Below are 72,089 nucleotides of genomic sequence, written 5' to 3' on the forward strand. Positions count from 1 at the left end.
GGTATATTCAAACCCAAGAGAGCACTGCTGCTATGTACATTTTAAGCCTGGAAAAGAAGCTTACTGCTACAGTGTAAATGTTTGCTTTTCTGTCAAGCACATTCCTTCCCTTCGGTTCTGCAGAGCTGTTTGCCCCGAGTTACTTACTTTGAAGGAACATCCATATTATCTCCCAAGTGTGTTGATGTGTAGGCTTATCTATATGAAACCTGTGTGGAGCTGGCTCTATACCCATAATGCACAGCTTCCTTCCACCAGCAGGAACACATCTGTGGGGAAAAGGGGGCAGAAAACTGCTGGGCCTTGTGAGCCATCTTGGGGGATAGAGGGTGGGCAGCTGCATCAGGAAGAGGAACAAATGCCATTTTTGGTATTGGATCTCTGGGAGGGGAATGGGGGTATCCTAACAACTCTCAGCACCTGGGAGTTCTAGTCCAAAAACATGTCGGGATGCAAGTTTGGGGAATCCTGCCATGGATAATTGGTTGGGCAGCTTTCGCTTCATAGCACATGGTTTAGAAAGGAATGTGTAACAATGCACACACTTCTGCCATTTGCCTCTTAGTTTCCACATAGCAAGCATAGTTTAATGAAACGAAGCAGCTTCCCTGTGGTGTGAACAGGGTCAGCATTTGTAATATCAAGCTCAGTCACATCAAATATAACTAGAAAACAACCAGACTGGTTCAGAACTGGGTGGCTCTGCAAGATCAAATAAAGTAAGAGAGACAGAGCAGATGAAGACTCCAACGTCACAGCACCTGAAAGGAGAAATTGAAATAATGAGTCACCTGAAATGTCAGAGGTGTGTGCAGCAAGAAGGGGAAACAAGTCATGCAAATGCGACCCATCGTGTCCTACTGCTTGACAGACCAACGTTTATAGTTTGGGTTTTTTTAAAGGAGAAGAATAAAATACACAGGAATGCTGAATTGATGCCTGAAGTAGCTCTCTCTGTTGCCACTTGACAACCAGGCTTTTGTAATTGCTCTGGAGTGGATTAACACAGACCATTACAGTGGTACCTCGGGTTACATACGCTTCAGGTTACAGACCCCGTTAACCCAGAAATAGTGCTTCAGGTTAAGAACTTTGCTTCAGGATGAGAACAGAAATTGTGCTCTGGCAGCGTGGCAGCAGCAGGAGGCCCCATTAGCTAAAGTGGTGCTTCAGGTTAAGAACAGTTTCAGGTTAAGTACGGACCTCTGGAACGAATTAAGTACTTAACCCGAGGTACCACTGTACTTCAAAACGCTCCAATGAAATAATAAACGATGAGTGGGATCCAGAGAGCATTTTGCACAAGCGGAAGTCACTTTGTTGACACAGACTGTGGTCTCTGATTTGCGCCTATCGACTTCCTGAGGTCACTGAATGTAAGAGCTAGTCATGCCAAAGGCCTATCTGGTCCACCATCCTAATTTCCTTCAATGCCCAACCCGATGCCTAAGAAACACCCACAAGCAGCACTGGAGGGTGACATCCTTCTCTGTTGTTTCCCAGTGAATGGTATCCAGAGACCCATAGCCTCTGATCCTGGAGGTGGCAGGTAGCCACCAAGTCATCCATAGCCTTATTCTCCATGCTTTATCTAATTTCCTTTGAAAGCCAATTTGTTGATACAAAGTCTAGCCAGCATCTGGACAGAAAGCTGCTCTGAGCTCCATCATGAAGAAATGTGAGCTACAAAGGTGATCTGTGGATCAAAATGTTGTTAAATATGTTAGCAGCCCCCTGGATAGCTCAGTGGGTTAGAGCATGGTGCTGATAATGCCAAGGTTGCAGGTTCGATCCCTTTATGGGACAACTGCATATTCCTGCATTGCAGGGGGTTGGACTAGGGTCCCTTCCAACTCTACAATTCTATTATTCTATGTGTATTGGGTTAAGCAGGGATGGGGAATTTATGGCCATGCAATTATTGTTGGATTCCAATGCCGTTTGGCCCCTGCAATAAGCAATTGGCTCCCAGTACATTTCCGAGCACAATTCAAAGTGTTGGTGCTGACCTTTAGAGCCCTAAATGGCCTCGGTCCTGTATACCTGAAGGAGCTTCTCCACCCCCATTGTTCTACTCGGACACTGAGGTCCAGCACCGAGGGCCTTCTGGCGGTTCCCTCACTGTGAGAAGCTTAGTTACAGGGAACCAGGCAGAGGGCCTTTTCGGTAGTGGCACCCTCCCTGTGGAACGCCCTCCCACCAGATGTCAAAGAGAACAACAACTACCAGACTTTTAGAAGACACCTGGAGGCAGCCCTGATTAGGGAAGCTTTTAATGCTTGATGTATTGCAGTATTTTAATTTTTTTTGGAAGCCACCCAGAGTGGTTGGGGAAGCCCAGCCAGATGGGCGGGGTATAAATAATAAATTACTACTACTAGTAGTAGTAGTAGTAATGGGAGATGTAGTCCAATAATACCTGGAGTGCCACACTATCCCCATCCCTTTATTAAAGACCTGGATTCTTTGGATTCTAGGCAGCAATTCTACCTCTGTCAAAAAACCTTCCACAGTTACACCTTTTTCATGGACCTTAAGATGAAGGACACATTTAAAGCTTTGTAGTGCTTCTTTACCTCAGAAGACACACAGGTATCATCAAAAGACACTTTGGTGGATGACAGATAAGCGTCTGTGACTGTGATGTCTTCTAGCTCAGTGTGGAAATGGTCTGTCTCCTTGATGACGCTGTAGTTTAGGGCCACGCTGTAGTTGTTGGGCTTCTCCGACTGCTTCTGCTGGCATTTGCAGAGTTTCTTGAAGGCTGCTCTGAATTTTTGGGACATGAGGTTGTAAATCACAGGGTTGATAGCACTGTTTAGGTAAATGCAGATCCTGCAGAACAGCAGGAACCAATTTTCTTGGAAAGGGCGAGACAGGAAAGAGTTGATAACCACCAGGGTCCTGTAGGGCATCCACAAAAATGCAAAGAGGATTACAACCACAGCCAGCATCTTGGTAACCTATGGGGAACAGGAAACAATACCATGTGAGCAACAGAAAGGGAGGGGAAAGTAGGGAAGGAACACAGCAAACACTTCAGGGCTTTGATTGCTGAATCAAATTTCCCCCATCCCTCCACATGTTTGTGGAGCTCTGAATGAGTTCCACTACTTCGGCAAACCTATAAAATTAATATCCATCTCTATAGCATGCCATCAAATTCTGAAAAAATAAAATGGAAAGTGTTCTGCTGCTTCTGAATAATCATAATTGTTTTCTTATCATTGAAACCAAGCCCCAACTCTCTCATTAATGTGCTGCAGTGACTCAGTCCTTCAAAGAAAGGTCAATGGATAACTTGCTACACGATACTTTTCCCCATGCTAGAAGCTTTTTGTCTGAGACTTCAGGGGTTACGCGATACTAACCAATCATAAGCAATTTAAGCATCTCAGTTATTTCAGCACAACCTCTGCCCAAGAATTGTCCAGAGAATAAGAGAAATTATTTTAATCTGATGCAGTTACAAGCCCGAACTCAGCGTTCTCCCACTGCACTAAATTAAGAGTGCTCTATTTTAACAGGAGCAAAGAGCCATTAATGTAATAGTGAATGGGATTGTGGGACAGAACTATTACAGAAATGGGGCAGGGTGGCAGAGAGAGAGAAAAGAACTGAACGCAGAACAAAGCATTATCTATTGAGGTCAGGCTGGAGGCCTTCTTCCCCCAAGCACTTACTGTAGAGGAAGCCAACTGAAGTTAATGATGATGCCTTAAAGCTAATGGTTTGAGAAGTGCAATTTTCTATTGATTCCCAAAGGGGATACGTTTTTGAAAGGCACTGAAGTCAGATACTTTACAACGTGAGCTGAGAATCTCAGACGCTAAGGCTGGTAAACTACTGTGGACTATATGCTGCAGCTTCTGTATTAGGAGGTATGGACATTATTTTCACTACTACAGTGGTGCCTCGCAAGACAAAATTAATTCGTTCTGCGAGTTTCTTCATCTTGTGAATTTTTCGTCTTGCGAAGCACGGTTTCCCATAGGAAATGCATTGACGGTTTCCCATAGGAATGCATTGACGGTTTTAAGAAAAAGGCGCAAGATGTTTTCGTCTTGCAAAGCAAGCCCATAGGGAAATTCGTCTTGTGAAGCAACTCAAAAAAAACACAACTCTTTCGTCTTGCGAGTTTTTCATCTTGCGAGGCATTCGTCTTGCGAGGTACCACTGTATATGCATTTTTATGTAAAGTTGTTGAAGAAGAAGAAGAAGAAGAAGAAGAAGAAGAAGAAGAAGAAGATTTAAATAAATAAATAAATAATAATTTATACCCCGCCCATCTGGCTGGGTTTCCCCAGCCACTCTGGGCAGCTCCCAACAGGATATTAGAAACACAATAAAACATCAAACATTAAAAACTTCCCTAAACAGAGCTGCCTTCAGATGTCTCCTGGAAGTCAGATAGTTGTTTATTTCTTTGACATCTGATGGGAGGGTGTTCCACAGGGCAGGCGCCACTACCGAGAAGGCCCTCTGCCTGGTTCCCTGTAACTTGGCTTCTCGCAGCGAGAAGACCCTCGGAGCTGGACCTCAGTGTCCAGGCTGAACAATGGAGGGGGAGATGCTCATTCAGGTATACTGGGCCAATGCTGGTTAGGGCTTTAAAGGTCAGCACCAACACGTTGAATTGGGCTTTGAAACGTCCTGGGAGTTTCCCCCAGTATATGAATTTTGTACACATTTATTTGCAAGGTGGGGGGAGAGGTTGAAGAAGGGGGAGGGTCTGACAAAGTGCGGCTTTAATTAATTGAAGGGGGAGAGGAGAGAATGAGAGAAAAGGGAGAGAGAATCATGGTGATTACTGACACTCTTTTTTCTAGGAAAAGAGTCTTGTAGATAAACTGGTCCCAAGTTGTTAAGGGCTTCACATGCTAATAGTAGCACCTTGAACTTGGCCCAGTAGCAAATCGGCAACCAGCGCAGATCTCCAAGCACAAGGCCTCACTCCTGTCAGCAATCGTGCTGCAGTGTTCTGCACTGACTGCAGAATCAGAGAAGCCCCACATAGAGCGCATATGGCGGTAATCCAGCCCTGAAGTAACCAGCACATGAACTACCTTGGTAAGGCTAGGAAGGCTGGCTGTGTTTCGGCTCATGTATTGTTTTGGAAAGTGTGCATTAATTAGGTTATTTTAACATGTGCACTTAATCAGATTTCTCCCCCAATGTACCAGGAGTACACTGGGACAAAATGCATATTTAAATATTATTGTGTAAGAAAATGCATATTGAAGCATGGCAGGTTGATGCAGAAACAGGACAGAATGGACTTGTAAATGAACACATGGAGACAGGGATGAAGAATAGTTTGATTCATCCATCATTAAGACATTGAGCATCGCCAAGGCATTTGGCCTTGATGTGGGTTTTAACATAGCCACAGTACTTAGAAAGGAGATTGAAAATATATCATTGAAGTGTTTTGACCTAATCCATTATTACAACCATTCATTAATGCCCTCTCAGGAATGGCAAGATGCTTCCCCCTGAAGAAGTCTTCATTAAACAGCACTTGAAAATTCAATCATCGGGGGATCTTTTTGTATGGAAAACATATTGAATAGGCCTTATTGAGAAGGCTATTAAGATTTCAATTTAGGGATGAGATAAACCTTCCTTTCCCTCCCCCCCCCCCCGGTGATCCTCTTCATGGTAAAAGTGTTGTACTTTTAAAACATGAAAACACTCCAAAGTGTACAATATTCTCATTAGGATATTGCTTCCTTTGAATTTCGTACTTTTTATAGCAGCTAAGGAAAAAGGCTGAGAACCTCCTTAACTAGCAAAGCAACTCTGCAGCAGGCAAACACTCTGCCATATTAATAAAGCTGCTCTTGTTTGGAATTGCGCTTCTGAGTTTCTCCTCACCCCAAATTAATCACCAAACATAGGATCTACCATACTATTCTGGGAATGTGCATGCTAGCCCTCAGAAGTGATTGCCAGTACAGTGGTACCTCAGGTTAAGTACTTAATTCGTTCCGGAGGTCCGTACTTAACCTGAAACTGTTCTTAACCTGAAGCACCACTTTAGCTAATGGGGCCTGCTGCTGCTGCCGCGCTGCCAGAGCACAATTTCTGTTCTCATCCTGAAGCGAAGTTCTTAACCTGAAGCACTATTTCTGGGTTAGCGGAGTCTGTAACCTGAAGCGTATGTAACCTGAAGCATATGTAACCTGAGGTACCACTGTACAAGGCCCATTATCTGAAAGAGTGTTTCTAATTAGCTTTCTTTGGGAACAGGGGCGGGCTTATGGCCCTTCTGTTCGATACAACATGGATCTTGAGAACTTGACTTTGAGGCTTCTCTGGGAATAGGGAGCCCAAGGCATCCCAGATGTCGCTGAACTTCAACTCTCACCAGCTCCAACCAAACACAGAGAATCATCAGTGATGATGGAAGTTGTAGTCCAGCAACTTCTAGAGGCCCACAGACTCCAGTCCAAAACCCAAAGGCTCCCATTGGTAAACGAGCACACTGCAGTTCATCTGCTGACACGACCAAGAATGGATAGCCTGGGTGTGTTTACATTCCTGTATCTCATGCAACCACCCTTCTGTTTTGTTGCATGAGGAAAGGGTCGCTAACAGGGCTTTATGGGAATGATATTTCTATAAAATTGCAAGTTCTGCAGGGTAGGGACGTGACTTCTTGGCTTATGCCACTTTGTGAAGCACCAAGTTCATTAATGATACCATGCGGTTACTCCCTCTTGCAGTAAATTCAGGTGTGAATGGAAATGTAGCCGCTAAGAAGCAAAAGGACTGTTGCAGCATGCTGTGGGGAACCCCAACGTTTATAGAAGTATAAAAATGGGGGGATCAAAGGGGGCAGTCCCATAACTCCCCAAAGCCAGCCAAATGAGAATAGGGCAATCCTCACTGGCCTATTGCAGGGGATGGGTGTCTGGGGGAAGGGGGATGGAATGTAGTATTCACGGGGGGGGGGGTCCGACCCAGCTGCTTGGAAAACATAGCATTCCACATTTATTCCAGTCTGCATCTGCATTGGAACTATTTTGAACTGTGTCCATATTTTATTATTTTGAAATGTTTGCATTGATTTCATATATGGACATGTTTTTAATTGTTGAATGCTTGGAACTGTCTTGATTGTTTGTAACCAACCCTGGGACCTTAGGGTAAAAGATGGGGAAGAAACAGAATAAAGTAAAGGATCCTTTTATTTATCAAGGTTCCACTTGTTTATGGATGTACCTGTTGAAGAGAAAGAGAGGGAGAGAGGGAGAGGGAGAGAGAATAAGACCTTCCTTGCCTCTGATGCTAAAGAGTTCTTTTCTGCTTGAATTTTGTAGAGGAACATTATTGCAGGAGGTTCAGGTGAACTTAAGGACAGCTGTGCTCTTTCCAAGCTGTGCAGTTGACATGAGGCAAATTGCACGTATATATGATACGTGATTTGCAGCCAACTCAGGTACTGATGTTGGGATATAGGGTCCTGGCAGTCGCCTTCTGTGGCCTTAAATGACCTTTGAGGTCCACAATGCTTTCCCCACACTGAACAGAATTATCAACCCTCAATTAGACTCACCGAATACCTGATTTGATTCATTCATTTGTTAAGGTTCAGCGGCTGCTTTGCATTTCAGTATTTGCTGTATTAAGCAGAAAATGTAGGCAGCTTTTGTAACTGAGAGGGGCTTGGCAAAGGTACTGGCCACAGTCCCCCAAAAATGCAAGTGAAGATTTCTGCATGGAATAATTATTTGGTATTCTTTTGTTTCTGAATAGCAGCATGTCACAAGTCACGCAGACAAGATAGCAAGCTGTTTTTTTAAACTGAGCGAGTGGAGGGCTAATTGATGTCTCTCCCCACCACGGCTGCACATTTAAAAGTAGCATCTGATGCTGTTCTAAATATGAAAAACGTTCCACTCCATTCCTTCAACGCTTTTGTGTGCAAATGAGAGGGCTTGTCATCTCACAGCTGCTATATCTGTTTGGCTTTCAAACCAATGTTTTAATAAAAGGTTTCACTTTTAAAAAGAGGGGGGGGGGGAATCATCCACATCAGTGAAAACAGGATCCTTACTTTTTTTTTGCAATGCCAAAACCTATCTTTTTTGTTTTTTATAAATAATTTTTATTGATTTACAACAAAACAGAACCTATCAAACCACAATTGGTTGTATCCAGCCATTTCCTTCCATTTGTGAGAGACTGATCTCCTGAAGGATTCTGCTGATGGAAGAAGAGCAGAGGTGATGTTTGCCTATTCCCTTTCTCCCACAGCACCCGCCCTATTTTCCAAACTGTTTCAGTCAGTCCTCCACCCTTATGGAGTAGATTTTCAGAAGCTGCAGATGGGCTGAAGGAGAAGTTCTGTTCAGCATGCACTTAAAGCAAAACCTATCAAATCCACACATTCCAAAGCAATATGTGAAGTGAAACACAACTGTCCTGCAAAATTCACACAGGTCTTCACCTAACGTTCACAAAAATGCATGTATTAGGGGAAACTGCTTTCAGATATGTGTATATTAATATGTGTCTATTAATTGTTATTAATTATATTAATCAAAACTGTAAATCAAAATGTGTTCATCCGGAGAAATCCACATTAAATGCTGATGAATTTTTATGATGAGTTAAATTAAAATGAAGTTGCCAATTGCTACAAAATGTGGAGAACTGAAATTAGGATTGGAAAAATCAGCAAGCAAGAGGACTAAAATTGACAATTATAATTCGGAAGATAATTCTACCTTTTTTATTTTATTTTATTATTTTTATTGGATTATGATTTGATATATTAATTGGATGTCTTTTATTGGAAAATTAATAAAAACGATCTAACAAAAAAAATTGACAGCTCCATAGCTGCAGGGAATTTCAGGGGAAATTGACAAAAAAAATCCCATTAGTAGAAGCCTCTGTTAGATCAAAGATGCCTCCACAAACGGAAGGGCAGATATTATTTAACATAGGATGCAATTTGACCTTAACTCCCGCTGTCCATGTAGGATTGAACTTTCATTGGAGGATATAATAATGATAATAATAATAATAATAATAATAATAATAATAATAATAATAATTTATTATTTGTACCCCACCCACCTGGCTGGGTTTCCCCAGCCACTCTGGGCAGCTTCCAACAAAGATGAAAAATACACTAAAATGTCACATATTAAAAACTTCCCTGAACAGGGCTGCCTTCAGATGTCTTCTGAATGTCAGGTAGTTTATCGCTTTGACATCTGATGGGAGGGCATTCCACAGGGCGGGCACCACTACCGAGAAGACCCTCTGCCTGGTTCCTTGTAACCTGGCCTCTCGCAGTGAGGGAACCGCCAGAAGGCCCTCGGAGCTGTACCTCAGTGTCCAGGCAGAACAATGGGGGTGGAGACGCTCCTTCAGATATACTGGACCGAGGCCATTTAGGGCTTTAAAGGTCAGCACCAACACTTTGAATTGTGCTCGGAAATGTACTGGGAGCCAATGTAGGTCTTTCAAGACCGGTGTTATATGGTCTCGGCGGCCGCTCCCAGTCACCAGTCTAGCTGCCGCATTCTGGATTAGTTGTAGTTTCCGGGTCACCTTCAAAGGTGGCCCCACGTAGAGCGCATTGCAGTAGTCCAAGCGGGAGATAACCAGAGCATGCACCACTCTGGCAAGACAGTCTGCAGGCAGATAGGGTCTCAGCCTACGTACCAGATGGAGCTGGTAAACAGCTGCCCTGGATACAGATTTGACCTGTGCCTCCATGGACAGCTGTGAGTCCAAAATGACTCCCAGGCTGCGCACCTGGTCCTTCAGGGGCACAGTTACCCCATTCAGGACCAGGGAATCCTCCACACCTGCCCGCCTCCTGTCCCCCAAAAACAGTACTTCTGTCTTGCCAGGATTCAACCTCAATCTGTTAGCCGCCATCCGTCCTCCAACCGCCTCCAGACACGCACACAGGACCTTCACCGCCTTCACTGCTTCTGATTTAAAAGAGAGGTAGATTTTAAACAGAGGGTGGATGACCATCTGTCAGGGATGTAATTTCTGCATTGCAGGGGGTTGGACTGGATGACCCTTGGGGTCTCTTCCAACTCTACACAACTAGGACCTATGATTAAACACAGTGGGGTTTGCATTTGGATAAACCTGCATAAGATTGTGCTGCACACCTGCAACCCCAAACATACTTCTCTAGGAGTAAGCCCTTTTGAATTTACCATACTTTTCTGTGTATAAGACACCCCCATATATAAGATGCCCCCTATTTTGGGGGACCTATTTTGGGGGACCAAATTTAAATGGTCCCCCAAAGAAAATGAGGGGAGATGGCCCAATGTTGTTGAGCTTTTTTTTAGGGGGAATTGCACACACGCCATCACTCCAGCAGGGCTGTTGCTGGGGGTTGCCAGAGTGGGCCAGTGTGGTGTAGTGCTTAAGAGTGGTAGATTTGTAATCTGGGGAACCGGGTTCGCGTCCCCGCTCCTCCACATGCAGCTGCTGGGTGACCTTGGGCTAGTCACACTTCTCTGAAGTCTCTCAGCCCCACTCACCTCACAGAGTGTTTGTTGTGGGGGAGGAAGGGAAAGGAGAATGTTAGCCGCTTTGAGACTCCTTCGGGTAGTGATAAAGTGGGATATCAAATCCAAACTCCTCTTCTTCTTCTTCTTCTTCTCCCCCCATGCCACTTGTGTGGGCTGCCAACCAGCTGACTGGGGGCTCACAGCTTCCTAGAGCGCACTCCTTCTGCAGCAGCATGGGAGGGAGTTGCGCGCCCACCAACCAGCTGGCTGGCGCACACAGCTTCCCCTCCACGCCACTGCGGAAAACTCTCCCTAGAGTGTGCACCTCCCACTGCTGCATGGGGGGAATTGCGCATCCGCCAACCAGCTCGCAGCCCCCCCCCCCATACATGTATAGGATGACCCCAGTTTTTGGGCATGATTTTTGAGTCAAAAAAACCTTGTCTAATACACGGAAAAATAAGGTAATCCTATATACATTTGAGTAAATATTAGGAGGATTGGGTCAGAAATGTATGCTAATAGCAGAAGATGCAAAACAGGCAAAAATCAAACACTTCTCCAAATAAAAACAACATGACTTAAAAGTGGGTTGTGCCTGGCATGTTCCAATGATTGACCATTATCCCTTTCAGAACACAAAGAGAGAAATGTGTTGTGCGTATTCGGTCAGAATGATACTTAGGACCCCTGAGCATCTCTTTCTTCGCAAATTGCATACCTTTCTGCAAAAGACTGCAGATGCTGAATGGCTCATCATGTTGAGATAATAAACATTCCCTCTGACTCCCATTCCATCGCAGTGCCATTATAGATGTGCTTGTGGACCTGAATGCATTATTTCTTCTATACAGCTACTGTATGTTGATCACACAGATATGATAGTCATTTTGATAATTGCAGGAAGATTTAGAAATATGGCGGGTGGTTCCTCATTAGGACATCTCATTATATAATTATCACGTCTATCACTTCAAGCAGTATTAGGTGGCAGGCACAGCCTTTCCTAAAAATAATTTTATTGTTAGAGTAGCAGCTGAGAACCCTCTTTTAGGCTGCGGATTTGGAACTTGTTAAATGTAATTGTTTAATTGCACACTGGAAAATGCCTGTATGTGTATTGCTAAGGGTTTAACATTGGAAAATTCCATTGGGGTATACTAAAGCAAAGCAGAGCTCTCTAAGTACTTAGATGGGTTAATCATTAACTGTTGATGTGATTTGCTCTTTCACATGGTGTTTAACCTTAGATCACATGAATTAGGTATTTAGCTGCAAATCACCATTTTGAAGGGAATTGCCTTTGGTATTTTGTTTCCAGCCACATGAGAGAAAGTTGTGCTAATGAGGTCTTTCTAGGAGAGATAACATTTCCAGCCAAATAGAGGTTGTAGGAAGAGAAAGACTTTTCATTTCAGGTCTGTTTGGAGTAATCTAATATTACTAAGAAGATGAACCTATGCTTTGACAAGTCTATGCCTTATGGAATTATCTGGATGTATCATTATTTGTCTTTGTATCTGTTATGAAGAAAGTTCTGGTTAGTAAAGCTTTTGAATCATATTTATGGGTCTGGACAATTTTTATTCCAAAAGAAGTCAGTTTTTATACATCTTATTGCTTCAAGTCGTGCAATATTAATATCTACAACAAAACTGGCCCACCCTCCACAGGCCATTTTTCACAAATTTCAAGCTGGGAGCAAAGCAAAGGTTTACCTCTAATCTTAGCATTGTAGTCCTACAGCACTAAGCTTGGGGATAAGCCTCTGTTCTTTAAAAAGGTAGCAGGCAGACATTCATCTGTCATCTTAGTGCTGTGGGACCACAGTGCTAAGACTAGAAAAATGATAAATCCTGCCAGTTTACTATTAAAGAGCAGGCAGAGGATAATCTGCAATCTTAATGCTGTAGGACTACAATGCTAAGATCAGAGATCTAGTTGAGGTGACATGTGACCTGGCCTGCAAGGGATCAGGATAGGCAGGGCACCACTGTTCCTTGAGCTGGGTGTGTGTGTCCTGAGACTTATGGTGCTCAGGGTGACTTTTACCTGACCTATCTGGAGATGCTAGGAGCTGAATTTGGGACCTTTTGCATACAAAGCATGTGATCTGCCATTCAGCTATAGTCCCTCTGGCTTCCAATAAGAGTGACCACTAAATCTTTAGCTATCAGGGGGCCACCAGGTGGCGCATTGGAAGATGGCCGACAATAACATCTCTCTGACCCACACGAGGTAATTAAGAGGCTGCTATGGGAAATATGCAGTCTTTCCCCCCCCCCCAAGGATATGGGGGGGGGGGACTACCTTGCCAGCGGTGGCCACAATGCACCCCCGGATTCAAGAGAAGGGGGTGCCCCGGTCACTTGGCCCAGCCCTCGGTGAAGTCGGCTCTTCCCAGACGCCGTCCCCAATCTGCCCGTGCTGGTTCGCTTTAACTCGAAAATATAATTGGAAATATATAATTGGAAGATGTTAAAGCACATACGTCAAGCAAAGGTCGGGAGATAAGACTGCTGATTAATGGATCTCTGGTATCGGAGCGATGGGTGAAGACAAATAAATCAAGAGATGAAGTGCCATTAAGAGATGGGTATGTTTGGAGCTAAGAAGGTGGGGTGGAGGAAAAAACTTTTCTTTCTTTGTCTTATATGAGCATAAATAACCCTCCACCCCATAGAAAAAAGAACCGCCGTATTTTATTACACAAGCAGGAATCTAAAAACTGTGTGGAATGAATTAATGATGAATGAAGAAAGGATTGGTAAAGAACAGAGAATGGAAAAATTTTATGACGCAGTTTTAAAATGGCGTCTCGCAAGACAGGCTTGTTTAAGAAAGACGGGGGGAGGAGAACCAGGACTATTTGAAAGTGAAAAATGTTTGGAATTTGATCTTTAACCTGGCAGAGCCCTCTAGGAGATATTTTACAAGCCTGGGAAAACTAAAGGGCAGACCGAAGATAAACTTTCGAAGGAGGAGTGGAATGGTGGCTGTCCCTGTGAGATATGACTTGTGGAGTGCGTAAAACCCACACAAACAATGTTTGTTTTTAACCTGCCTGTGAAGATTATCAGAGATCGCAAAAAAGGAATATATGACAACAACAAGAAGATGAAGAAAGTAAAAAAGAGACTATCTGGATAGAACTGGATAGAACTGTTTAATTAAAGCAGTAATAGAAGTGATGTTTGGATTCTCGTCCGGAGCTTGATGTATGGGTACCCCCAAGAAAATTGAAAAATTTGGCTGTATAATTTGGAATTAATGTGATTTGAAATAATGTGATATGATTGGCCTGTTAATAAAAATTATGTTTAAAAAAATAAAAAAATCTTTAGCTATCAATCTATACAGAAGTATAGGGAGAAAGTTATTTCTTAATTTTACAGAGAGAAATGACAATATGCAATATGGCTGTAACAATATACAAGAGAACATTTAGAAGCAAACCAACGAAATTTTTATTTCTAAAAATGTTGCCACTATCACATTTAATTTCTTGCGCAACCTTTCCCTGAATGATCATGCCATAGTGAAATATGCTCCAACGTGGAATTTGCATTGAACTTGGCCTCTTGAGTTCTGAATGAGGGAAATGAGACTTTGATCTTCTAAGCTTCAAACAGCCAGCTTACCCAGGGTGCTGTATTATAGTCTCATTGATCGTGACCCTATTTCAGGTACAAATGTTAAATGCCATGATTCTGAACAGGTCTAATCTGGGAAAATAATAACAATTTGTTGCCTGCTAATGTCAGAAGGGTGAAATTGGGGAAGAGGAGTGTTTTCCATTCATTGGTGGACTCATGACCAGAAACGCTCATTTGCCCAGTTTCAAGAGATCTTTTTGGAGCTCCTCACAATCACTCCTCTTCACCTTTTTCTTGTTACTGTTGTTGTTGTTCTTCTTACCATCCTAAGCAGTTTGGTGTCATCAGCAAACCTGGCTATCTCGCACCTATAGGCTAATTATGAGCAAGTTGAAAAGCACACGTCTCAGCACAAAACCTTGGCTGACCTCCACACCTTACATCCCTTCATGGTAAGAACTGTCTGTTTATTCCTACTTTCCACTTCTTGTCCTTTAAATTGTTACTGATCTTCTCCATATTCCATGTGAGTCTTGATGGGGTTTATCAAAGGCTTTTTTTGAACTACACAGTGTCTGCTGGATCATAGCCTATCCTCATGCTTACTGACACTTGTAAAGAACTCTAAAAGGTAGTTAGACAGGACTCACCCCTGAAGAAGCCACACTGGTTTTGCTTCATCGCAATTTGTTCTTCCATCTGCTTACTAATTCTACCTTTAATAATGCACCATAGAACTTTTCCTGAAACAGACATTAAATTAACTGACCTGTAATTTTTCAAATCCCCCTGGATCCCTTTTTAAAAACTGGCACCACATTAGCCACTTTCCAGTCCTCTGATAGGGAGGCTGATCTTAGGGAAATGTTGCACATGCTTGTTAGAAGGACAGCATTTTCACATGTAGGTGGATGCCATCTGAACTCAGTGATGTGTTTGTTTTTGATTTGTCAGTAAGGCCTAGAACTTCATCTTTTGTCACCACTGTTTTCTTTAAACTCCATGCCTATGAAAGTTAGTTCAGGTGCAGGGATTTGACCTACTTTGTCCACTGAGAAGACAGACAAAAAGAATTCATTCAGCTTCTCTGTGATCTCATCCCAACCACATCCCAAAATCCCAACCACAGCCTTAGCTGATTTCCTGCTTCTAAAGTGTTTACTTTTTCTATTCTTTTTTCTACTCTTTTCTTTTCTTTTTTTCTACTGTTGATCTTAATATTTTTAATAATGTGTTTGTTGATTTTTGTTTTCACCCTCATTTTGCATTTCTTTGGCCAAAGTAGCTGATCTTTTTTTTGTTCTCCGCATTTGGACAAGACTTCTCCTGATGAAAGCTTGCCTGCCCCTAATACTTTCCTTGACTCTGCTTGTTTACATATGCTGTCTGTGAGCTGCTCTCTATGCTGAGAAACCAAGCCAGAAGCTGTGGTTAAAACCACATGGCTCCTCAGGTGTAATAAGCCAGGAAGGACCTGAAACTAGGGGTACCACTAGCTTGCTTCTAGCCACCTCCTCCTCCTCCAAATAAGCCTGGTAGACTAAGTTCTGTGCTTTAAAGTTGCCTCCCAGGCTGCAGAACAAGCCCGTCTGAGTCAGCTGTTCCCAAGGACCAATCCTTGTCAACCAAGCCATTTAAAACCCTGCTCTTCTCCCCAAGCAGCTGGTTTCTTGCATAAGGTGACTTCGGGCCCATCCACACCATGCATTTAAAGCATATAGCTTATGGGAATCCTAGTTCGCTACGGATGCTGGGAATTGTAGCTCTGTGAGGGGTAAACTACAGTTTCAAGAATTCTTTGGGGGAAGCCATGAGCGTTTGTTTGTTTGTTTGATTGATTGATTGATTGATTGATTGGTATACCAGCCTTTATCCAAAGATTCCAGGGCAGTGTACAATATTAAGAACATATTTTACAAAATATGATAATAAAAACATAATACATAGCATAATAGTGGACCAGGGGTTGGCAAGGTTTACCGGCCATGGGCTGAATCACTCCCACGGAGATCGTCCGTGGGCCGGACTGGCGCAGCGTGATGCTAGAAATTGCTCTGCGCATGTGCAGATACCGGAAATCGCATCTGCGCATGCCCACATGCTGAAAACCACACCTACACAGAAGCGATTTTTGGTGTCTGGACATGCGCAGATGCAATTTCTGGCACCACTTGGCAAGTCCCCGCACTGTGCTGGTTTAGCGCAGCCCGCAGGCATCTCACTGAGAGGACAGCTTGGTTAGTTGGCGGCTTGTGGGCTGGTAAAACAGTCTTCGTGGGCCGCATCCGGCCCATGGGCCGCACGTTGCCGACTCCTGTAGTAGGGCTGTAGTACTAACAGCCCTCCGCCCCCCCCCACAGTGTTCAAAATTCACCAGGTGTGTTTTGCACCTAGCTATGTGCTTCCTTCCCCACCCTGGATACTAAGCCCTGTGTAGTTGTCAAGATGAGTGACTCGGCAGATCATTCCTACAGTTCTCTCTCTCTCTCTCTCTCTCTCTCTCTCTCTTTGTGTTGAAAATATTTTAAAATCCTGATCAAAGGAGTGGAGTAATAGAAGGGAGATGGTAGTCTGAATGGAAGGCCTAATAATAGTCTGGAAGAAGAAGAAGAAGAAGAAGAAGAAGAAGAAGAAGAAGAAGAAGAAGAAGACCCTTTCAAGGCAACTTCCAACACATTAAAGCACAATTTATAACAACATTTTACAAACCATATAATATTGAGTGCCTAATTTAAAACACACCATCACATCTTAAAAATATCATCACTGCGGCAGGTAAAAACACTTATCAGCAGAAAGACGGTGGAAATTCAAAATTTAATAGAAAAGCAGCCGATAAATAGCCTGCCTGGAGGGTTATAGCTGGGTAAGGTAAGATAACACGGTTCAGTTCTTTAAAAGCTGAGAACAATTTGGGGGAGAGTGTATTGTTAGGCTGAGCAATCTGCTTGCAGCATACACTGGAACAAAATTGCAGGTGTTTGGCTGGTTTGAGAAAATTCTCAGGGCCACAGCAGAGATGGCCTTAGCAGTGCGATTGCACTGAAGAGTTTGACACTTGCTTGGATAAGCACAGCACAAACACGGTAGCCCAAAGGGAATTCTGGAAAAGGATAAGAATGAAATACTAGCATATGAAAAAATCGGTATTTATCTTTCTTGCACTATCCTTAATGAAATGGACCGTTGTTGTTTATTGAAAAAAGTACATTTCCCTATGATTCTGCTGTGCCAACTTAGAAGAAATTTGTTAGTGTCAAAGCTGATCACCTATTGCAGGGGCAAGGTACCTGTGGCTCTCCAGATGTTGTTGAACTCCAACTCCCATCATCGCTGGTCATTTATTTGCTGGCTTGCTGGGGCTGATAGGAGTTGAATTCCAGCAACACCTGGATGGCTCCAGGTTCACAGGGACCCCTGACCATTAGGTCCAGTCATGGCCGACTCTGGGGTTGCGGTGCTCATCTCGCTTTATTGGCCGAGGGAGCCGGCGTACAGCTTCCGGGTCATGTGGCCAACATGACTAAGCCACTTCTGGCGAACCAGAGCAGCAGGAAATGCCGTTTATCTTCCCACTGGAGCGGTACCTATTTATCTACTTGCACTTTGATTTGCTTTCGAACTGCTAGGTTGGCAGTAGCAGGGACCGAACCATGGGAGCTCACCCCGTCGCAGGGATTCAAACCACCCACCTTCTGATCAGCAAGTCCTAGGCTCTGTGGTTTAACCCACAGCGCCACCCACATCCCTCACAGCCTGTTAGAAGGACTCAAATTTGCAAAGGATATGAAAACAGCTCCTCCTTTCCCCTGAGTTCTGATGAACAGCATTGCCAAAGCAGACCACTGCCTGGCCATTGCGTACAGTCAGAAACCACCACCAGAACAATATGTTATCAAGGTCATGTTGCTAACATGAGCTAAGTTCTGATAACACTTCACTGAGCAAGCTGAACAAAACCAGTGTATAATTTGAGGAGAAAGGAACGGAGAGGTTTTGCCTTTCTAGGTTCAGGTCTTATATGAAGTTCCTTCTGAACTACACAGCCAATCAGAGCACTTGATCCCTCATTCAGGTTGTTCCACCTGGCTGCTAAGCAACACTCTAACCACCCCCTTGGCTCATTGACTTTACATTGACAGAATTCACCTTTTAGTTGCAAACTGAATGATCTCTGCTGTGGCACATGCCACACACAATGGACACTGTTCTATGTTTAAAACAGAAAAACAAAACAAAACATCCTAACAAAAATTACATGTAGTTATTAATCAGATTAAGATTCATACATGGGACCAGATGTCTGTGTTTGGCATTCTGCTGCCCCAATTATAAATAAAGAAAATATGAAGCTATGAAGCCACCTTTCACTGGATTAGACCATCCGCTCACTAAGTGCAGTTTCATCTGCTCTGAGCAATAGTGGCTGGGATTCCACCATCCCCAGGAGATGCAAATATCTGCACCTTAGACCTTGTATATGCAAAACATTGCTTTGGTAATACATTCCATCCTTTCTTCTCTGGGACATGACAAGAAAACAGCGGGTGGAATTCAACATAGCAACTAAGGCAATCATTCTGTCAGCACAAGCACTTCTACCTGTGCGATGCAACAAACTTCCCTCTTATTTCCCTGCACACTTTTTGGGGTGTTCTATGGACCCTCCGGCAGTGCGGTGTGGTGTGGTGCGGGAGTCCCACTGCATGTTTGCTAGTACAACTATTTATTTGACTCCAACTCAGAATGTTACAGTGCGATGCATGTTTGGAGTGTAAGTACTGCTGAGCTCAAGCAGTCCAACACTCGGATATGTGTGCACAGTACTGCAGCCTAAGAGCCAAATGACATGTTGTATCAAATGCCAATTTATAATTCTACCCACAGCTGTTGGGGAGGCAGGGCTTTCCTTCTGCACTGTGATCCTGATGACAATTGCCTCCTATCCAAAATTAGCCTTGAGAGGCAAACAGTTACTGATGCCCAAAGATAGTGTTCTTACCTCCTCTCTGCTCCCATAACTAGCAAAAGCACCCCTCTGCCCAGTTTAAAAGGCCAAAGGCAATGTTTTTGCCTTGTTCTTAAAGATATACAGTCATACCTTGGGTTACAGATGCTTCGGGTTGCGCAATTTCGGGTTGCACAACACGCCGAACCTGGAAGTACTGGAATGGGTTACTTCTGGGTTTCTGCGTTTGCGCATGTGCAGAAGTGCTAAATCGCGCTATGCGCATGCACAGAAGTACCGAGTCACGACCCGCATGTGTGCAGATGCGACGCTGCAGATTGTGGATGCTGCGGGTTGCGAACGTGCTTCCCACACGGATCACATTCGCAACCCGAGCGTCCACTGTATAACAATCCTTGATGATGATCTGGAGACTACAGCTAGTGCAGAATACAGTTGTTAGGTTGGTAAATGGGGCAGCCTGATGGGACCATGGGACACTGGTCCTGAAAGTTCTGCACTGGCTGCCAATGAGCTACCATGGCCAACTCAAGGTGTTGGTGTTGTGTATCGAGGCCCCGTGACCACCCTGTTCCCCAAGATGTAAATCACTAGACACTACACAGGATATTGGATTGGGAATCAAATAAGGCCACAACTTTATCGGTTACAGATGTGAGGTTTGGCCATAGGCATAGCAACTGTGCATGTCACTCCTGCCAGTTCACTGGGAGAGTTTCTACGGGTGAAGACGATGGGGGGGGGGTGCCCTGTGGCCTATGTCAAATCCCAAGCAGTTCCTGTTGGAGGAGTGGTATGGCCCTAGCCTCCATCTGGGCAGAAGCCACTCCTCCTGGATGCTGGATGATTTTAACCGCATACCCTTCCCTGTGGAGGGGCAGGTGGAGGCTACAACCGCCCCTCCAACCAAGACTAGGCTTACCCAATGCCTATCCACCTTACAAAGTTGTGACAATAGCTATGAGGTAGGCAAAACCCCAAATGGCGGCGCCAATTAGCCAAGTTAGGTTAGGAGATCGACATTGTCCATAGTAAGGTCGAAGTGTACATGAAAACCCTAATCTGAGGGAGGGAGGATGGGAGAACTGGTGCAGCAAGAGAAAAGGCTGAAAGGCCTCACCTGTCGGGCATTTAAACGTCCCCTGGGCGTGGTTGGTCCCATGTCCAGGGGAACGTCCCCTTACTCCCATTGGTCCATTTGGCGACAGGAATATGATCTGGCCTGCGATAGGCCCATTTGCCAGGGAGGCCTGGGGCCCACCTGCCAAGCCGCCTGCCTGAAAAGGGGGCTAACAGACGTAGCAGGCAAGACCCCCAAATAGCTTGGGACCCCTTCATTGCTGAAGCAACAGCTTAGCTCCAATTTGTCAGACCAGTGGAAAATGTGCACCCTAGAGACTTGGTTTATGGAGCTCTGGTCTTGGGCAAAGGATAGCCACCCACCCCTGGATATATATTTTATTTGTTTGTTCAATTTATATACCACTCTCTATCAAAAGATCCCAGGGCACTGTACAATGTTAAAAACACATCACGGAACATCCATAATAATAATAAAAAGCATAATAAAAAGCATACTGGCAGACAAATAATAAAACAGTTAATAACAGTCCTGTCCTGTAAAAGGTGAATGCTGAAATTCAGCACATGGGAGTGCTATCCATTCCAGGAAAATTTTGTTAATTAAAAAAATAAATTGAGTTGACTCAGCTGCACCAGTGAATGCTGACATTCACCCCCCCCCCCAAATAAATCATCTAGAGCGGATCTGTGTTCACATATCTGAAGAACATTCAAAATCTCGAAGCACCCCAAGTTAAGTATTCTATATCTCTACAGAATTTGACTAGAAGAGCCAATTTATGATATACAAAAGCCACAATCTATTTGAGCGTTGGAAATTGATAAGTGTTGTGATGAGGCTTCAGTGAAGACTTCTTTCCAGCAACACAAAGGTATACGTTTGTAAAGGATGCCGTTGATTTCAAAGGCTGCATTGAAAGGATGCTCCTTGTTAACACCTCTCTTTCTGTCAGCATGGAGCCCGATAATAAAGAAAGGGCACCTGGAAAGAATGTTGCTGCTGCTGTTGTAAAAAAACAACAGCAGCAACCTCAGGCATTCATGTGGGAGGAATGAAGTGGTTGTGATGATACAGTGAAAAATAAATCTCAGTCTTACAAATGCAGTCAGCATCAGGACCACCTTGCATCTCGGAGGACTTGAACCCAGAAGCTCGTCACACCTGCAGCACATTATTCTTCCAATATTGTTTATAAGCAAGCATATTTTAGGGATAGAGAGAGAGAGAGAGAGAGAGAGAGAGAGAACTAACTAACTAACTAACTAACTAACTAACTAACTGTTTCTCTATCACATTTAGCCTGGAGAAGAGGAGGTTAAGGGGTGATATGATAGCCATGTTCAAATATATAAAAGGATGTCACATAGAGGAGGGAGAAAGGTTGTTTTCTGCTGCTCCAGAGAAGCAGACACGGAGCAATGGATCCAAACTACAAGAAAGAAGATTCCACCTAAACATTAGGAAGAACTTCCTGACAGTAAGAGCTGTTCGATAGTGGAATTTGCTGCCAAGGAGTGTGGTGGAGTCTCCTTCTTTGGAGGTCTTTAAGCAGAGGCTTGACAACCATATGTCAGGAGTGTTCTGATGGTGTTTCCTGCTTGGCAGAGGGTTGGACTCGATGGCCCTTGTGGTCTCTTCCAACTCTATGATTCTATGATTTCATCCCAAGGAACGAATGCTATATTTACAACAGCCCTAATTAGTGGGTCTAGGTCCCAAGAAAGTGCCTAAAGTCACACATTTACAGCACAATCCTCTACCGGTTAACTGGATGAAGGCCAATAAACTGAGTGGATGCTAACAAGTTGGAGGTCCCAAAGGTGAGTGGAGCTTGGGGCTGGGAATTGGGAGGACAACCTGTTCCAGGTTGGGGCAGGTGGTGGTGGTTGCACATGACCTGAAATAGCAGGTATGTAGTCTGAGAGTACCTCTGTCATTGGAGCCCCAGGTGCCTCAGTAGCATGGAATCCCTTTGCAGTTTGGATTGCTATGCCAGGTATAGCTCTTGCTAGACAAAGATAGGCCAGGCACAATGACCCCTGGCCCCCTGCTCTGGGAACTGCTTGCATAGTTACTTACTGTAATGAAGCTGTCCTTTTATTTTTATGTACAAGCAACTCCCATGGAGGTTGCATTCTGGATCAAAGTGCACATCAGTGGAGCACACATAAGCCCTCCCCACCCTGCGCCCATTTCCATCCCTTCTGTTCCACCCCCATTCCTTCCACTTCCAGGTCCAAAAGGACCCACACATTAATTGGACACGCCTAAAATGGGTGCCACCTTATTTAGAAGCATCTCAGGCAGGTGGCTATGTGGGCAGGTCCCGGGCCTCCACTGTGAACTGGCTTATTACAGCCCAGATCATCCTCCTGCCGCCAAATCAGCCAATGGCGACAGGAATTTGGGGGCATTGCCCTGGGCGCAGGAACAACCAACCAATAGCAGTGCTCGGCTCCACATCCAGGACAGAGATAAATCCCCTGCCTGCGGGTCCTTTCACCCTCAAAATGGGTGCCACCTTATTTAAAAGTATATATAACCCACTTAATATAAACCTCCCTGAGATCTTTCAAAAATGCAGCTGCCAGGGAACCAACAGAGATAGCTGTCAAGGATCAAATAACGTTGCTCCTGAAGGATCCACACTGACTGTTGACCTTTGACTTACAAAGAAGAAGAAGAGAAGAAGAGTTTGGATTTGATATCCTGCTTTATCACTACTCTAAGGAGTCTCAAAGTGGCTAACAATCTCCTTTCCCTTCCCCCCCACAACAAACACTCTGTGAGGTGAGTGGGGCTGAGAGACTTCAAAGAAGTATGACTAGCCCGAGGTCACCCAGCAGCTGCATGTGGAGGAGCAGAGACGCGAACCCGGTTCACCAGATTACGAGTCTACAGCTCTTAACCACTACACCACACTGGCTCCCAAAGCCTCAAACAACTTAGGGCTCAGGTGTACGAAGGAACCTTTCTCCCTGTGTGATCCTGTCCATATCCTCAGCAAAGCCTACTATTTGTTCCATCACCAGGGGAAGTACATTGGATCTTCCCATGGTGGGAATGAAGACAGAGTCTTCTCTGTGGTGGCTCCCTGACTTTAAAATGCCTTTTTTTTAAAAAAAGTGTGCCTGGTGCCAACTTATTGACATTCCAGCTGTAAGCTGGAATCTATCTACCTAGGCATTTAGGAATGGTTAGTTGCTGCTGGTGATGAGAATGTGTGGCTTCTGTTAATATGGTAATTTATGAGATTGTGATACAAAAGACAGCAAGGAGAACCTCAAAGCTAGGCCATAAATTTGGCAACAAACAAACCTCTAGTTAATTTTACACTAAATATAGAAGAGGAACCATAACTGGAAGTCTCATTAAAGCCTGCTGAGATCAAGCACCAAATGTTTCTTTTGCATTTTTTTCCCCCATTGCCCAATGCTTGGCAAAACTAACCATTTTCCTTGCCAGTTAGTTTCTTTTCACTTCCATAAGTATTGTATCATAATTAGAATGTGCTGGCAAGGATGTACAGTGGTACCTCAGGTTACATACGCTTCAGGTTACAGACTCTGCTAACCCAGAAATAGTGCTTCAGGTTAAGAACTTTGCTTCAGGATGAGAACAGAAATCATGCTCCAGCGGCGCAGCGGCAGCAGGAGGCCCCATTAGCTAAAATGGTGCTTCAGGTTAAGAACAGTTTCAGATTAAGTACGGACCTCCAGAACGAATTAAGTACTTAACCTGAGGTACCACTGTATTGCACTTGCTATTGTACAGTGTCTAGTTTATAATGGACATTGTATAAAACTGTTAAACTATGATGATGGCATGATGACCCCTAGACTAGATCAGTGATGGAGTGATGGCCAAACTTGGCCCTCCAGCTACAATTCCCATCATCCCTGACCACTGGTCCTGTAAGCTAGGGATGATGGGAGTTGTAGTCCCAAAACAGCTGGAGGGCCAAGTCTGGCCATCACTGGACTAGATAGAGCCTATCCTACAAATCCCAATATTACATTTGCTAAAATACTGCCAGAAAGTAAAAACTCCATGTTCTGAAGCAATCATCCTGATTACCAAATCATGGGAGAAAATTTAGGGGACATCTATCACCTATTTGTGAGTTTTCCTTAGGCATCTCAGTTGAACAACAAACAATGGAACTCCCATCCCTTTGGATTTGATTTCTTGAGGTGCTTTGGCACTAACATTTGCTTGGGTTCTTATTGCAGCGACAATATGGGTTCATGACTGAGCACATAGTAAGAAGCTACATTTGATCCAGGAGTCCATTATGGCTGTTTTGAGGCCAATCCACACCATACTGTTATGAGTTTGTAGGTGCTAGACACCCGAAATTCCTGGATTCAGTAAATGTTAGAATTTAAACAATGCTTGACATGTTAAAACTGGATGCTAGACATTGTATATAGCAAGTATTGAAATTTAAGCCAGACCAGTTTCCTGCGTCAGGAAATCGCCTGGGAGATGAGCAATTAAGAAAGGCAAAGGGAAGGTAATGAACCGTTAGGGTAACTAGAGAGGGAGGACTTTGCTGCAGACAACAAATGGGAGGAGCCCCTTCCTCAACTCAGAGTTTAGTTTGGAAGGCAAAGCAGAGTTTAAAAGTAGAGTTTCAGAGTTGGCTTACAGGTAACCTGGGGGTGAAAGGTTGCATGTAAAAGTCAGCAAGCTGCAGAGAGTCAGAGCCATGGCTGGGGACTGTTTGAATTCAAGGCTGCAGCTATGAAAGAAGCAAGATATATGTGTGTAAATAAACCATATATGGTTATATATGTGTGTAAATAAACCATATATAATAAAGATACTGGAGTCTCCTCTGTGCCTCACTCCCAAAAGGAAACACGAACCCTGGGTATGCACCTGGAACTCCTAGAACCTTACAGCACTCAACAATAGATATCACTTCTGCTCAAAGAGAAGTGATAAGACAAAGAACAACTCTACCCAGATGTAGCTCCTGACAACAGCACCCTGTGATGTCACCACGCCCGTCTTTGACTGCAATTGCAGACAGATGAAGGGTTCTTTGCAAGTCCTAGGTCAGGTATTTGGACTTTTAATAGAAAAGTTAAGATGTTCTCATTAGATCAGACCATAGTCAATCTAGTCCATCATGCCAACAGGAAGAACTGTGAAGCTCTCCAGCAAGACATGAAGCCACAGCTCCGCTGCTTGTATTCAGAGGTAAAGGTAACGGTAAAGGGACCCCTGACCATTAGGTCCAGTCATGGCCGACTCTGGGGTTGCAGCGCTCATCTCGCTTTATTGGCTGAGGGAGCTGGCGTACAGCTTCCGGGTCATGTGGCCAGCATGACTAAGTCGCTTCTGGTGAACCAGAGCAGCGCACGGAAACACCATTTACCTTCCCGCTGGAGCGGTACCTATTTATCTATTTGCACTTTGATGTGCTTTTGAACTGCTAGGCTGGCAGGAGCAGGGACCGAGCAACGGGATCTCACACCGTCATGGGGATTCAAACTGCCAACCTTCTGATCGGCAAGTCCTAGGCTCTGTGGTTTAACCCACAGTGCCACCCGCGTCCCTTGTATTCAGAGGTACAATGCTCCTAAACATGTTGGTTCCATTACATCCAAAAGCAGCAGAACACTCACCCACCCCAGCTACAACCACAGTTTCAAAAAAAAAGCGCCATTGGCAGGCCATTTCCCTACCTGCCTTCTGGAAGCCACAGCACTGTTGATACCCTTGTTGGTTGTTTTGGTCTTGTTTGGGGCAGCCACATCATTCTTCCACATCTTTGAGTTTTCTTTTGGGTCAGCCGAGATGGGATTTAGGAACAATATCCTGGCAATCAACCCATAGAGGACAGTTGCTAATATCATTGGCATGACGTAAAATATCCCAAAGTCCATCATATAGATTGGAGAATAGTAGCTCCTGGGCACTTTGTACCCACAGGACACTACAGTGGCATCTTTGTAGGCTACCATGTTGAGATCTAATAAGAAAAACCAGAGCATGCAGTAGATGGAGGTGAAAGCCCAGACAAAAATAATTATCTTTTTGGCTCTTGAGAATGTGCATAGAAACTGGGCTTTGATAGGGTGGCAGATAGCTATGTACCTCTCAACGGTGAAGGCGGTTATAGAACAAGAAGAAGCGTTTATGCCAAGATATTGGAGGTAAGTGATGCAGAGACACCCAATGTAGCCATAGACCCAGGATCCATAGATGCTCTCCGTGATGTTGGGAAGCCCGGCAGCCACAAGCACCATGAGGTCCGCCACAGCAAGGCTCACCAGGTAACAATTTGTAGGGGTCCTCATATGCTTCGTCCTGAGTACCACGAGCACCACCATGATGTTGCCTATGATGCCTAACCCACAGATGAGGAGGACCAAGAAGATGGTGACCACTTGGTATTCAAGGGTGGCCACCTCCCGGATTGGCAAGAACTCTGTTTGATTCTGTCCATTGTCTGTAGTGTTCTCCATCTTCACTCGGCTGCTTCTGCCCATCAGCTGCTGGTCAGCACATTTCCCCCCTTGTCTCCCTAGGAAAAGTTGATCATAGTGAATGGAGTGTAAGATGCAGGTCCCTTGTGTGGTGATATTTCACACATGACAGTCCTTTGCTCCAAACAGCTTGTTGACCACCAGCCCCAACAAACACAAATACACACACAGAGCTATGATACAGGTATGTTCATCTGTTTCATTGGGTGGGGATTTGTATAAAAACAACAACAACAACCAGGCACTGATAGGTGTGGAAGAAGGACTTTTCTATCTGCTGGAAAGACTGCCTCAGAAGACAAGGGTAACATGATGCGTTAGACTATTCTCTTTCCAGCAAAAGTGAATCTAAGACTGGAGACAAATTAGGCTAGTTCTCCTCCTCCAGTGTTTAAGACAATACAATAGTCAATTTCAAAAATCTGCTTGAGTCGACACCATAGCAGGACAAAACAAAATATGTGTGTACACAGCTGGTGTTCCTCAGTTCTATTACTTTCTTTTTAAAAGTCTTATGTGACTTGAGAGAGGATTGAATTGGGAGTAAAGATTGGACAGCGTGAACTGTCCCAGCTTAAGACATTCTTCATAGGAGACGGCCCCAAAGAGTCATGCTGAGGGTTCAAGGAAAGGGATTGCATCCAAATATTTAGAGTTAAAGCCCTTTCACACTGTTTTATGCTATCCTGCTGGTAGCCACAGCCATTGGCATTCATTGATCAGCCCTAGTCAAATGAAGGCAATTCTATCACTGCAGAAGAATAGAGGGTTGTGTGTTGATAATACATGCAGATATTTATCTATCAGATACCCCTGTCCATTCCTCCCTCCTGTCCCTGTATTCAGTATGATATATAGGACTTACCTTCAGCTTTTTTGCAGGGACTTCAGAGCTGTGCATGTCCAATCTGAGTTGACGACATAAGCTCCGCTCCAACTTTGGGCAGTCAGAGAAAACCCAGCACATCACACTTCACTCCGCAAACATGCTGCAGATAGCAGCGGCTGCCCGCAAAAGCTTCGCCGCTCCAGTCTCCCCTAAGCCCTCCAAGGGAAGAGGCTGATCATCTAAAAGCTACCAAGCTGCCAAATCACAAACAGCCTATTAATGAGAAAGATACACAAAGTGTCCATTGATCCACAGATCTGCTTTTCTCAGGAAAGGCAATAGAACCTCTTTTGGCGACACAGTTTTAACTCGAGATGTCTATGTAAAAAGGAAAAGGAAAAAAAGCGACAAATGCACAAACAGACAAGGCAAGTACCACTCTACTCTTTTAGGACTGCTAATGGAGTACCCAAACAGGTATGTGCAATGGATGCTCCCTTATGAATCTACACCTGGAAAGTATACGTGGCAACTCCTCTCTCTCTCTCTCCCTGCTCTGAATCCTGCTCTGAATTTCCACACTTCAGAGAAAATGAGAAAGAGGAGGGGGCCAGCCTCCAAACCATTTCTTTTCTTTTTTTGAAGTGCTCTGTTAAAGAGCCACAGACACTATTCTATTTATTTATTATTTTGGTATTCTGTCGTTTTGGACAGTCAAAAGAAACAGAAAAAAATCCAATTTTCTTTCTAATGTGTGAAGCATCACTTGTGCTTCTTTGCCTTCAGTTGCAGAACTCCTGGAAACAACCAATTATATGAATGGAGGGAAGGAAATTGGATTTCATGACAGGGTTTAAGGTGAAAAGGTTGTTGTTAAAGAAAGCATATTAAACAATATATTTAAAGCAATGGTTTTTAAAGGAAGCATGTTTCCTTTAAAGAACCATACGGTGCACCTTCTGGGAAACGTTATCAGGCTGTTATTAGTTCATGCTAACAGCCAATGACTGTTGTGAAGTGAAAAGAGTACAGGAAACAGTTGCAAGCACTCGTGCAACAGTGCAGTGCTACACTCAGGTACCACAAGCATAAGAAAAAATTGCTGGATCAGGCCAAAGACTCCTCTGATCCAGAAACCTGCTATGGCCAGCCAGATGCCTCCAGGAAGCCTACAGGCAGAACTTGAATGCTAGTTGTTATTATTATTATTATTATTATTATTATTATTATTATTTACTCACCCATCTGGCTGCGTTTCCCCAGCTACTCTGGGTGGCTCCCAATAGAATATTAAACAGAATAAAACATCAAACATTAAAAATTTCCCTAAACAGCCTTCAGATGTCTTCTAAAAGTCAGATAGTTCTTTATTTCCTTGACATATGACGGGAGGGCATTCCACAGGGCGGGAGCCACCACTGAGAAGGCCCTCTGCCTGGTTCCCTCTAACCTCACTTCTCACAGTGAGGGAACCGCTAGAAGGCCCTCAGAGCTCGACCTCAGTAGGGCAGGTATACTGGGCTGAGGCCATTTAGGGCTTTAAAGGTCAGCACAACACTTTGAATTGTGCTCGGAATCATACTGGGAGCCAATGTAGGTCTTTCAGGACTGCTGTTATGTGGTCTCGGCAGCCACTCCCAATCTCCAGTCTAGTTGCTGCACTCTCTCCACTTTGAACAACTGGTATTCAGAACCATACTGCTCTACATTCTGCTAGTAGCCATTGATAGGTAAAAAAAGGTAAAGGTAAAGGACCCTCGGACGGTTAAGTCCAGTCAAAGGCGATTATGGGGTTGTGGTGCTCATCTCTCTTTCGAGGCCGAGGGAGCCAGCATTTGTCCATAGACAGCTTTCTAGGTCATGTGGCCAGCATGACTAAACTGCTTCTGGCGCAATAGAACACCGTGATGGAAACCAGAGCACATGGAAATGCTGTTTACCTTCCCACCACAGCAGTACCTATTTATCTACTTGCGCTGGAGTGCTTTCAAACTTCTAGGTTAGTAGGAGCTGGGACAGAGCAATGGGAGCTCACCCCGTTGCGGGGATCTGAACTGCCGAGCTTCCGATCTGCAAGCCCGAGAGGTTCAGTGGTTTAGACCACAGCGCCACTCGCGTCCCATTGATACTTACCAATGGTTCATTTAAATTCTCCATGGTGCTCCTTTACCTGCAGGGAAGCTGCTTGTGAAGCAGCATCCATACCCTACAGGATCAATCCCTTTGCTCAACAGCTATCCCACAGGGAGCAGGCTGTATGAAACCTCTGGGAGCTGTCAGTCGGAGACGTGAAGTGCCATCAATATGCAGACGCCCATTCCATCGGAATCAGTAAAGATGGTTGAGGTGTTGTTAGGCTAGTGCTTGGAGGCAGCTGGTCCAGCTGGTGGGAAGACAGCCTGACCTGGATGGATTCGCATTCCCCTGGAAAGAGCAGGTCCATAGCCTGGGTGGGCTCCTGGATTTCACTGGAGAGTCAGGTGACTTTAGTGGCCTTTTTCCAGCTGGATCAGCAGTCACAGTCCCCTTTGAATGGCATTTACTTGGTCACTGTACTCACTGGCGGAGGAAGAGGCATGCGGGGGGAGCACACCACCCCCAGCAGCACCAGATTACTGGTTAGGATTTCTTTTATATCTCACATAAGCTTTTTTTTTTTTTTTTAACAGCTGCATTGGCTACCAGTCAGTTCCTGGCTTCAATTAAACGTGGTCACCCTATTTAAAGTCCTAAACAACTCAGAATACTTGAAAGAGTGCCTTCTTTCCTACAGACCCTCATGGGTGTTAATATCAGCCGAGGGGTCATTCCAGCACCTTCAGAGGCACTGAAGAGCACATTTCCTGTGGCAGCCCCTAAATTGGGGAACACTCCCCACAAAGGTGCATTACAGTGGTACCTCGGGTTACATACGCTTCAGGTTACAGACTCCGCTAACCCAGAAATAGTACCTCAGGTTAAGAACTTTGCTTCAGGATGAGAACAGAAATCGTGCGGCAGCTGCACAGCAGCAGCGGGAGGCCCCATTAGCTAAAGTGGTGCTTCAGGTTAAGAACAGTTTCAGGTTAAGAACGGACCACCAGAACGAATTAAGTACTTAACCCGAGGTACCATTGTATACAGCTTTTGGCAAATGCTGACTATATACCTTTTTACCCTAGCTTTTTGTCTTTTTGTCTTTTTGTTTGTTTGTTTGTTTTTGAAAAGAAATCTTTATTGATATTTTGTTATGAGAGAAGAATCATGTGTTACATAGGTGATTTTCACAACAAAGGAGACTATAATGAAACATAACACATAATACTTCAAGAAAAGGGGAGGGAGAAATCAGGACATAACAAAAATAGGCAGTGCAGCCTTACATAGCGATCATAAATAGAATGTACAGGGAGAAGAATAAGAAAGAAGGCTAATCTTCTACACAACATCTGCACATAGTAATGTGGGAAATTGGAGGTCTAGTGGGTTCTGCATTTGAGTTGACAAAGGAAAGGAATTTATGTCATATCAGATGAAAACGGTCTATTTTTGACTTGCCTCTAAGGGCGCTCCTTCACTGTATTAGGTGTTCCAAATCTTTCTAAGCCACTCCTCCTGAGAGCGGGGTTGGTTAGATTTCCAATAAGTCACAACTGTGAATACAGCTGCAGCTAGGAATATGAATACTAAGGATCAGTGGCGTAGCGTGGGTTGTCAGCACCCGGGGCAAGGCAAGTAATTTGCGCCCCCTAACCTGGGGCAAGGCAAGTAATTTGCACCCCCCCCTGCTGCACTGTCCCTCCCCCAGATAGTCCCTCGCTCTCTCTCTGCACCGCACCGCACGCCTGGCCCCCCCCCCTCCACAGTGGGCGGCGACCCGGCGGCTCGGATCGGATTCGCACAGCCAGCACTGCAGTGAGAGAGAGTGAGTGAGCCAGGTAGGGGCAGAGAGCTGCGAGTGCGAGTGCGCCCCCCCCCAGATGTTGCGCCCGGTGCGGCCGGCCCCCCCTGCACCCCCCACGCTACGCCACTGCTAAGGATTTATCAGCAATGGAGAAATTGTTGCCCCCTTCCAAGGAGAAGACCACCAGAGCTGAGTCTGGGGTTAGCACCTGAGTTGTGATCCTTGAAATAAAATAAACCAAAGATCAAAACTTCTGAATGATACAGCAATTTCACCACATATAGAGTAGCGTTCCAGTGGAATCACAGTCTCTCCAGCATGGATTAGCATGGCATTTTCTAATTTTTGATAAACAGAGTGGAGTCCAGTGCCATCTCAAAGCTGAATTATTAATCACAAGCGTCAACTATTTTAACTGGAAAGCCTCATAATACAGCTTAAGTTTTGGGGTACCAGTACCTCCCTTAGTTCTTAGTCAATACATGGTCAGACAGTTCTTCCTGCTACTTTTACCTCCTGAAATAAAATTATTAATCAAGTGTTGCCATCAAGTCAATTGAGAATGAGGGACAGGTATGGGCAGGATCTGAAAAAAATAAATAAATACAGCAGAAAGTTAGGAAGAATGTGCATGTTCACTGCTGCAATTCAGCCTAACCAGCTTAAATTTAAACACTTCCAAGAGTGAAGTTTTTCTGTGGTCTTTTTGTGGTGATCCCTATAGTTTCTTTGGCATAATGCCAAGGTTATAACTACACCAAGACATCTATACCCACCATACAGCAATTTAAAGCCAGTGTTAGAGCATAACTAGTTGCTTTCTGAAATCTTGGGAATAATAGGCAGTATGATCAATTTGTTGTAATTGATTTTTAACCCAGCAACATCAGCCAATGTACTAAGAGCCTGCTGTAAAGACAGAAGAGCTTTTTTTAGTATCACATATCATTAATAGCAGATTGCTCAGTTCCTTCAATTTGGATAACTTTAATTTCAGTGAAGAATATTAGATCCATAGTTGCAAATAGAAGAGGCAATAGTGAACAGGCTTGTTTGGTCCTTCATTTCATTAGGAAATGAGCTGAATCAATTCCATTAATGGTAATGTAAGCTGGGGATTCCAAATAAATTTGTTCAATTAAGTGTAAACATCTAATCCCAAACAACATTTTTTATGAGTCTCTTGCGATAGCTCCATTCAATACAATCAAATACCTTGAAGGCATCTAGTGAAATAAAAGTTGCGGAAGGGCAAAATTTGTATGCATTGTGAATTATATTGAGAACCCTTCTAACAACAGCAGGAATATTCCCTTGAGGAATAAAGCCAGATTGTCCTAGAGCTATATAATTGGAAATAAACACACTGAGTCATTGGACTATTACAGATGATAGTATTTTTGTACCAGCATTCAATAATACATTAGGGGTATGCATTAGATTTGGACATTAATACAATTCTAGAGGTTTTCCACAAGGAGGGGACAATACCACCTGACAGCATGTCATGAAATAAAGTGTTCAGTTGAGGAGCTAATGCCTCACAAAAGGTTTTGTAAAAGTCTCCAGTGAACCCATCAGATCCTGGAGATTTACCTTTTGTTAGTTGTCTAATTGTATCCTTTACTTGTTTTGGAAACAGTGCTATTCAAAAAGGTCCTGTGGTCATCGGTCAAAGTCAGCAGTCCAGTTTGTAACAGGTAAGAGTCAATATCATCCATAGATGGAACTGCAGATATGTAGAGGTTTTGAAGACTGGTTCAAATTCTTGGTTGATTTATGACGTTCATAGCAGAGGTAGCCTTCAGTATTGTGTATGCAGAGAATCAAGTTTCTTGAATGTCACTTCTTTAGTGTGCACGCTAGTAGCTGCGAGGCTTTATTTCCAAAGCCATAGTAACTTCTTTTGGTGCATGGCAGAGCTTGGAGAAAAAACAGAGACATCACCTTGCCAACAAAGGTCCGTATAGTAAAAGCTATGGTTTTCCCAGTAGTGATGTATGGAAGTGAGAGCTGGACCATAAGGAAGGCTGATCGCCGAAGAATTGATGCTTTCGAATTATGGTGTTGGAGGAGACTCTTGAGAGTCCCATGGACTGCAAGAAGATCAAACCTCTCCATTCTTAAGGAAATCAGCCCTGAGTGCTCACTGGAAGGACAGAACGTGAAGCTGAGGCTCCAATACTTTGGCCACCTCATGAGAAGAGAAGACTCCCTGGAAAAGACCCTGATGTTGGGAAAGATTGAGGGCACAAGGAGAAGGGGACGACAGAGGACGAAATGGCTGGACAGTGTTCTCGAAGCTACCAGCATGAGTTTGACCAAACTGTGGGAGGCAGTGGAAGATAGGAGTGCCTGGCATGCTATGGTCCATGGGGTCACGAAGAGTCGGACACGACTAAACGACTAAACAAAAACAACAAGAAGAGCTTGGAGAATGTGATCTGTCTCTAGAGATTCAAGTTCTGCTCTCTTAGCTCATAGAAGTTTGAATGTGCTGCATTCTCAGGTTAATAATAATAATAATAATAATAATAATTTTATTATTTATACCTGACCCATCTGGCTGGGTTTCCCCAACCACTCTGGGCTGTTTAGAGCTGTCAGGGGTTCAGGAGCAGAGTCACAGGAGAGGGAGGAAATGGAGAGCGAGGGGGAGGAGTCCGAAGGAAATGTCAGTTATGACAGCAGTCCGAGGTCTCTGAGTCTCTCCAGTGACTCGGAGGATTCACAGAAAGGGGCCCCCATAGTCAGGGCAAGGGGAGTGCCCAGGGGGACACCTCGGGAAGAAGGGGCCAGAGGGGACTCAGAGAGTAGCAGCTGGAAATCCGGACCAGCGTCCCCCCCAGAGTGCAGTAGGGGGGAGGAGTCCCAGGCATCGGGATCAGGTGGCGCGCGGGCAGCGGGAGAACGTGAGGCAGGAGTGACCACACCCTCGTCAGGGAGCGAGGAAACGGTCATCAGGAAAGTTAAACGCGCGCGCGCGCCAAGTTCAAATGTACAGGAGGGCGGCAAGGTGGGCAGCCCGGGTAGGGAGCCAGGTCCTAAAGCCCGCCGAAGAGAGGGGGAGGAGTCAGAGGGGTCAACGTCTGCGTCAGAAGAGTCCAGGAGGGAGGAGACCCCGGGGGGTAGTAGGACCCAGAGGAAGAGAGAGAGAAGGAAGAGGTGGAGTAAGATTAGAGTCTTAAACTGGTGCACAGGGGGCGGAGACTCAGACGGAGCTTCGCCGGTCTAGACTCCAGACGTAGAGCTGGGACGCTGAGGCTTGGAAATGGAAACTATTCTTCAATAAAGACTTTGATACTTTACTACCGGCTAGCGTTGGTCCTTGGTGAGCTGGGACCAGGAGCCAGCTCTGACAGTAAGCTCCGTCCCCTAAAAGTTTTGGCACCAAGAACCTCGCCACGTGAGTCGACGCAGCGAGGGCAGAGGAAGGGTGCTTCCAGAGCTCACAAAACTCAGGCAAGATGACTACGGAAGAGCAACTAGCAGCCCTGCAAGAAGCTGTGACACAACTCAGCACGGAGGTACTTGCATCCAGGAAAAGGGAGGAGGAAATGGTTAACGCCTGCCGGGATCTCCAAGTCAGGTTGGACGTGCTTTCTAAACAGGGGCAACCGGGACCCAAAGCAGAGGGCATTGGCTTGGGGAGAAGGGGAGGCAGCCTTGTATCTCATTTCGACGGGAGTTTACAGCAGTACCCCAACTTCAGAGCAGACCTGCTGTTTGCGCTGGATCTGCTTGACAAAGACTTTAGAGATGAGAGCGAGAAAGTGGGGTTTATCTTGTCCCATTTGCATGGGGAGGCCAAAACGTGGCTGAGGAATTTATGGAGAGATAATGATCCGGCGCTCCAAGATGCGAAGGCTTTCATTAAAGCAATGGATTCGTGTTTTTTATCAAAGATAGACATCGATATTGCCAGGAGAGACATACACGGACTTAAACAGGGCAAAGCCAGCGTGAGGCAGTACCATGCACGCTTTTTCGGACTAGTTCATGCACTGGGATGGGAAAAAGATTCTGCGCCAGTGAGAGACCTCTTTTGGGAGGGCTTGAATGCAGATGTAAAAGCGGAGATTGGAAGGGGGGAGAGACCAAGGAGCACCCAGCAAGTAGTCCAGAGGGCTCTGGAAATCGGGGTGCATCTGGAGGAAAGTCCTTGGAACAGAGAAGAAGGACGTTGGGGAAGGGCACCAGCCAGAGCACCTCCCTTCTCTCCCAAAGAAGCAGCGCGTGCGCACTCCACACCCTCGCAGGGAGGGGGAGAAGAACCGATGGAGATCGGAGGTGCCAGGGCTCAGTCAGCTACCAGAGCCCTAACACCGGGAGCAGTCAAAACGAAGCCTCCTAGAGGGAACAGGAAGTGCTACATCTGCGACAGTGCTCAGCACATGGCGAAAGAGTGTCCCCAGAGGCTCCACAAGCACACTGCAGCCTCGGCAACAGTCGCAGAAGCAGCTCAATTGAAAACGCAGCAACAGTTAAACGACGGAGTCTGGCTGGAGGAAGAGGCACTGGGGTCCAGCCAGACAAGTCACTGAAACAATCCCCAGCACTTTTGCAACCCACAGACCCCCTCCCACCCAAACCAGTGGTGCAGCTTACAGCGTCTCTCCAACTGCCCAATGGACGCACTCTGGAAGTGCCGATCACCATTGACTCCGGCAGCAACGCCGACTTTATAGGACTGGATTTCATTCAGCAGCACAATATACCACTGCTACCAGCCACACTGCCCCTGAAAGTTGTCACGGTGGATGGCAGAGACTTGTTAGGGGGGCAGGTGGTGCAACAAACGCAGCCAATGGTGATGCGGATTGGAAATCACCGAGAAGTCATCAGCTTCAATGTCACCCACCTGTCGGACACGCCGGTAGTCTTGGGCATGAGTTGGCTGCACAGGCACAGCCCAGCATTGGCGTGGTACCAGCGCCAACTGACCTTCGGCTCCTCCTATTGCGCGGAACATTGCATCCTTCCTAGCCCGGAAGAAGGAGGGGAAGACCCGCAGCTACAATTAGGCACGCTGCAAGCAGTGCCACGCAAGTACGCAGCGTTTTTGGAGGTTTTCTGCGAGAAGGAAGCAGACAAGCTGCCTCCCCACAGGCCCTATGACTGCAAGATTGACCTCCTGCCAGGGGCGACGCTGCCAGCCGGGAAACTGTATTCCATGTCTGAAGACGAGCTGCAGGAGCTCAAGGAGTTCATAGACCTCAACTTGAAGCGCGGTTTCATCCGGGAGTCGAAAGCAGCGGGGGGGCAGTCCTGTATTCTTTGTGAAGAAAAAGGACACGCCCCAAAAGAGGCTTGTAGTGGATTTCAGGCTCTTAAATTCCAAGACCAAGCCCACGGCCTTTCCCATGCCCAAAATAGATGACCTGCTTGCAACGGTGAGGAAAGGACGCGTTTTTACAAAGTTGGATCTGCGAGGGGCGTACAACCTGATTCGCATACGGGAGGGAGACGAGTGGAAGACTGCCATGTTCACGCCCCTGGGCACATATGAATACAGAGTTATGCCCTTCGGTTTACAAAATGGCGCTCACTGTTTTCAAGCCTTCATGCATCACGTCCTGGCGGGTCTCCTCTACAAGAAATGCGTCTGCTTCTTGGACGACATCCTGGTATTCTCAGAATCTGAGGAGACCCACGAGGGAGACGTCAAGGAGGTTCTGCAGAGACTGCAGGAGCATCGGCTGTACGCCAAGCTGGAGAAGTGCCAGTTCGACAGGAAGGAGGTGGATTTCCTGGGCTACAAGCTGTCGGACAAGGGGCTCGCCATGGACAGCGCCAAGGTTCGCGCAGTGTTGGACTGGAAGAGCCCGCGCAATCGGAAGGAGGTCCAGCGGTTTGTGGGGTTTGCCAACTTTTACCGCAAGTTCATCAAGGGGTTCGCGATGCAGACAGCGGCCATTACCGACACGCTCAGCTCCAAGAAGAAGAAGTTCATCTGGACGGAGCAAGCGGAGCAGTCCTTCCAGAACCTTAAGCGTCTCTTCTCGTCCGAAGGGCAGCTACTGCATGTGAATCCCAGCAAACCGATGAGAGTTGAAACGGACGCCTCAGACAGAGCCGTGGGCGCCGTACTGTTGCAGAAGGACCCGCATGGGGACTGGAGACCGTGTGCCTTCTACTCTAGGAAGCTCAGCAAGTCGGAGCAGAACTACACCATCTGGGACAGGGAGTTGCTGGCCATTCATGCAGCATTCAAGGCGTGGCGGCACTTCCTCATCGGGGCCAAACACACAGTGCAGGTTCGCACGGATCATAAGAACCTGGAGTACTGGCGCACGGCAAGGTTCCTGAACCAGCGGCACATCAGATGGGCGGAGTTCTTTGCGGATTTCGACTTCAGGATAGAATACATCCCAGGCGACAACAACATCATGGCAGATGCACTGTCCAGAAAGCCGCAATACCTCGAAGAGGCGGCACCAGCAGCGGCCAAGCACATTTTCGCTCCGAAAGCGTGGGCGTGCGCTTCAGCAACCGTGGACCTGGAGGCGGTCCGTCGAGCACTGCAGGAGGACCCCTTCGCACAAACCAAGATGGAGGAGGTGCGCAAGGGCACGGTGAAGGACGACGAGTTCCAAATACGGGACGGATTGCTCATCCGCAGAGGAGCACTCTATGTACCGGGAGACGACCTCCGTGCGAAAGTACTGCAGCAGTTGCACGACGCACCCACCGCCGGGCACTTTGGCAAGGAGAAGACGGCAGAACTAGTTGCCAGAGATTTTTGGTGGCCCAAGATGAGGGGGGAAGTCGCGGAGTACGTCTCGAGGTGCGACACCTGCCAAAGGGCCAAGTCAGTGCACAAACCTCCGGCGGGACTGCTCGAACCGCTGCAGACCCCGAGCGAACCGTGGGAGAGGGTGGCCCTGGACTTTGTCACGGATTTACCCAGCTCAAGGGGTAAAACGGCAGTGCTAGTGGTGGTGGACATGTTCACTAAAATGGCCCACTTCATTCCATGCGCGAAGGTGGCCACGGCAGAACAGACCGCCAAACTGTTCATAGACCACGTCTTCAGGGTGCACGGTCTGCCACGGTCTATCTTGTCCGACAGGGGGCGCCAGTTCATTTCGAACTTCTGGCAGAAGCTGATGGGTTTCCTGAACGTCAAGATCAACCTAGCGTCGGCGAGACACCCGCAGACCAACGGACAAGCGGAGCGCGTCAACGCCATCATGCAGCAGTACCTGAGATGCTATGCAAATCAGCAGCCGACAACATGGGTGGACTACCTGCCGCTCGCTGAGTTCGCCTACAACAACACGAAGCACGTGTCCACGGGGGTGACACCGTTCTTCGCCAACAACGGGAGGCATCCCAGAACCTTCCCGGGATTAGAGAGACTGGGGGAGGGGGAGCCACAGGCAGCGGAAGTCTTGGCGGCAGAATTGCAGGAGGTTCACGAACAGCTTAGGAGGCAGTTAGAGCTTGCAAAGCACGCATACAAACTGCAGGCTGACAAGCACAGAAGGGTTGGGGAGGACATACAGGTGGGAGACTGGGTGTGGTTAGCGGCCCACGCAGTGCCGACCAGATCATTAGCTAAGAAGAAACTCGGACATAAGCAGCTAGGACCTTACCAAGTTGAGGCACAGATCAATCCGGTGGCCTTCCGGTTGACACTTCCGGAGGGATCCAGAATGCACCCAGTATTCCATAGGTCGGTGCTCACGCCCTACAAAGCACCTCACCGATTTCAGGCGCAGGGCACGGCACCAGACCCGTATAGGGAGACCCCCCCAAGGAGGGAGTCGCCAAGAAGGGAGCCCATCAACCAGGTCACAGAGATTTTAGATGGGGGGGGGGAGTAGATTTTAGATGGGGGGGGCGAGATGGGGGGAAGAGGGAGTAGAATATTTTCTCGCCAGTGAAGGTACCCCGGCCAGCGCCAACCGTTGGGTGCCGGACTATGCCCTGAACGAGCCTCTTCTCAAGGAGGAGTTTCATGCCTTGTTCCCACACAGGCCCATGCCAGCCGAGTATTTCGACGACTGGCTTTTCACACCCACGCTTTCAACCAGCACATTCCAGGGGTTCACCTCGGACGAGGAACCGGCAATAGAAACACGTTCCCCGGAGGGCTCGCCCTCGGGGTTTGCCTCAGACCGCTCGTTTTGGTGGGACGATCGAGGAGAGGAGCGGTGGAGCAGGAGGTGGCTGGGGGGTCCTTGGCAGGCAACGGACCCAGAGGGGACCGAGGGTGAGATGGACATGGACGTGCTGGGGGAGGACGTTGGGTTCGAGCATGGCGGCACGGAGATGGAAGCAGAGGAGATCGAGGTCGGCGACGACAAGGAGGACGAGCCGGACTTATCCGGCTGGATGCACGCCACGGGGGACGAACTGTATCCGCCATTCACCCCCACAACGACGGAGCACCCAGCACCCCCGCCGGAGGAGGGGGAGGGGGGAAGGGGGGGCTTCGAGGGGGGGGTGGATGTCAGGGGTTCAGGAGCAGAGTCACAGGAGAGGGAGGAAATGGAGAGCGAGGGGGAGGAGTCCGAAGGAAATGTCAGTTATGACAGCAGTCCGAGGTCTCTGAGTCTCTCCAGTGACTCGGAGGATTCACAGAAAGGGGCCCCCATAGTCAGGGCAAGGGGAGTGCCCAGGGGGACACCTCGGGAAGAAGGGGCCAGAGGGGACTCAGAGAGTAGCAGCTGGAAATCCGGACCAGCGTCCCCCCCAGAGTGCAGTAGGGGGGAGGAGTCCCAGGCATCGGGATCAGGTGGCGCGCGGGCAGCGGGAGAAAGTGAGGCAGGAGTGACCACACCCTCGTCAGGGAGCGAGGAAACGGTCATCAGGAAAGTTAAACGCGCGCGCGCGCCAAGTTCAAATGTACAGGAGGGCGGCAAGGTGGGCAGCCCGGGTAGGGAGCCAGGTCCTAAAGCCCGCCGAAGAGAGGGGGAGGAGTCAGAGGGGTCAACGTCTGCGTCAGAAGAGTCCAGGAGGGAGGAGACCCCGGGGGGTAGTAGGACCCAGAGGAAGAGAGAGAGAAGGAAGAGGTGGAGTAAGATTAGAGTCTTAAACTGGTGCACAGGGGGCGGAGACTCAGACGGAGCTTCGCCGGTCTAGACTCCAGACGTAGAGCTGGGACGCTGAGGCTTGGAAATGGAAACTATTCTTCAATAAAGACTTTGATACTTTACTACCGGCTAGCGTTGGTCCTTGGTGAGCTGGGACCAGGAGCCAGCTCTGACAAGAGCACATATTAAAAATTGTAAAACATCAGACATTAAAAACTTCCAAATACAGGACTGCCTTCAGATGTCTTCTAAAAGTCAAATAGTTGTTTATTTCCTTGACAACTGATGGGAGGGCGTTCCACAGGGTGGGCACCACTACTGAGAACATAGGAGTTCCACATTCTGTATTTCCTTGTGTAGTCAGGATGAGAGAAGTTCCTCTCTCTTTTCCTATGGCTGCTTCACTAATGCATCGCCCTCTAATAACTTGTTTCATGGCATGCCATGAAATTGAGACCTTAGTTTCTGGAACGGCTTTTTCTTGGAAATAGAGCTTATTTTAATTTTTATTTAGCCAATTTAGCTGTCAATAAAAGTGAGTCAAAAGTCCATTGAAATATCTTTGAGGCAAAGAGACCTTGATCTGAGACTGAAATAATTCCTATGTCTATCCATGTTACTGTAGGCCAAAGGCTGTGTGAGATTAAAAGACAATCAAAACAGGCCACTGAGGGAGATCAGTATGAGTAGAACATGAATTCCTTATGGTTGAGAGTTCAGACACTCCTTCATGTCTCCTCCTAAAATTATTTCACCCTCCTGGAAGTCTTGTAGAGTTTGGATGTGAGATTAAAAAAAATATAATTGACAAATATTAGGAGCATAAAGCAAGCATCCATGAGTTTATATGCCCTTAGAGAGCTCTCTACCAGAAGGTATCTACCTCTTGGGTTTGCCATGAGTCTTTAACAACAAATGACATTTTCACTGCGACACCGCCCCCTCCCCATACTATGGAAGACACTGGAGAACAAAATTGATCACCTAGCCTTTGGCCTTCAAAAAGTGAGTATTTTGCTTTTTTTCTGGTGCATTTCCTGAACAAGGATTATATCAGGGTGTTCTTTTTTAAAGATGGATTCTAGCCTAGAACATTTAACAACTGAGCCCACTCCTTTGGCATTAAGAGAGATAACTTTAAAGGTAGTTGATGCTATAGACATGGGAAGTAGCTAAATATGCATGTAGTGAGCCTTGGTGTGAGTGTTGAATGTGTGATAAGCGCCAGGTAAAACAGCTGCATTGCATAAATGTCTCTCGACATGAGAGAATAACAATAATTATAGGAACACATAAATAAAAACATAACCATTTTCTGCACTGTGAAAATGACTGCTTAGCCTCATGTCAGGGTAAGCTGTGGAGAACTTTACCCTTCTTCTTCTTCGGTGATCATTTGTAGCCGAGTAAGATTGTCTTCCATAAACACTGTTTTAACAATGAGTCCGTAAGTGACTGCGGTGGCCAATTCTGGATCCACATGTCTTTCCACAGTGGGGACATTGGTTTCCAGGCAGGAGTTGATCACGGTGTGGATTTGCCAAGTGTGCCTTCCTCTTAGCATATTTCTCCCTTGCATCCTGAGTTTGAGTGTCTTCAAAGCCCACAACACCTTTGGTAAAGGCTCTTCTCCAACTGGAGCACTCGCAGACCAGTGTTTCCCAGTTGTCAGTGTTTATACTACATTTTTTTAGATTTGCCTTGAGACAGTCTTTAAACCTCGTTTGTTGACCACCAGTATTACGCTTTCCCTTTTTAAGTTCGGAAAAGAGTAGTTGCTTTGGAAGACGATCATCAGGCATCCGCACAACGTGACCAGTCCAACAAAGTTGATGTTGCAGAATCATTGCTTCAACACTGGTGATATAGCATCAGGCAATTAAGAAAGGACTGGGGGGGGGGGATTATTTTAGTTCTCCATACCCTCTCCTTCCTCGAGAATCAAGTAATAATAGCCTGAAGGCTTTGAATTGAAGCTGAATGTCTGCAAGTCTTAGGTTTACTTCCCATAAATACTTGAAATGCATAATATTAACAAGTAGTGCCACGTCTTGTTCTCCTTTTGAGCCACCCAGGCTGAGGAGGGGGTGAGAGATAGGCCTTCCATTTGATGCCAATTCTGGGATGGTAATTTCAAGATTATGCAGTATATTTTCTATTTGTTGAACATCATAGGCTACAAGGTATTCACAATTTACTTGCACTACTATCTTAAATGGGAAGTCCCACTGGTAACAAATTACTGCAGCTATTAGTGGAGTAGTGAAGCATTTGAATGATCTGCGACAGGCCAAGGTCTCTAGGAATAGGTCCAGGAACACCCAAATAATCAAAGATTCACTTTTTAAGATCAGAGAAGTTGCATAGGGCATGGAAGATGGAATTTTTGATCTGATATCTTTTGAAATGCACAACAATATCCCTAGGTATGTCCGAAGCCCTTGTTTGGGGTCTGCCTACTCTGTGAGCTTGTTCAATGCCAATGGAAGTGAGTGGCACTGGCGGGGGCAGGAATGGGGTATATACTCAAACTGCCAAACCAATTCAAAATAAAGGCAAACATGTCTTTTATTTCCTCCTGTTCTAGAATCCTGTGTAGACAAAACTTTTTTGGTCTATCCCTATTAGACTGATCCTCAATCTTTCATTCCAAATCCTCCCATGTCATTTTGAGTACTGTATTTTTTTCTCTATAAGACTCACTTTTTCCCTCCTAAAAAGTAAGGGGAAATGTGTGTGTGTCTTATGGCCCAGTATACCTGAAGGAGCGTCTCCACCCCCATCGTTCTGCCCGGACACTGAGGTCCAGCTCCGAGGGCCTCCTGGCGGTTCCCTCATTGCGAGAAGCAAAGCTACAGGGAACCAGGCAGAGGGCCTTCTCGGTAGTGGCACCCGCCCTGTGGAACGCCCTCCCAGCAGATGTCAAAGCGATAAATAACTACCTGACATTCAGAAGATATCTTAAGGCAGCCCTGTTCAGGGAAGTTTTTAATCTGTGATATCTGTATTTTTTGTTTCTATGGAAGCCGCCCAGAGTGGCTGGGGAAACCCAGCCAGATGGGCGGGGTATAAATAATAAATTATTATTATTATTATTATTATGGAGCGAATGCAGGCTGTGCAGCTATCTCAGAAGCCAGAACAGCAAGAGGGACTGCTGCTTTCACTGTGCAGCGATCCCTCTTGCTGTTCTGGCTTCTGAGATTCAGAATATTTTTTTTCTTCTTTTCCTCCTCCAAAAACTAGGTGCGTCTTGTGGTCTGGTGCGTCTTATAGAGCAAAAAATACGGTAATTGCAGTTCAGATTGAGTGGCCAGGCGAACATTAAGCGCTTCATTTGCTGGTTTGTGTTACATCAGCTATGCAATCAGGTAACATTTTAATTTTAGTTTCAGGTGGCTGCAGAGCGGCAGGCCAGTCACTCGCTAGAACCTATTTTATTTTGGCTATAAATTTCACCGAATACCTCTCCTCAGGGCTTCTAGAGGATTTTGTGCTCTTTCTCCTGGAAGTGCTGGGCACCATGTCCCCTTCACCAGCTTTGTTTGACAGCTCTGACAGGGTCAGCCTCCAGAGCGTGCTGAATATTGAGCCTCATTAATTTACTTTTCGGACTGCATAAGCCCTGCAACATAACCTTTCGGGGGAGTTCTCAGAGAGGTAGAAAACCACATTTCTGCAGACATTCAGAGCAGTTTTAATCCTGAGTATAGTGGAGACTTGAAATCAATCTGTCTTTCAACTTCACGGCACGGCACACCCCTTTCCCCTGGCTTTTGATGTTTGAGGTGTATTTTAGGACCCACCTTATTTCCATGATTGTAAGTTGCTTTAAACTGTTCTTAACATTGTGTTTTAATTGTTGTCACCCACCCTGGGACCTTAGGATGAAGGGTGCATGATTAATAATAGCAACAATAAGACTCACTTTCAAAAAAAAATGCATATCAAAAACAACACAGTACTTTTCTTTTTGCTATTATATCATCTCTCATACACACATACAAACACACACATACAAATTCTTCCACTGATATGTTTCTACTGGAGAGTTTATGAAAATACTGAGATGAAATCGTATGATTAAAAGCTCCGTATACATACTGTGGCCAATCACAGTGTGCATTTATCTCCCTAATAACAGCATATAAGTTTCCCCACAGTTATTCTTCGGTTTCCCAAACTTACTAAAGAGTTATGATTATTACGCCCTTAAAAGCACCTCTATGCCAAAGTAACACCCCAGGCAGCTGACCTCAATAACCTCATAGGGCAATCATAGCATTTAGCAGTGGGCAGTAACGATGCTGCAAGAGGTCATGCTCTCTTGCTTACATCACAGTTTTTTAAAGCCCACAGACAAAGGCAGATTTCTTATTCTGCAAGCCACCCACACATGACGGGAATTTCAAATGCAACCTCTCTCTGCTTTGTAGTGGATGCAAGGACAAAGCTTACATGGTTGGTTTATGGGCTTTTAATGAATTTGTCCATTAACTTCCTTGGGTCCCATCTTATATGAATGTTTTCTGCCTCCATTTAGCAAAAAGGAAACACAGTGGGCTCAGCACCATTTGTCTGAATGCCACTTTCCTATGGTAAACCATTTTCAAACTAGCTCACAGCATCAAAGAGGAAGTGTTCATTAGGGAGGTTTCACCTTGAAATGTGAACTGAATATAATTCTCCCCATCCCTAGCAAAACAGCACTATATGTGAGGAACTTCTCATGTACAGACTCTGTATACAACTGGGAAGAAAACCCACACATGGTGATTTTCAAGAGGACACAATTAACCCAGGTTGGCAAATGCATGGTGGAAGCTTGTTTATTCTGACCAACCCCAACTGTATACAGTAATTCAATGTTCTGCCCATGCCGTTTGTTCTCTGCTGTTTCCATGCTGATTAGCAACTTCCTTGCTTGGTTTCAGTTCGAAAGCAGCAGGATATAAATCATATTTGGCATGTACAAGCTAATGATGAGCTGTCGGAACTTTTTGAAACTGTTCATAACTCAGCAGTTACTTGCTTGGAATGCTAGCATTCTGATCCTACCTTGGTGAATTTCATACATCTTAATTAATTGAAAAATACAGAGACCCTGAACATCTACCATTCCATCTCTTTCTTTTTTTTTTTTTGCAAAAGTAAGAATGGCCAGGCACACACACCTCTAAGACCGGCACCACCTTAAGAAGGGACAGTAAATTTGTGAATGTCTTACAATGATGACACAGTACTACTGTATGTTTCACATTTTTTAGTATAGATGTGATAAGAGGTATAAGAGTAGATGCATTATATGGGACAGAGAAGAGATTGTTTTATGCTCCAGGTGAGGGATGAAATGGTATGCCTGTGCAATATATTGAATTTTTGTTTTATGTTTAGTTTTGCTCAGCTAGATGGTGAGTATATCTATTGCAGGCTCTATGAGACTATTATGGCTTAATGCCTGTGCAGCCCAGTGGCATGATTGATTGTTTGTTGAGCTTATCTAGCAGAGGGTTCTGTACACAGGATGTGTCTCAAGGAAAGTACATCAGAGAAGAATGTTGTTGGATGACGTCTCTCAGTGATCAAGGGGCAGGGGAGAGGGAATTGTCGGAGGGATGATGAAAGATGCTTGCATCCGATATCCTGCACTGAGTTCCTTCCTAGTTGTCTTCCAAGTTGATGAGGTTCGTTTGACATTGACATGAAACCGAGCCTTTAGTTTCTCTGGCCCAATCCTGTGGATACTCTTCCAACAGAGATTCAACAGGTGTCATAAATATTCACCTTTAAACAATGGCTAACAACTTACATACTGGTCACCTCTCAGCACTGCATCATTAACTCTGTGGGAAGGGGCGCCCATATCTCAGTCCGCCATTCCTCCAACCGGAAGTCCTCAAATTAGCACTATGTATGGTGTGAAAGTGTCCTTGGAGGGCCATTCTTGCCCCATAGCACAACAAAAGATAAACCAGAACATTTGTGGTATAAACAGTTAACAGGAATTTCAGCAGGAAGTTACAAGATGTGAACTGATTGGAAACAAAGCAGTATGGTGGCCTGAAACCTTTGCAGGCGCAAATAGTGTTGAATACAGGAATGTGTATAACTCTCTCAATACTGTCATGAGCCAAAAGCATTATGGATGTCTGGAGGGGCCCTCATTCTCCAAGTACTGCTGAGAAAGTCCCCTGTCTCAACTCACTAGAGCACAGTGCCACTGTTTTTAATGAGGAAGGAAAATATCCCCAATATTTTCTTTTTAGAAAAGAATTTACATACTGTGTTTGCAGACCGTCTGCTTACTTTGCTGCTCAGTTTGCATGATCATTTTTAGCAATGAGTGGGTGGCTTTGCTACTTTATAATTGCTACAGTCCAAGACCATATGCCCTCTTTCCTGAAAGCTTTATCTTTCCATTTGATGTATCACCATATCTGAAATCCTCTGGGATTGTTCATAAGAAGAAAAAAATACGGAGCCAGATGCTGCATAGCCTGAGGTTATTCCATTGGTATCTCAGATTCAAATCAACAAGCTTCAATCCTGGTTCACACCTGCATGTACACTGCAATTACTCTGTAACTGACCTGTTTTTAGGAGGTAATTTAATTATTGTTTGATTTTATGTTATATATTTGATGTTAGTCACCCTGAGCCTGGCTTCGGCCGGGGAGGTTGGGATATAAATAAAATTTATTATTATTATTATTAATCAATTGCTTTGCACTTGGCCCTCACCCAGGGCCATCTTACCCATAGGCGATAGGGGTGCGGGGCACCCAGGTGCCGGGCTCTCAGGGGCGCCAGGCCGAGAGCTGAGTCCGGGGAAGAGCCTGCCTGTCTGTCGGAGCACCACTGCAGGCTCTTCTGCTACAGGCAGCTCTATACCGCAAGTTCAGGGGTGACTGAGCCAGCAAGACACTGAGATGGCCAACTGGCTCCACCTTCCTGCATGCCTGGGACTGGGCAACCTGGGGGGGGGGGGGTGCTGGGCGGATCTTTGCACCCCGGCACCGCTTATGCTTAAAACAGCCCTGCCCTCACCACATTCACATCATAAATTTAAAGTGTTATAGTACCATTTTAAATAGTCGTGGCTTCCCCTAAAGCAAGCTGTAGTATTTTACACAACATACTTACCATGACAATTTATAGCAACGTACTATTTTATCTCATCTGTCTGGGGGTTTTCTAGCTTATTTTGCTCTCAGGACAATTTTTAGGGAAGTAGGACAGAGGTAAAGAAGACAAGGTCTAAAATGGTCACAAGATCGGGGTAGGATTTTAGCAGCCTCAAGTCAGCTTCTGAAGACCATTGCAATTTTTGATGTACATGGGGGAATGAGTCAGGAGGGTTTAAAAAAGTGACAGAAAAGTCTACAGCTTACACTCTTCTCCATTCGAGCTGGGTTAAGAGGTTGCTGAGGAGACCAAAGCTATGCTTTGCTTGCAAAAGGCTGATTCCTGAGGCAAAAAGCTAAAGTCTACTGTTTTGGAGCAAGAAGGAGTCTCTAGCTAATGTCTGGTGTATGAGACAAAATGGTGTCCCTTGGGTCTCCCCTTTCTTGGGCTCCTATTATCTGTGCTATCACCAGCCGCTCTTTGAATTGCTGCTGTTATTAACATCATTATTCTTACTGTTTGTACTTTCTGCATTTCACTTTCCTTTGCCTTGTTTACTATCCCTCTTTAACTGTATGTACCTGTAACTCAGGATAACACTTCATGCATCTGATAGGAGTAGTCTGCAGTACATAAAAGCTTGTGCCATTAGTTAGCCTTCATGTGATGAGGATTTTATATGTGAACTATCCCTATGAAACATTTCAGCTTAGTTTCATTCTCTTCCATGCTGAAGGGAAGATGGGAGGGGTGTAAAATCCGGAAATGTCCTTTATGTGTGAGACATTTTTGGGTTGATGTCAGGCTCAAAATAGGATAGACATGTCTGAAATATAGCAAAGGGCACACTGTGGATCTCAGCTAAGTAGCATACAATCTGCCATGTTTGTGAAAGATAGTTCCCGGTTACATATTATTGCCTCAAACCAAAAATATGATATCTTAATGAAAGAATATTCAAATCTTTTTAGCATCCAAAAAAACAGATTATTCGGGTTTATTAGCACCAAACTGTCAAAATGTGGCTAACTAATTAGCAGCTGTTATGGTTTTATTTTGAAATATTAAACACATGTTGCTAATTGCTAGTTCTAAGGACCAAGGCTGGGTATCCATGCAATTAGATTTTATTACAGAAGTTACAGTTTTCAAAACCATTCTGTCAACATTGCAAAATGTATTATCTTGATGCGTTTTTGGGTTGGTTGCTGTAGAAAATTACAACCAGTCTTGCATAATAAAGACTTTGCAAAAAAAAATTCCCCACAATAATGGTATATATGTAATGGTTGATTCACCTGTGAGGATGGATAAAAGGTTTGTGCTCTTTGGTACCCAGAAACCTTGCAGTGCTCAAGCATTGTCCCAAATCAGAGAGGTGACACTGGGGTCAATATCCTGAAGACACATGGTGGATATGTTTCCTGATACTAACACCTTCAAGTGGAGACCTGTAAAAACCTACCATAAATACAAACATTGTGCAATAATCCCATGAACACACAGGGTGTGTGTGTCTCCAGACTCCCACTCATTTGTGGGAGAAATATCAGTATATATTAGAACTTTAGCTTTGCACCATTTAAGTGGATAACATTGCTATGTTGCCCCAACGAACAAATCCCCTTTTAAAAAAGAAGAAGCACACTTTTTGTAGTTTGGTTGATGGAGAAACTCATTGAAAAGTGGAGGATGGACAGACGACTAATGAAAGATATAAACGCCCTGCAAGCAAAGCAAGATGGATGTTCATTGTCATATAACTACTTCCGTTCTTGGGTAGGGATAGACTGGTCATGGTGAGGCATGCACTGATATCCTTAAGACATGATTATTGCAGCTAGGCAGTTGATGGGAACAGACGATAATCAGCCTTTATATAACTCCAGTGCCCAAAAGGCTTCTCTGGCTTCCCATACACTCCTAGGCCTGGGTCAAGCTTCCTGTATTAATTTGCAAGCACCCTAACAATTTGGGTCCAGTGTACCTGAACTGCCTAATCTCTTATATCCCTGGCCAATCACTGAAGCATTGTTAGTGATCCCCCATGGCTCATATGCACAGCTTAGATCTACAAGTTTAGTAATGCAGGCCCAGTTTTATAGATCTTCCTTCAAGCTGACATCAGCCAAGTCTTTCATATGTGGTAAAAGGGTAAGAGAGTATTGGGAAATAATGTTTAAAAGCACTCCCCCCATGCCCGGGGGGGGGGGGGGGCTCAGAGTCCTTTTTGTTGAGGCTAATTCATACGGAAATTCCCAGGTGTCAAAAAAGGTTATTTATTAATGCCACTACTGCATCCTGTGTTTTGTTAGCCCCAAAATGGAAAATGAGCGAAGTCCCAACTAAAGAAGAATGGCAACTTAAACTGATGGAATATACGCAGCTTGCGGACCTAACATATAGAATAAGAGAACACGAAGAACATACATTTTAAGAAGATTGGGAAATGTTTATTGAATATACGGGGGGGGGGGGATTGTGTACACTTGAAAATGTTGGCAGCATTAAAATAAATTCAACAGCGTAAATAAGTTTTGTTGGATGTAATAATGCAGGGATGTTCAACAAGTCGACCGGTCGATCACTGTTGATCGTGGGCTCCTTTTCCTTTGCTTTTGCCTAAGAGCATCCAGCCCCGGCCCCTCACCCCACCCTCAATTTTTGCATGATCGCTGGAATGGAAGACTTAGTTTTGGCTGTGAGTCAGATTGTTTCCATAGTGATATTTCAGTGAGCATCTAAACCCCTTTTCCCTTTACTGCAGTCTGACAGTTTCTTCCCTAAACTCTAAACTTTGCCCTGCCCCCCCCCCCATGGAACTTTCCTCCCTAAAAATCGCTTAACAACTTTGAGCTCAGGGTAGATCACTGCCAGTTGCTAGGTTTTTTTCCCTGTGAGTAGATCGCAGTCTCTTGGGAGTTGGATGTCCCTGTAATAATGAAATACTGAATGGTTTAGTTTATGTAAAATATGTAGGGATTTTTGTTATGCAAAATGAACCATGGAAAGAGAAGAAGGCAAGTCGTTGATATTCTAAAGTTGTTTAAATGAATACCCTAATTAATTTGTAAAACAGAAAAAATATATATAGAGAGACCATAAAGAAGGCTGATCACCGAAGAATTGATGCTTTTGAATTATGGTGCTGGAGGAGACTCTTGAGAGTCCCATGGACTGCAAGAAGATCAAACCTCTCCATTCTCAAGGAAATCAGCCCTGAGTGCTCACTGGAAGGACAGATCCTGAAGCTGAGGCTCCAATACTTTGGCCACCTCATGAGAAGAGAAGACTCCCTGGAAAAGACCCTGATGTTGGGAAAGATGGAGGGCACAAGAAGAAGGGGATGACAGAGGATGAGATGGTTGGACAGCGTTCTCGAAGCTACAAACATGAGTCTGACCAAACTGTGGGAGGCAGTGGAAGACAGGAGTGCCTGGCATGCTCTGGTCCATGGAGTCACGAAGAGTCGGACACGACTAAACGACTAAACAACAACAATAGATAGATAGATGATAGATAGGTAGGTAGGTAGATAGATGATAGATAGATAGATAGATGATAGATAGATAGATAGATAGATCGATAATCAGCCAAGTCTCCTTCCTACTGAAGTTCTAACTACCGAAGACTTAACCAAAAAAAAAAATCTGTCATGCATTTTTATTGTATTGCATTTTTATTTTATAGTTTCAACTGATATTTATTTGTTGTACTGAACCTTTGCAAGCCACTTAGTGACTATGGTAAAGTTGGTAAACACATTGTTTAAAGAAGTAGTTTAAATAAATAACTGCTGCACAAAAGAATGGATATAAAGAATGGATATAATCTAACCTCTGTTCAAGCCTTGTGCAAGCAAATCAGGATGAACAAATAGGTTGCCTGGAGGAGCTTGCAGTAATAAAGACTCATGAAATGTACAAGTTAGATCCTGCCTGGACACAAATGCTTTTCTTTGTAAGCTCTGGCCAAAAACAACCCTTCAAGACATCAGTGGAAGAGCTGGATATGGGATGTTTGGGGAGTCCCTTTCTCTGCACTTTTGAAAGCAGCTATTTGACAGATCTCCCCTCACTATGCTTTTAAAGGTCATTGAGCCTCCTCCCTGTCCATTCCCTTTGAGGGATTTAGCTGCAGGGTTTGCTGTTCAAAGAAGTGTGTTCTCATGGCCTAGTGTGCGCTGGCCACGGATCAGACTTGCACTCTCTGAAGGCAACAAAGGGAACATGGGCGAATCAGACAACAGCTTGCTCCTATGCATGTTTATTCAGGCCTATCTGGTTTAGTGCAAGCGCATGTAGATATTGTCAAGCTGCAATTGTAAACACTGCCCCATTTGCCTGTCCTTTGGTTTCCATCCACCAAGCATATTAAACAACCTTCAAACCTAAATTGATCTCTGCAGTATTCTTAAATCCATTGTGGACAGAGGATCCAACCTTGCTTTTTAAAAAAATAAATATCGTTTTTATTTGGTTTTACCAATACAATTTTATAACAATCCAAATACATATCCATATATAGAGATTACTCTGAACTTTCCCCCATTCCCTTCATAGGCCCTATTGTTAACATTTAAAACTGCATATTATTCTGTAGTCTACATTTTCTATCAATCCATATTGTCCATAACGTTTGTTACAATACAAGTGAGATTAAAATTCTGTTAATGTTTTCATCTGCTTGCAGTGGTCCCCTAAGTAGTTTATAATTTTTTCCCATTCTTTTTAAAAGTTTTTGTCCTCTTGGTTCCTGAGCTTTCCACTCAACTTTGCCATTTCAGCATTGTCCAACAGCTTGGTTTGCCATTCCTCTCTGGTAGGAGCTCTTTCGGATCCAGCCTTGCTTTAGCACAGGGAATAGCTGGTTCTAAGGTAATAAGGAATCCAAGATCTGCTGTTTGTGGCACATTTGAAGAGTGCATGCCTCTTGAGTGCCAGTGTGGTGTAGTGGTTAAGAGCGGTAGTCTCGTAATCTGGGAAACCGGGTTCGCGTCTCCGCTCCTCCACATGCAGCTGCTGGGTGACCTTGGGCCAGTCACACTTCTCTGAAGTCTCTCAGCCCCACTCACCTCACAGAGTGTTTATTGTGGGGGAGGAAGGGAAAGGAGAATGTTAGCCACTTTGAGACTCCTTAAAGGGAGTGAAAGGCGGGATATCAAATCCAAACTCTTCTTCTTCTTCTTCTTGCGTCCTTCTCAGGTCACCCTGCCAGCACCCCCACCCACTATGCCTGAGGTCCAAGGTCTGCTCAGCATAGAATTTGGCAGGGTGGGACCAGGGCCGGATTTAGGTTTGATGAGGCCCTAAGCTACTGAAGGTAATGGGGCCCTTTATATGTCCAGCTGTCCTTTGTCAACAACAAATTGTCACTGTTTTTTGTGTTGAATATATGCTATATGGACCTAATAGGTATCTAAAGCCATTTGCACATAACAAATAGGAGCCTACACAAACACTGTTGCTGTATGTAGGTTTTATTTTATTATTTTTTTATCTTATATTTTGGAACTCTACATCCAGGTTTTTTCCTTTATTTTTTTTGGGGGGGGGCCAAGAGAGTGGGGCCCTAAGCTATAGCTTGTTTAGCTTATACATAAATCTGGCACTGGTTGGGACCTAGAATGAGAAGCAAGAAGCCAGAGACCCATGTTTTATCCAGAAACCTTATATATTCTAGCCTCCCAGACAATACCCTAACCACTGCTGCTGACAGTAAATGAGACTTAGGGACTGCTTATTCTTTTTTCTTTTTTTAAGATATTTATTGAAATTTCAACATATTACAAAAATAAAAAAGAATAAAAAGAAAAAGAAAATACAAAGTAAAAACAGTTAAAAACAGATCAGTCTTTCCATATCTTATCTTTCATTTGCTTGTTTCCCTGACCTCCTCACACCTCCCTTTCTTGTATTCCAGTTCAATTAGTTAATTCAGCAAATCCTTTCCCTCTTTGATTTTATCTTAATCTTTTATCTTAATATATTATAGCTTTAGATTATCACCTGTTAACAATCCATTTTTACATATTCCTTTATAACATTGCTGCTAAAAACCATTTAACTTCAATCCAACATCATTCTAACATTCATTAATTTTGCAGTATTTCTGTAAATAGTCTTTAAATCTTCTTCCACCGACTCTTCTCCCTGGTCTCGGATTCTGCCGGTCATTTCCGCCAATTCCATATAGTCCATCACCTTCATCTGCCATTCTTCCAGAGTGGGTAAATCTTGTGTCTTCCAATACTTTGCAATAAGTATTCTTGCTGCTGTTGTAGCATACATAAAGCAAGTTCTATCCTTCTTTGACACCAATTGGCCAACCATGCCCAGGAGAAATGCCTCTGGTTTCTTCAGAAAGGTATATTTAAATACCTTTTTCATTTCATTATAAATCATCTCCCAGAAACCCTTAATCCTTGGGCATGAGGGACTGCTTATTCTTGAGTAAACCCTTACTCATGACCCACACAATGACTCTGGGTCCATAGACACATCCTATGTCATTGCTCTTTGTCCAGGCCCTGGACCTTACAGCAGTGGGTGCTAGTTTGTACTTTTTGCATGGTTTATGTCCTTGGAGCATGGCATCATTGCAGCTGGCATAAATTTAATAAAAATATCCCCGCCCCCCCGCGCCCCACTAAGCTAGCTGTTATCCCTGTACAAGCTCCTATCTCAAACATAACCTGATAAAAGTAATTAACATCCTGACCCTAATAGCTGCAGTAAAGATCAGTGTACTAATGCTTGTGTTTACCAGCCGTCCTTCTGTAAGCAGGAGACGAACTTCATGCAGACAATTAAATCTCCTTTCATGTGAATTTATTGTTCAGAAATTAGAGAGATAAAGATACGGTCACGTCAAAATTAAGGGCATCTACTCTCCACTTCAAACTAGTGCACCAGAAGGAAAAAGCATTTCAACAGACTTAAGTGTTATGTTGTTCACTCCCCACTCCACGGAAGTTAAAGTATACATCAGGTTCTCAATAGTTAGTTAACTCACAACTCCAGCGGGACCCCCTCTTTTCTCCTCAGCAATATCAAGGATCAGCCCTACACTCAACTGGATTATGGGCCAAGGAATGAGCGAGGGCCACAGTTACCTTGCTGGTTTAAAAAGGTAAAGGTAAAGGTACCCCTGCCCGTTCGGGCCAGTCGTGGCCGACTCTAGGGTTGCGCGCTCATTTCGCTCAAGAGGCCGGGAGCCGGCGCCATCTGAAGACACTTCCGGGTCATGTGGCCAGCATGACGAAGCTGCACTGGCAAGCCAGCACCAAGCGCCGCACACGGAAACGCCGTTTACCTTCCCGCTATAAAGCAGTACCTATTTATCTACTTGCACTTAGGGGTGCTTTCGAACTGCTAGGTGGGCAGGAGCTGGGACCGAACGACGGGAGCTCACCCCGCCGCGGGGATTCGAACCGCTGACCTTGCAATCAGCAAGTCCTAGGCACTGAGGTTTTACCCACAGCGCCACCCGCATCCACCACCCGCCTTGCTGGTTTAGGATTCTGTAATTCTTGTGAGAAGCATAGATCCCCGATCTCCCAGACTTTGTGTTTCACTTTCTCCAAGATCAGCTATAAGCCTCCTTCCCACTATTTCTCTTTATTTTTAGTGTGAGTCTGTAGCTAACTGCTGCACTCACTCTCTATTTATAATTTTATTTATTTCATAAAAAATTATACAGTGCTTGATTGTAAACCCCCCCAAAAAAACCCTAAAGTGGTTTACAAAAAGATAAAACAATAAACTCGAGAGAGAGAGAAATATCACAACCCTGATTTAAAACATACAAAAGTTAAAATACTAAAACAGATTAAAATTGCCTCAACTTTCTAGGCACCTGGGTAGGCCTGTGTAAGCAAGAATGGTTTTAGCAGGTGCCAGAAAGAGTACTGTGAAGGCACCTGCTTGATCTCAATAGTCAGGGAGTTCTAAAGTGTAGGCACTGCCACACCAAAAGACTGAGTTACCACAAATGTGGAATGGCTCCTATAAGAGTGCCAGTTCTGTGGATCGAAGCAGTCAAGAGGACACAGCTTGGGTAAGGTGATCTCACAGGTGAACTGGTCTAGGACTTTGGGTAGTTATGAATCCTTTCCTTTTTAGAATTAAGCTGTGTGATTAATTGCTGCCCACTTTTTGTAACCCTGCTTTCTGAACCAGTACTCATATACTCTCTTTTCATATCCATTTTTCTACTCCTTTTTGTGCCACAACCTTTGCTGGGCATAAGGCTTGAATGTATACATGCATTTTGAATAGATGTGCATCCTAACTCCATGCAAAAAGTTCCAGCCCTCCCATTAGTGTACATTGGGTCTATACCAGTGGTTCTCAACCTTTTTTTGGCCATGCCCCACCTAAGCATCTCTAAAATCCTGATGCCCCACCCCATGACATATAATTCTTATTATTCAAAAAGTGAACTCCTGTTCATGTGGAGGAAAGCTAAAAGGCCATTAACTGTTAATAACTCATTCTCGAATTGCCCTCCTGTGGACCGTGGGCCCCATGTTGATGGATGTGTGTGGGTTCATACTTACATCTTGTCACAGCCTTTTGGTACTGATGTTCTCAAGGAGCGATGGGTGACTCCACCTCCTCCTCCAAGGATTCTTCAGGAGGATCTCCCACCAGAGAGCCCTTCCCCCAGTCCAAGGGGACCTTCAGCATTGCTTCTAGGAGACCCTGCCTGCATGGTCCTCAACCTGTGGAATGTTTGGTTCATCTTCTGAGGACTGGCACCAGGTCAGAGCTAGACATGACAACCTTTAACCCCCACCACCAACACAACCTTTCCACCAACACCACCCAAAAAAATTATGGAACCAATCCATTATTTACAGATTTTATTCTTCTCATCAAAACGATGGATGTGCTGTCTGACTTTACTCTTTGAAAGCATGCGATGTACAGCAGATGTGATCAAGAGGACCCTTCTCTGATTGCTTGCTCCTCATTTCCAAATCTTTATGTTAATCTCGACAGCTCTCAATTATCCATCTGTGGGACACGCAAGAACATGCTTATCCAACTGAATGACCTTGAGCAATCCACTACCTTTCCACTTGGGAAACTTCCTAGGATTATTCAGAGACGTGAGGACTGGGAACAGATGTTGGTGCACAAACAGACAAATAACTTTTTTGCAGTCAGTTGCTGCCATGCCAACCTCTTATTCTGTCAAGACATCACTCCCTGTATTCAGTGTAGATTATGGAAGGTGTAAGATTTTATTCTTTTATGTTGATTCATTCCAGCGTGGAACTCAAGGAGGGAGGCATGGAGTTCTCAGGTGGTAGCCCATCAGGCACTGAACAGATGCAAACCTATTTCAGCTGACCTTGGGATCCATGCCAAGAACATAAGCTGGGTCTACGCAGCAGAATGAAGTGTAGGAATTTAGAGGCGATAGAACATAGCACACTGCAGAAGTGTGCTTGACACATTTTTAAAGATTTCCCCATGTTACAAATAGAAAAAACACCTTCTGGCTATAGCTGTCAACCTTCCCTTTTTTTGCAGGAAATTCCCTTATTCCAGCTCCGTTTCCCGGTGCTTCCCGCTGCTATCCCGGATTGTTAGATATCCCGTAGACTGTCCCCAGGACAGGTGAGGCTGCTGATCCCTTATTCTCAAGGCTGCTGATCCCTTATTTTCAAATCTGAAAGCTGACAGCTATGCTTCTGGCACAGTGGAGATAAAGCTGATCTGGAACCTAATATACTAATGTTAGATATGTATTAATTACTCATACAGCGTTCTGGCACAGAAAAACATTCAGAAGTTGCAATTCCTATTGTTACTCTGAAGTGGTACAATCCGTTATTCCACCTTTGCTCACCATCATCTTATTCTGCCAGTGTGGTGTAGTGGTTAAGAGCGGTAGACTCGTAATCTGGTGAACCGGGCTCACATCTCTGCTCCTCCACATGCAGCTGCTGGGTGACCTAGGGCCAGTCACACTTCTTTGAAGTCTCTCAGCCCCACTCACCTCACAGAGTGTTTGTTGTGGGGGAGGAAGGGAAAGGAGAATGTTAGCTGCTTTGAGACTCCTTTGGGTAGTGATAAAGCGGGATATCAAATCCAAACTACTCCTCCTCCTCCTCCTCCTCCTCCTCCTCCTCCTCCTCCTCCTCCTCCTTCTTCTTCTTCTTCTTCTTCTTCTTCTTCTTCTTCTTCTTCTTCTTCTCCTCCTCATGTTGACCAGGCTGGGGTGAAAGAGAGCAGCTTTCTTTCCTCTTTCTTAGGGATGGGAAACATTTTTCAGCCACAAGGACCTCTTTCCAATCCGGGCAAACTTCTGAAGGCTACATGTGAGGGGTGGGTGGGGCCAGAGGCCCAAATGGTCACAGAAAGGAATGCAATATATTATACACACAGTAGCACACCCCTCTCTTTCCTCCCTCCAGATGAGCAAGAGGGATTGTGATTATTATTATTATTACTGCTACTATCTCCCTTCACCAGCAGGTCCCAGGGGCAGGTTACCACAATTAAAAAATAAAAACAGTCACAGGAATACGGCAGGGGCCTGAAAACACACACCTCAGGTGTCACAGGCTAGGGCAAAGAGCTAATTATCAAATATTATGAGAATTCAAGGACAGTAGGCAAAACCACACAGATTGCAATGTAGGGTCAGCGAGGGGTGTGGTCTGGTAAAGGGGTGTGGCCAGGGGAGAGTTCTGAGGGCCAGAATGAAAGGGCTGGAGGGCCATATACAGCCCCTCGTTCCCTACCATTGCTCTTGCTCTTTGAATAGCTGGCTGGTAAAACATAGCCAGCCCCAAATATTTCACTGCCGGAGGTGGACCAGGCAATGGCATCTGCTCCCACCCCAAGGCAATGTGCATAGTCATTTTGGCAGCTGAGGCAAGCAATCCCACAAGCATATCTTCCTGGTTTTTTTGGGGGGGGTGCAATAAATTAAGTAACCACCAATGTCTTGCCCTTTCAGGACACCTATAACCAGCTGCCTGAGGCCTCCTCTTCACTTGCCCAATAACAGGGTTGGCAGCAAATGCCACGGCACTACAGCTCCTCAACCTTTAAACGATTTCATTTCAAGTCAGAAGGGTACATGAAAAGAGGAAGCAAGCAAGCACACTTTAAACTTAACTCCCTTCCTCAAATGGAACATAATACATTCTCTGTAGGTTTGTCACCTGTTCCTTGATTTAAAAATCCAGAAGCACACTGTAGGCAGCCTGGAGCACAGCTGTGGCTTCCTAGGAACACAGCAGTGGTGAAACCAAAAGCGAGCAGGGAACCGTGGTCATTTTAGCAAGCTATGCCGCCTCACTCTCACATCTCCCAGCATTTTGAATGCTGCATTTTTCACCCTAAATAAGTCATTTTAGCTTTTGTGTGATATCCAGGAAAAAACTGATGCTGCATACATTGGACTGCTTCCACACTAGATGTTTACAGTGGGATAACAACAGTTCTGCTCTTTCCGCCCTAAAGCTCAGCAAATCCAACTTCTTCTTATTTTACACAATGGATCACCTGTGCGCTGTAATTATTTCCTCAGGCGTAGATAATCCATTACCTAGCTGTTCCAGCCTACACAAGCTGGCAATGGATTGTAAGTAGGGACGGGACAATTTTTTTATATATATATACAGATGGCATTTAAAGGCAAACCTACCCAATTCTCACTTCCTGGAAATGATATGTGAATCGAAACACAGCTGTTCCCCAAAATTCCTAATCCTCTGAATTTTGCAATGCAGCTTTCCAGCATGCCAATATATACAGAGATGCTTATACTAGAAAAATTGTGTGCACAGAAATGCATGTATTGTGTGAAATAACATTTAAAATGCATTTTATTATAGAGCACTGATGCAGGAACTGGATTTGGAGCCCTTTTAGAATTTGATAAACCTCTGAAATAATGTATATGCTACTGCGATTCAACAAATAGAAGTTTTTATTATTATTATTATTAATAATAATAATAATAATAATAATAATAATAATAATAATATCTTTATTGTCATTGCCCCCTTCGGGGACAACGAAATTACTTGACTGCTCCATAAAAACACTAATTAAACAATATAGTAAAATACAGCAAGGGAGATTAGATGACTTTCAAAGTCCGGGCTTCCCATTCAGGGCCGAGATCGCTCTGGAAAAGAAGCTGTTCTTAAGACGGCTCGTTCTTGTCTTCATCATCCTGTATCTCCGTCCCGACGGCAAGAGCTCAAAGAGACAGTGACCAGGATGCGATGGATCTTTTACTATGTCCAGTGCCTTCCTATGGCACCTTGTGGCATAAATCTGCTCTAACGTGGAGAGTGGGCAGCCAACAATGCTCTCTGCTGCCTTAACAACCCTGCACAACCTCATCCTGTCCTGGGTAGTACAGCTTCCGTACCACACACATAAGCCATAGGTGAGCACGCTCTGCTTGCCTTCTATCAGTGGCAAACTGTTTGGGCTTCCATCTTCGTCAGCTGCTCTGATGAAAATTTCATGGTGCTGTTTCCAAGGTGGGAGTTATAGAGAGCTTTGAGGATGGATTGCTCAGAATGACTTCATTTGCTGAGGCGAAGCAATGCTGTTACAATCCTCCAGGCTGAGTGAAGCAATACAGCGTTAATGTCTCCAGCACATAAACCCAGAACTTGTTCCTCTTTGCTAACATTGTTGGATCTGTTGGCATCTCTATAGCAATTATTGTTGAGCCGGACCAGCTGTCGTGCTCAGAAACAGAATGTGCTCCACCAGAGCAGTCGCTCCACTTCTTTGGTCCAAATTGCCAATTTGTGGTTTCTGGAATGTGTGCATAGGTAGGTTGTAGTCCTTGATGTATTACATCCCAGTATTTTTTGCACTCAGTGATATTTTGTATTCAAAAAAATCCACCATGTTAACCAATTTGTTCTACCCGTCCTGGGGCTTTCAAAGGTAGCTGTCTCTGTGAGACAATCACAGGTTATAACAGTGTTTGGAATTACAAGGGTGAGATCCATAACTGAAGTACAGCTCTCGCTAATCGTTTGCATAGATTTGGAGATTGGTGGAATGCTATAACAGGAGGCTTGTTGATAGCTTTAGCAAGCTGTTCGAAGTTTGCTAACAATAGGTAGCTTTGTCTGATTGCTCAGTGTATATACAGTGGTACCTCAGGTTAAGTACTTAATTCGTTCCGGAGGTCCGTACTTAACCTGAAACTGTTCTTAACCTGAAGCACCACCTTAGCTAATGGGGCCTCCTGCTGCCGCTGTGCCGCCAGAGCATGATTTCTGTTCTCATCCTGAAGCAAAGTTCCTAACCTGAAGCACTATTTCTAGGTTAGCAGAGTCTGTAACCTGAAGCGTATGTAACCCAAGGTACCACTTTATATAAATAAACACACAACTTTGATGACTTGTGGACAAACTTGAGAGCCAATGTGGCGTAGTAGTTAAAAAGATTCCACCAGCCTCACATGTTATATTTCTGATAGAGGAATAATGTGACTTCCCACGTTAGTGCTCTCATCCCAAATGCATTTTCACTGAAGGAAGTCGTACTGATTCCATTTTTTAAAAAAAAAAAATTATTAAGTTTTCGTAAAGAAAATAAAAACAACACACAATAAACAACAAACAGTACAGAAAAAATACACAATTACACCAACATTAAACACCAAAAACAACAAAAATAAAAACAATTATTTCTTCAAAATAGACTTGTATTAACTTGTTTCTCCGACTTCCTCCAACCTCCCATCTCTGTATTCCAGAACATACTATTGAGCAACAAATTCCTTCCCTCTGTCTTATTTACCTTCTTGTCTTAATTTGTATATCCTAATTTAACTAATTCAATTCTTATAATTTAAAATATTAAGTCTTTTGATTTTTAAGGTTTCCAGCCAATAACCTTTTACATTCAATCTGATGTCATTCTAACATTCATTAACCTTGTAATATTTTTGCAAATAGTCTTTAAACTTCCTCCAGTCTTCTTTCACCGTCTCTTCTCCCTGGTCTCTGATTCTGCCAGTCATTTCTGCGGATTCCATATAATCGATGACTTTCATCTGCCATTCTTCCAGCGTGGGTAGTTCTTGTGTCTTCCAATACTGTGCGATAAGTATTCTTGCTGCTGTTGTAGCATACATAAAAAATGTCCTATCCTTCGTATGCACCTGTTGGTTGACCATGCCCAGGAGAAAGGCTTCTGGTTTCTTCGGGAATGTGTATTTAAACACTTTTTTCAGTTCATTATATATCATCTCCCAGAAGGTCTTAATCCTTGGGCACGTCTACCAAAGGTGAAAGAAAGTACCTTCAGTTTCTTTACATTTCCAACATTTATTATCGGGCATATGGTAGATTTTTGCTAGCTTGACTGGTGTCATGTACCATCTGTAAATCATTTTCATTATATTCTCTCTTAAGGCATTACATGCCGTGAATTTCATACCAGTGGTCCATAACCGTTCCCAGTCAGCTAGCATTATATTATGGCCAACATCTTGAGCCCACTTAATCATTACTGATTTCACTTCCTCATCCTGTGTGTTCCATTTCAGCAGCAAGTTATACATTCTCGACAATATCTTAGTTTTGGGTTCCAGCAATTCAGTTTCCAATTTTGACTTTTCCACCTGGAAGCCAATTTTTCTGTCCAATTTATATGTCTCCATTATCTGATGGTAATGAAGCCAATCACGGACTTTACTTTTTAGTCTGTCAAAACTCTGCAATTTCAATTTATCTCCATCTTGTTCTAAAATCTCCCAATATTTTGGCCAATTGGCCTCCATATTGAGTTTTTTTAATGCTTTTGCTTCCATTGGAGACAGCCACCTTGGAGTCTTATTTTCAAAGAAATCTTTGTATCTAATCCAAACATTAAACAATGCTTTCCTGACAATGTGAATTTTGAACATTCTATGCACTTTGACCTTATCGTACCATAGATATGCATGCCAACCAAACACATTATTGAATCCTTCTAGATCCAGTATATCTGTGTTTTCAAGAAGTAGCCATTCTTTCAGCCAGCAAAAAGCTGCTGTTTCATATACAGTTTCAAGTCCGGCAGGGCAAAGCCTCCTCTCTCCTTTACGTCTGTTAATATTTTAAATTTTATCCTTGGCTTTTTGCCCTGCCAGACAAATCTAGATATATCTTTCTGCCACTTCTTGAAACAATCAATTTTGTCAATGATCTGTAATGTCTGGAATAGAAATAGCATTCTTGGCAATACATTCATCTTTATCACAGCTATACGGCCCAATAAAGAGAGTTTCAAATTAGACCATATTTCTAGATCTTTCTTTATCTCCATCCAACATTTATCATAGTTATCTTTATATAGGTTCCCATTTTTTGGAGTCATAGTAATTCCCAAATATTTTACTTTTTTCACCACTGTCAGACCTGTCTCATTCTGAAACCTTTCTTTCTCAATTTCTGTTAAATTTTTTGTCAAAACCTTAGTTTTTGTTTTGTTTAATTTAAAACCTGCCAATCGACCAAACTCTTGAATCAACTCTAAAACTCTTTTCACACTAGATTCTGGCTCCTGTAATGTCAAAACCAAGTCATCTGCAAAAACTCTTAATTTATATTGTTTAGCTCCGACCTGTATCCCTCTGATCATTTGGTCCTTTCTTTTCCTGTAAAAGTTCCAAGATGTCTATTATATTCCTCACATTGTCTGATAAGTGTCTTCCTGGGAGGAAGCCTGCTTGGTCTTTGTGAATCTCCTCTACCAGAACTTTCTTTAATCTTCTAGCCAAGATATCTGCAAAGATTTTGTAATCCACATTAAGCAATGATATAGGCCGATAGTTCTTAAGTTGATGTTTTTCAGATTCAGTCTTTGGTATAATGGTCACAAAAGCTTCTTTCCACGTTTCTGGTGCCCTTTTCCCCTGGAGTATGTCATTACATACTTCCTTTAAGGGTTGAATTAGCCAGTCTTTCAGTGATTTATAATATCTTGCAGTCAGCCCGTCAGGTCCTAGAGACTTGCCCAATTGCATGTTTTGAATGGCACTCTCCACCTCTTGTTCTGTTATCCTGCCACTCAGTTTACATTTACTTTCTTGAGGTATTTTCGCTAGCCCATTCACTTTCAGGAATTCCTCTATATCCTCATCTTTCTGTGGTTGTTGAGAATAAAGCTGTTTAAAGTATCTTTTAAATGCACTCCTAATCTCAGTCGGATGCTGTAGAGTTCTTCCTTCCACTTCCAGATTTGTTATTGTATTCATTTTCTGTCTCTTCTTTATTTGCCATGCCAATAACTTTCCACATTTATTTGCTGACTCGAAAGTTCTCTGTCTCATTTGTTTGATCTTCCATTCGATCTCTTGATTTATCATTTGCATATATTGTACTTGGTATAACTTTATCTCTCTTAAGATTTCTTGTGATTTTGGATTTGATCTCAATCTCTTTTCACCTTCCTTAATCTTTCCCAATATTTTTTCTCTTTTTTCCTGTTGTAATCTCTTCTTGAGTGCATTCTGTTGTATCAAAAATCCTCTCATAACAGCTTTGCTTGCGTCCCATACAATTCTTTTCTCCACCGTGGTGTTCAAATTTATCTCGAAATAATCTTTCAAGGTTTTCTGGGCCTTCTTGGTTATTTCCTCATCTCTAAACAGAGAGTCATTCATCCTCCATCTAAAGGAACCAGTTTGTTGTAAGTTCATTACCATCTTTACTGCATTATGGTCGGAGCAAGTCTTTGGGCAGATTTCCACTTTTTTTGTCTTTGGTGCCAGTCCTCTAGTGATCCAAATTTGGTCGATTCTTGTCCAAGTCTTTTTGGCTTCAGAAAAGAAGGTTCCCTCCCTTCCTAAGGGGTTTTTAGTTCTCCAAATGTCTACCAAGTCCAAATTATCAGTCAATTCAAAAAAGGTTTTCGGTAGTCTCCCATCTTTGGTGACTACCTGCCGTTGTGCCTTGTCCATATTTGTAGAAACTACTCCATTCATATCTCCCATCAAAATCATATTGTACTCCAGATAGTCCATCAATGTCTCATGCAGCTTTTTAAAGAATTCAGATTTTCCTTCGTTCGGTGCATATATACCTACAATCAAATATTTCTGTCCATGATGATAAATTTCAATTGCCAAGTATCTTCCTTGTTCATCTTTAAAGATTAATTTTGGTGCTAGGCTCTCTTTTGCATATATTACAACTCCTCTTTTTTTTACTTTATCAGATGAAATAAACTCTTGACCCAATCTTTTATTAATTAAAATTTTTCCGTACTGATTCCAATGGTGTTAATTTTCAAGGAAGCATGTTTGGGACTGGAGCCATTTTATTTCATCATTCCATTTGTATGTGAAAAAATCTTTTTAATGTAATTTTATGTAATCTTGGGCTACTGCAATGCGTGGGGCTACCTTTGAAGGTGACCTGGAAACTACAATTAATCCAGAATGTGGCAGCTAGACTGGTGACTGGGTGTGGTTGCCGAGACCATATAACACTGGTCCTGAAAGACCTACATTGGCTCCCTGTACATTTCCGAGCACAATTCAAAGTGTTGGTGCTGACCTTTAAAGCCCTAAACGGCCTCAGTCCTGTATACCTGAAGGAGCGTCTCCACCCTCATCGTCCAGCCTGGACACTAAGGTCCAGCTCCGAGGGCCTTCTGGCGGTTCCCTCACTGCAAGAAGTGAGGTTACAGGGAACCAGGCAGAGGGCTTTCTCAGTAGTGGCTCCCACCCTGTGGAACGCCCTCCCATCAGATGTCAAGGAAATAAACAACTATCTGACTTTTAGAAGACATCTGAAGGCAACCCTGTTTAGGGAAGTTTTTAATCTTTGATGTTTTATCGTGTTTTTAATATTCTGTTGGGAGCTGCCCAGAGTGGCTGGGGAAACCTAGCCAGATGGGCGGGGTATAAATAAATTTTTATTATTATTCCTACTACTACTATTGTTGTTGCTGTTGTTTAGCCGTTCAGTTGTGTCCGATTCTTCGTGACCCCATGGACCAGAGCACGCCAGGCACTCCTGTCTTCCACTGCCTCCCACAGTTTGGTCAGATTCATGTTTGTAGCTTCAAGAACACTGTCTAACCATCTCGTCCTCTGTTGTCCCCTTCTCCTTGTGCCCTCCATCTTTCCCAACATCAGGGTCTTTTCCAGGGAGTCTTCTCTTCTCATGAGGTGGCCAAAGTATTGGAGCCTCAGCTTCACAATCTGTCCTTCCAGTGAGCACTCAGGGCTGATTTCCTTAAGAATGGATGCATTTGATCTTCTTGCAGTCCATGGGACTCTCAAGAGTCTCCTCCAGCACCATAATTCAAAAGCGTCAATTCTTCGCCGATCAGCCTTCTTTATGGTCCAGCTCTCACTTCCATACATCACTACTGGGAAAACCATAGCTTTTACTATACGGACCTTTGTTGGCAAGGTGATGTCTCTACTTTTTAAAATGCTGTCTAGGTTTGCCATTGCTTTCCTCCCAAGAAGCAGGCGTCTCTTAATTTCGTGGCTGCTGTTACCATCTGCAGTGATCATGGAGCCCAAGAAAGTAAAATCTCTCACTGCCTCCATTTCCTCCCCTTCTATTTGCCAGGAGGTGATGGGACCAGTGGCCATGATCTTCGTTTTTTTGTGTGGTTTTTTTCGCCCCCCCCCCCGATTAAAGAGCTGTTTGGAGAGGGTGGTGGTGAAGTAGACTCATAGAATCATAGAGTTGGAAGGGACACCATTGATTATCTAGCCCAACACCCTGGAATGCAGGAATATGCACCTATACAGGGATCACCACCAAGCTCTAACCAACCAAGCTAACCTGCAAGAGCTGCTTGTCCATAAAATTGCTTACCTTAACCCCTTCTGATGCTGCCTAAGGCCCTATTGAATTTAACAGAGCTCACTTGTCTGTATATATGCATAGGATCAGGCTGCATTTGAACAAACACAAATATATATTTTTACACAGCAGGTACTGGATTTGAAATTGCATTTATAAATGTAATTACTTTAACTGTTTTTTATGTATGCAACATGTTTTTACTGAATTTTTTATGTCTATGCAGTAGTTGTATATATGCTGTTATTGTGCTTTGAAATTGCTTTGAGATGCTTCATAGGAGGTGATTCAAAAATAGCACAGATAATAGTAATAATGCTCATGCAGGGTGAATGAAACAGAAGACAGCATTGGATGATGTTAACGTCCAGAAAAAATACAATCATTTTCTACAGTGGGGAAAAGGTGACCGGCAAAGTGTTTTGGAACAACTATGTAGCTGTATGAATCAATTCATATTTTTTTCCTATGAATAGACTTCCCCTGCAGTGATCTCAGATCCACTCTTTTGAGTCAACAGCAAGAAGCCTTCCAAGCGCATACTCAATACAGGCAGCTAATAATTTCTAGCCTAGCTCTCCCACTGCTCTAGTGAATGGGTGTTTTCAGCGGCACCATAAACCTGTCTTAAGACATTGCCTGAGGAACATGTTTCCTCTGCTAGGGCTCTTCCAGATGACCTGTTTATTGAACATTCATCCTGATTCGCTTGCACAAAGCTGACATGGCACTCCAGCGTTTATTGTACGTTTGTTCTGATTCATTTGTTTGTGGGGTGGTTATATGACAATGAGTATTCCTCCTGAATCAGAGGTGCCATATTTTCTAGTTGATTGAGGTGGTCTAGAGTGACTGTAAGAAAAACACTGGGGCCTAATTTGAACAGTAAAATGTCTGGCATCTGGTGGGCAGGGCTTTTGTGTTCTGCTCTGGAATCGGCCCCTCCCTTCAGGTATTCAGTTAAAATCAGTTAGAGAGACCAACTGTCATTTTTGCCTCATGATGTTGCTTTAGTTTCTCTCAGATAGTTAGGGCTGCCATATTTCACAAAGTGAAAATCTGGGCGCAAAAGTTGTTCCAATTTTTTTATTATTATTATTATTTTTTAGTTTTGAGCTATTTTTAATGAAATTCACCAACATCTACACTACCAACATGGGCTACCATACCACCAGATTTTCCAGGACATTTCAGCAATTTCCTCCCAGACACTGTTTAAGAGGGGGGAGTATCGGCTGTGTCTGACAAATTCCTGACATATAACAACCCTATAGATGGTATTTTTTCGTGTTACAATTTTACTTTTTTTTAAGGCTTGAAATAATAATAATAATAATAATAATAATAATACATTTTATTTATACCCCACCATCCCCGGCATCCCCGGCACCATCAGGGCAGGTAACACCAAATATAAATACAGTAAAAACATTCAAAACAAAACACTGAAACAAACAATTGATTAAAATATAAGTTAAAATGCAGTTAAAATGCAGCCTCGTTTTAATGGTACCCTATAGATCAAAGCCATAAGGGGAGAAAACGTCAAATATTCATCAGGGCCAACTATCCATGCAGGTCCTACATGGGCCAGCAAAAAGAGTCCAGGGAAAATTTATATACAAAATCCCATATAAGGGGTTCCATCAAAATAAAAATAAAAATCAGAGGGGGGGGGGGTTGAATGAGTCCAGCCCAAAGGCCAGGCGGAACAGCTTCGTCTTGCAGGCCCTGTGGAAAGATGTCAAATCCTGCAGGGCCCTAGTCTCTTGTGACAGAGCGTTCCACCAGGCCAGGGCCAGAGCTGAAAAGGCCCTGACCCTGGTTGAGCCCAATCTAACCTCCTTGGGGCTCGGGACTTCCGAAGTGCTGTTATTTATGGACCTTCAGGTCCTCTGTGGTGCATACCAGGAGAGGCGGTCCCATAGGTACGAGGGTCCTATGAACCGCTTACTCTGCTGAAGGAAAAGAAACTCTGTTGAAGAATGGTGGAATATCCCTAAACTGGATGAGTGAGGAGATATTCCCAATCTGACAGGAGGATTTATTTTTTAATCACCCCACCTTCCACAACAGTGATGTCCTGACTCTGGAAAACTGTTGCCAGTCAAAGCAAGAGCTCCATGAACCAAAGTAGTCTGACTTGTTATAAGGCAACACCATATGGTTTTCTACATACTGGAGATCAGGGTTGGGGAGCCAACAACCGTACCAATGTCATTGGACTTTCAGCTTCCATCCGCCCCAGCTGGCAATGCCAATGGTCAAGGATGATGGGAGTTGTAGTCCAGACATAGGTTCCTCATCTCTGTTGTAGAGTAAGAATCTGCTCTGGGTTATCCCCATACCAATGTTCCGCCCAATGGGTAAGCAACATAAGCAAGTGGCACCCCGAGAGCTGTCAGCATCTCAGTGTTATTGAAGGCCAGACTGATGGTGCTGAAAAAAAGTATTGACCCACCACAGAGAAAAAGTGTGGAGAAACATAGAGTGGTTGCTGTCTGGCCCCTGAAGACTAATAAGCATGGAATGCCACAAATGCAACTCATTATCTGGGAGGGAAAGATCACTTTGGATAATGACCCTTAATTCATTTATCGGAAAATGTAGAATATTTAGCCAAGCCTATTAGGAGATAGTTATCAGCAAACCTTTATTAGCCTTTAAAACATAATTTAAAGTACATTGGAAAAGTTAGCTTTCTGAAGCACTGTTTGGCAAACTCTCTGTTGTCATAGAGATAAGCATCGTGGCTGGTCACCCAGAAAATGGAGGTTAGATTTGACTGATTTAGATCTGGCTAAGCTAAAGAGCTCTGCGAAAAAGAGAGATGCACAGACTGAAAAGACTATAATAACATCTGCCTCTCCAGTTAGAAATTGCAAGGGACAATGGGGGTGGTTGGAGTGTGTTGTCAGTTTGGCCATGTTGGGGGCACTGACACATGTGGTGGAGACAAGAGAGTTATAGCAAGCAGACATCATAGAAAGCGAAGGGCGTAAAAGTGAGGGACCCACTAGAGTCAAAGCAGATGGCAACGTAATCACCAGGCAGGAGCAACAAGATGAGGCTGTTGATTGCTTTGGCGAATGAGAGATGTAAATGAATTTTGTAGGGGTTTTGTGCTCTGAAACTGTAAACGAGCAACTGTGAAGGTGACTGTCGGACACCACTGTTAGCAAAGTCACAGAGGAAGCCCAGAGAGAAAAGTCCTCATGACACTTTACTGAGCAAACTGAACAAAAACCGTGAATGATTCAAGGGTACAGGAGCAGAGAGGTTTTGTCTTTTCCTGGCCCATGTAGGACCAGTCTGGATAGTTAGCCTTGGTGAAGACTTGATGTTTTCATCCCCAAAAAAGTTTTTGATTTGAGTTTCCACTGAAATGAGGCTGCATTTTAATGTTTTAATGTTGTATTTTAATCTTGTTTTTATGTTGGATTTCAATCAAATTGTTTTTATATTAGGCGTTAGCCGCCCTGAGCCCAGTCTTGGCTGGGGAGGGCGGGGTATTAATAAAATGTATTATTATTATTAGTTTAGGTGTTGTACATAGCACAGAAACATATACAGAGAAAATTTCCCCCATAACTACACAGCCATTTGGAGCAGATCCTACTTCACTGGCGAACATGCCACTCTGCCTGTTTGCTAAACAACAGTTTCACCACTCTTCCGCTTTGCCTCTGGGCCCACCCATAAATTGCACACAGCCCCTGGAAGAAGTGTGACCCTCAGATGAGAAGGCTTGCCCATTGCTTCCACAGGATCATAGAGTTGGGGGCAGACCTTATAGGCATCTACTCTAACCTCCTGCTCAATGAGAGAGATCTAGTGCTAGAGTGTACCCAGCATTCTAGTCTCTGCTTCAAGATCTCCAGCTTGGATGGAAAGGTGTGTATAAAGATTAAGAGTCGCATTCGTTGCCGCACCCAGCATTGCCATGCAGCTCCCAGAAGGTCAACCACTAGGGCATTTGGCCCTCAAGTTGAAAAAGCTTGCCCTACCTTATGAGGAACGGCTTATGAGGAACGGCTAAGGGAGCTGGGCATGTTTAGCCTGGAGAAGAGGAGGTTAAGGGGTGATATGATAGCCATGTTCAAATATATAAAAGGATGTCACATAGAGGAGGGAGAAAGGTTGTTTTCTGCTGCTCCAGAGAAGCGGACACGGAGCAATGGATCCAAACTACAAGAAAGAAGATTCCACCTAAACATTAGGAAGAACTTCCTGACAGTAAGAGCTGTTCGACAGTGGAATTTGCTGCCAAGGAGTGTGGTGGAGTCTCCTTCTTTGGAGGTCTTTAAGCAGAGGCTTGACAACCATATGTCAGGAGTGCTCTGATGGTGGTTCCTGCTTGGCAGGGGGTTGGACTCGATGGCCCTTGTGGTCTCTTCCAACTCTATGATTCTATGATTCTACCCTACCCTAGAGAACTGCGGCTGCCAGCCAGGGTAGAACACACTGATCCAGATAGACAAATAGCTTTTGGTGTTCAGGTCCTGTTTCTTGGGTTCAACCACATGGGAACGGAACAGGCCCATAGCAATTGAAAGTCCTACTGGAAATACAGTAATGAAAAGGCAGCCTTTTCAAAAGGAAGTAAAATAGCACAAACTCAATAGCTCAAGCACTATTCTTTTCCTAAGAATATGCCAGCTCAAGTGTACAATTCCAAGCAGTAACTTCTGTAAAACTTTCATTTAGTGGAGACGTTTTTTCTCTCTCTTGAAAGGCAATCATTTCAGTGGGCTACTTCATTTTGGAAATCCAGCCTGTTGGAAAATTGGAAAACTACTCAATTATTTGGCATTGCTCTTGGGAGGGAAGGAAGCTCGGGAGGAGGAATCGCTCCGTATGTGGCTGCTTTTCCTTTTCTTTTTGCAGAAACTGATCACATTGAGTGGAGTGTCACCCACCCCAACCCCCAGCTCATTTTAAAGGTGGAGTGTCTTCACATAGCAGTTTGCTTAACCAGTGTGTGAAGTGCACCCCCCCACACACACACACTTTGTTAGACCTTGCTGCAGTCACATTTAACAGAAGGAGGGGGGCTTCACAGAGCAGCTTGTTAAACTGCCCTGTGAAGCACCTCTACCCTGGGCTGCCTGCCACCAGCATGCTTCCTCACTCAAATGGCTGTCTCTTATCATGTTGGAGTCAGTGTGGTCTCCTACATGAACTGCAGCATGACAACAGCCTTACATTTTTATGTATATAGGGATATGTGTGTATCTACAGATATAGTGGGTGGTGCTGAGGTCTAAACCACAGCACCTAGGACTTGCCGACTGGAAGGTCAGCGGTTCAAATCCCTGCGAGGGGGTGAGCTCCCGTTGCTCAGTCCCTGCTCCTGCCCACCCAGCAGTTCAAAAGCACATCAAAGTGCAAGTAGATAAATAGGTACAGCTCTGGCGGGAAGATAAACGCCGTTTCTGTGTACTGTTCTGGTTCTCCAGAAGTGGCTTAGTCATGCTGGCCACATGTTTGTCTGTGGACAAACGCCAGCTCCCTTGGCCTATAGAGCGAGATGAGCACCACAACCCCAGGGTCGTCCGCAACTGGACCTAATGGTCAGGGGTACCTTTACCTTACAGATATAGCACTGTGTGTGTTTGTGTGTGTGTGTAAGTTTTTAATGTTTGATGTTTTACTGTGTTTGATGTTTTAATTTGCTGGAAGCCACCCAGTCAGATGTGCGGCATTATAAGAATAAAAATAAAAACAATTTGCAATCTAGAGTTAA

The 72,089-nt window shown here is 44.4% G+C and overlaps 1 protein-coding gene across 1 annotated transcript; it reads right to left on the reverse strand.

Moving 5' to 3' along the window:
- Positions 1–559: 559 nt before the first annotated feature.
- Positions 560–28,170, reverse strand: TRHR (thyrotropin releasing hormone receptor). The gene is made up of 4 exons (XM_083450636.1): positions 27,514–28,170; positions 25,845–26,686; positions 2,577–2,963; positions 560–761 (listed from the first exon to the last, which is right to left on the reverse strand). The coding sequence occupies exons 2-4, from the start codon at positions 26,649–26,651 to the stop codon at positions 753–755; spliced, it is 1,203 nt and encodes a 400-aa protein (XP_083306762.1). The 5' UTR covers positions 26,652–26,686; positions 27,514–28,170; the 3' UTR covers positions 560–752.
- Positions 28,171–72,089: the final 43,919 nt, after the last annotated feature.

Source organism: Podarcis tiliguerta (genome assembly GCF_965153285.1).
Source record: "Podarcis tiliguerta genome assembly, chromosome: 7".
NCBI classification, from domain to species: domain Eukaryota; kingdom Metazoa; phylum Chordata; class Lepidosauria; order Squamata; family Lacertidae; genus Podarcis; species Podarcis tiliguerta.

Excerpts from the sequence above, each read along its gene's own strand:
- TRHR (XM_083450636.1), bottom strand. The coding sequence starts at position 26,651 with ATGGGCAGAAGCAGCCGAGTGAAGATGGAGAACACTACAGACAATGGA. Across the intron at positions 2,964-25,844 it reads CTGTGGCTTCCAGAAGGCAG|GTTACCAAGATGCTGGCTGT; the intron begins GTAGGGAAATGG and ends TGTTCCCCATAG.